This window comes from Lactuca sativa, chromosome 5 (genome assembly GCF_002870075.4).
Source record: "Lactuca sativa cultivar Salinas chromosome 5, Lsat_Salinas_v11, whole genome shotgun sequence".
Lineage (NCBI taxonomy): Eukaryota > Viridiplantae > Streptophyta > Magnoliopsida > Asterales > Asteraceae > Lactuca > Lactuca sativa.
Genome location: NC_056627.2, coordinates 16,783,114 through 16,855,202, shown reverse-complemented (window position 1 = coordinate 16,855,202; position 72,089 = coordinate 16,783,114). Strand labels below are relative to the sequence as shown.

Below are 72,089 nucleotides of genomic sequence, written 5' to 3'. Positions count from 1 at the left end.
TGCTTAACTTTCAGAAAAACAATACTTATTGAATTTCTTAAGTTCATGTTTCTAATACTTAGTGCTTTGATAATCTTTTATCAAGGTTTCTTGAACTTATACACATTTGCCTTCGATAGTTCATATGTGTGTCTAAACAATTAAGACTAATTGCCAAACCTCATAATTCAAATTATGGAAAAGGATGTCGTAACCATAATTGAATTCGAGAATGCAATTTTACAATCACTATCTTCTTAAAATCTTTCTTAGTGAAAGCATTTCCTCACAATCATTTTCATGAAGGAAGAAATCTTATGACACTTAGATTTGAGCGGTGTATGTGTTCCTATCCATGTGAATTTGTTAAAACCAAAGTTTACGACAAATTCAAACTCATATGGACCGAACCTTTCTTAATCTTGATTTCTTGCCTTATGGTAGCACAGCTGCCCACCATGTCTTCCAAGTAGTTAAGCATCTCACCCTTTCCTATCAATGTACCTTTCATTGATTAAGGTGCTTTGCCTTTTATGCGTTCAAAATGAGAACTCATAGAACTCACATGCATAATTAACTCGATTGGATTGGCACAGAAACAAAATAATGTCAACACGATAGGTTGTAAACCTCAACTCATGTGCTAGTGATGATCAATAAGGTTTATTTGATTTGTTCTTGAAACCTTTCAAGACCATTAAGACTCCCACTGACTCCTTGACATATAAGATTCTCTTGTCAAAACATTTCTTGACAAACAAATATTCAAGAGTTAGTGTAGCTTTTATCAAAACTCTTCATAAATTGGTCCTAGTTGGTCTTTGTCTTATCCAAGACATCACAACTTTTCATATTTAATGAAAGTTACAAACCTTCTTAATACTTTTCACTCAATGTCACAATCTTAACTTTAAGACTTGTTATTGGAACGAGGTATGATTGACATCTTGATTTAACCATTTCTTCAATTCTTGATTCCTCTTCTTATACATACAATTGTACTAAGACTCACTTAGAGGATCAATTGAGATATGGTTCTTAATCATTAAGACCTATCATAAAGCATAAAAGGTACTCTCCCTTCTTCTTAGAATGGAGAAACATTTATCTTTCTGCCTACTTGATTCTTCTTATTCGTTCTGCTATTGATCTAAACCTTTTAATCAATTCAGAATTACACTTAATCTTGTAAGTATAATCATATTTACTAAACATTTAGTAAATCATGACGAATATCATTGTTACTCTTATGGTGGACTTGATCAACACGCAACATTGTGTGCTCGATCTCTAAGTCCTTCACTTGACACTTTGTCAATGAATTTGTCTTATTTCCAAATATGAAATTTCTCATTCATCGTGCAACCAAGTTGCGTGATTCCAAATTTCTATCCAATTGAAACTTTGGGCGATGAGAAACTCTCCCTATTTGGTAAATTCTCAACTTTCCATAAATAACACAATAAGAACCAAATCCATTATTGCTAATAACAGAAACATTTTAACATCAATTTTTTTCATACACGCCATTGCAAGGATAAATAAATAAAATCAAAAATTATTTTATTGTGGAAAAATTTGTCCTTACAATGCAATTCATTGAAAAACTTATGCTAATATATCTTTCTTAGCAATCTAACTCTAACTCTAAGTAGTAGCTCAAGAATCTAATCTTCGAGAAATGCGATCGAAATCCATTCCTGCACGGTTAGATTCTGCTCACTTCTTCCCTTAAGCTTCCTTTCTTTTCTTCGATCCTACAAAACATCAATTGTAATCTTATCACATTATGTATTCAGAATCTAGAATGAAGCTTAAAAGAGTTAGTCAATGGATTTTACCTATATTAGAGCCATACGTTTCGACTCTCCCATCTCTTAGATCTCTTAGGTAAATGGGCAGCTTCGTCTCCAATGCCCTTTCTCTTGGCTATAAAAACAAATAGACTCTTTTGGAACAGCACATGGAACTACTTCAGACATCGCCTTTCTCTTATGATCAAACTTTTCAATCATTGCATGTCTTTCGTTGCCATTGTCTACATCCATTGAGCTCTCGAAGGTAGATTCACCAATCAACATTGCTTTTCTATTGCGCCAAACCATTGCTGATTCAGCAGCAATAAGCATATAGGTGAGATCTATAAGGGCCACGTCGCGGTTCACCATATAGTACTCTCTTACGAACTCACTATACGAGTTAGGAAGTGACTGAAGAACCCAATCAACAGCCATCTCCTCACCGACAACAGATCCCATCATTCTTAGTCTATCAATGTGCGACTTCATCCCTAGGACGTGTGCACACACCGACTTTCCTTCTTTATGTTTTCTTGCCAAAAGGGCTTGATTGATATTGAACCTTTCAATTTTACAATCTTGTGGGTTAGGGAGAATAATTGGAGGAGGAGGAGGAAGTGAAGCATGATTTCTTGTTCCTCGATCGAATCGTGGAATATCATCTTCATGTGGAATGCTTGTTCCACGGGATTTGGGAAGACCATAGTTGTCAAACTTTGACATCTACAATACGGGAGAAAACGAATTCAAGTTAGTTGATAGATTGAGTCCTTAGTAAATCACCCAAATGAAATACTAAGGCTAGGACCCAACACAATATTCTACAACTCGGGAAAGGGATGTCGTAACCCAAATTGCAGAACATTTGAAGGTAAGTGAATGACGATTCACTAATTTCCACCACGAAAAATGAAAAAGAAATTTAAGTTTTAAATCTATGAAAACTCCTAGATCCTTTGAGATTCATTGAACTTTCAATGGCATGTTTAAATCTCGATATGCCCCTCTTGTTTGTGACTGGGATGCCGAGGATCACAAAGCGGGCGTGAATAACCATGAAAACTTACATGGTGCCCTCACATGTTACGGTCGCCTACTCGATGTGCCGGTAAACCACACACGCTCCACCGAACTATGACAAACATTGAGTCACCCTTTGCTACCTTTGCTTAGATCCATTTAGTGTGCCGGTTAACCACACACGCTCCACTAACGTCTTCGCAAGGGCACAAAGTGTAATTTCATGGAATTGCATCAATTCACTTTTGCCTAAGTAACTAAGATTTGGGAATTTTATGAAAACATTTAGTTACTTTAGTAATTCATTATACTTATAATGGAAGGTTTCGTCCTATCCTACCCGTTCGGCTAACGACCATCGACTAGTCAAGAGTGCGGTGGGTAAGAGTGGATACCCATTCAATCGCCATTTTATAGGAAATTTCCTTAAACACCCCTTATAGACCAGCTTCGTGAATGAGGCCTACTAACGGTAAGACTGACTTTTACTCATACATATATATAATGTTAGACTTTTAATGTTATATATAGTATAGGCTGTATTTTACACTTTTAAAATATTAGGTGGTCTAATTTAACAATTATACTTTTAATTCAATTAAATTGTAAACCTAAACTTTTATGGATTTATTAAACTTCTTTTAATTATACACCTTAATTAATTAATAAAACCATAAGGGTGTGATTTGAACTTTTTCAAAACTATACTAGTTTTAGAATTTAACATTCCTAATTAAATTTTTAATCAACTTTTAAATTCCAAAACTTGAGGGCAAGTTTTGAAACATTTCAACACATTAGGGTTTAGAATTTAAATATACATCAAAATTAAACTATTTAATCAAAATTTAAATTCCAAAACTTGAGGGCAAGTTTTGAAACCTTTTTCAAAACATTAGGGTTTTAACTATTTAAATTTCAAAACAACAAAACTTTTGGGTTCAAATTTAAACTATAAAACCTAAAGGGCCAAATATGAAATTTTTCATAACAACAAGGATCAAATAACAAATAATCTAAACTAACATTTAATTACATAATTATTCATATTTAATTTGTTTAATGATTTCTTGCAAAACAATTTATTAGTTTACTCAAAATAATTAATCAATTATCTTATAAGGAAACAATTATCTTATTAATTGATAAATATCTTCATTTAGATCAAAATTATAGTCAAATATATCATATAATCGGATTAATATTGATCTAACATGATAAGGTAACTATCCCAATGCAAAAACAGCAAAACAATCCCGAGATAAGCTCTATCTGACGAGTTGACTCGTCGAGTCAAGCCTGGACTCGTCGAGTCACCTTGGACTCGGCGAGTTCAGCTATGGACTCGGCGAGTCCAGCCTCCAAAACACCAAAAATCGAATTTTTCAGATATAGAATGCATCAATACAATTGAAACCAAGCTAGGCTCTGATACCACTGATGGGTTTTGGTCATAAGACATCCTATGTGCTCATACAAACCCTAATGCTTGGATCTAGGTTTCTCTATTGTACATGCTTTGAATCCAAGACTACAAACCCTAATTCTAGCATACAAGTAATCATATTAGATATTAGAATAGGTTTATAAAGTTACCTTGATTGTTATGTAGTAATAACAATCCCAATTCCTCCTTGAATTAGCTTTGGAAGGCTTAGAGTCACAAGTGTTACTCCTCTAATGGCTTACAAACACCAAGAGCAAATGGAGAAGGTATAAAGAGAGAGGAGAGGTGTTAGAATTCGTCCCTAGGACTTCTTGGGAAGGGTTAGACGAATTCATGAGCCTTAGGGGGTTTATATAGGTGTAAGGATTAGGGTTTTAGTCCTTATCCTTATCTAGTTGCTTGCCCACCAAGCAACCATAAGATAAGTCTTAGAAACCCTTATCCTAGTCGAATTCTAAGGCATTATCACCTTAAATTCGTTCACCCTATATATAAGATAATCCTTACCTTATTTTGTAACTATCACATAATTACAATTTAGCCCCTCTAGTTTAATTAATTACACTTGATCACAAAATTAATTCTTAATTAATTATTGACCAATATTAATTAAACAAATATGATTTCTCCTTTAATATATTATTCTTATAACATATTAATAAATCATAATAACCTCTCTCTCTCTCTATTTATTTCTCCAATCAAGTTACTTTGGTGAAGGCAACCCAAAAGGACCATGCACCATCGGGTCAAGTACATACCAAAATTGTTATGGACTTAGACACTAATCCAACATCTTTCACTTGTGAAAAAGGATTAGGAGTTGTGAAATGAGTATGGTTGGAAATGTGTTCATTTGATCTATTTCACAAAGTAAGAACCATAGGTAAACATTGTGTGCATGCTAAGAGCATGGGACAAGTGTAATAATTCAAGTAAGAAATTGATTACCCGAAACAACAAATAATGAGTAATCAATTTGGTGATAAATTAAAGGTGTTTTATTTATGCTCAAAGGTTTGAGGCCATATGGGATTAGTATTATCCTTGTGTTTCACTTTGTATGTTTTGACTTCCTGAATAATTTAATTGGTTAAGAACAGTCATATTATTCGAACGGGCCACAGTTGTTCATATGTTGGAAGTAGATATGAATGAAGAATGTCATGAATTTGTGTGTGGATTGTCTAAAAGGTATTAGACATAAGCAAATGTTTGCTGCAACGTTCATGAGTGCTTATGAATATGATTTGAGCATTGGATTAAACCCACGCTCACTTGGATCACTCCATGAATTGTATCACGAGTGATTGGTGAGATGATAACGTCTTATATTCTTGAAACCGAGATGTGTGAGTTGTATCTTGCAAATCGGTTGCACATTGATAATATGTAAACGCACCAGTAACTTGGTGTCATAAAACATATTGTTGTGTGTGATTCGGTGAGTGAGTGCAAGAGAGCATTGAATCAAAGTTTATTCGTTCCTTTTAACCAAAGTAGGATAAAAGCGATATCTTTGGGCCCCTCGATGATTTAGTGATGATAAACGTAAATGCTCGGTCGGGCTAAGACTAATTTGATTTGTTCAATTAGTCAGTCATCATAAATCGGAAATCGAGAAATAGTACATAGAGAATGATTAGAAATCATGTCTCATACGATATCTAGAATGGAGGAATATATGATCCCTTATCTAAAGGACACGCATATCTGATAGGATCAGAGTTGACAGCGGCTTTGGAAAGCTACGATTGCAGATCAGGATCTGAAGTCATACACATAATAGTTATTAGACTTATCCAAGTGGGAGACTGTTGGATTAGTTTCTAAGTCCATAACTATTTTGGTATGTACTTGACCCGATGGTGCATGGTCCTTTTGGGTTGCCTTCACCAAAGCAACTTGATAGGATGAATTATGGAGAGAAAGGATTAAATATGATTTATTAATATATTATGAGAATAATATATTAAAGGAGAAATCATATTATTTAATTAATATTAGTCAAGAATTAATAAGAATTAAGTTTGTGACTAAAAGAGATTAATTAAACTTAAGGGACTAGAATTGTAATTATAAGATAATTGCAATTGGGCCATGGATTGCCTTATATTATAAGGTTGGACGAAATTCTATGGGGGAACCCATTGGAAATCGTCACAGGCCTTTAAGGAAAGGAGTCCATGGGTTGCTTAGGGCTTAAGCATCCAAATTAGGGTTTCCTTATTAGATAACCCTAATAGCCTCACTATATATAGAACCCTTATGCCCCAAAAACGTGGTGAACTAGTTCTCTAGGGTTTCCACACGTTTTGGGCAGCCTCCTTCTCTTCTCTTCTTCATCCTCTTGCTCTTGGTGTTTGTGAACCATTAGAGGAGTGACATTTGTGACTCTAAGCTTTCCAAAGTCAATACAAGAAGGATTTGGGATTGTTATTGCTACATAACCATCAAGGTAATAACTTAAACCCATTCTTATGTTAATATGATTACTTGTATGCTAGAATTAAGGTTTATAGTCTTGGATAACTTGCATGTACAATAGAGAAACCTAGATCCAAGCATTAGGGTTTGTATGAGCACATAGGATGTTCTTATGACTAAAACCCATCAAGGGACTCATCCCTCCCACGGTTAGGACTCAAACAACAGCTATGCAATAGGGTCAAATCCAACACACTGAGATTATTCAACCCTGGTCACCTGTGACTTTAACGTATTCACCTAACAGCTAACTCCCATCACTCAAGGCCCTCATAGCACAAAGCAACAGCATTCGGACAAAAAGGAAACAATCTCAAGCAACTTTATCCTCATAACAGGAACTGTACTAGCATACGATGTTAAGTTCATACTATCAGGCATAACCTAGTCAGGCTATCCTACTGCTGTCTACTCAATTCTAGCATGCAATTTTTCATACACTGAGGCACATAAAGCACGCACATAAGGCATCACTCCTAGATCCTTAGTCCTATTCTAGCATGTTGTTCTACTGAAACTGATAAACATAACATAAGCTTGTATGGGTACTTTGGGGAATACTTACTTGAGCTCTGCCGGTCGCGCACATCACACACTTTGTTCCTTCTTAAAACTCTTTACTTAGCTTTTAGAAAACATTTTCTTCTTTAAAATCTTTTAATCCCTCGATTTGAGTTCAGACACCCCCGAAGGTGTGTCCGAATCCCTTAAACCAGGGCTCTGATACCAACTTGTAACATCCCAAAAGTACGAGCCAAAAATTTCATTTTTAAAACATATACTTAGTGAAGCATTAGAAATAAAAGCATTCACCGACCATAACATTTTATAAAAGATATCACATGTCTGGAAAACATTTTCATAAAAATAATAATGTCAGAGTACAAATCCCCAGGAAGATCTCATAGTGCGGAATACGAGGCATGTGTGTGATGGGCCGCTACCGCGCAAGCTCCTTCCCCTTCGAAGAAGAGGTACCTGAAACCAAAACTGAAAACTGTAAGCACGAAGCTTAGTGACTTCCCCCATAATACCTCATACCATACAAACATACAATGAACAACTAGGAGATACGGGCCTCGCCCACACTCATGAAGATACAGGCCTCGCCCACACTCCCTTATCTGAGAGATACGTGCCTCGCCCACACTCCACTATCAGATAGATACAGGCCTCGCCCGCACTCAGCTGCTAATCCATAACATACAAGTATCACACAGACAACGAGTATAGACAAATCTATCATACTGGCGTATATCATCATCAGACTCAACCATGAGATACGGGCTCTGCCCACACTCCAACACTAGCACATCGTTTATACGGGCCGACCTTGGTTCCTTAGACCCATTACTACTGGAAGGAAACTCACCTCGAAGAGTAGCTACCGAAAGTCTGGCTGCTCGACGTCTGGCTGCTGCACCGGTAATCCTCCGGCTACAAACCCATAAACATAGATTAGCCACTCATAAATACACTTAGGCCAATTGACTGACCCATCACTGGTCCAAGGTCAACTCCTGGGTCAAAGTCAACTTCCAGTTGACTGGAGTCGCCGAGTTGTGGCACAGACTCGCCGAGTCCTTCACCTACTAACCCGGTCCTACTTGCCAAGTCCTTCTTTCCACTCACTGATTCACCCTTGACTCACTATTCGGGACTATGGAACCGACTCGTGATCCGACTCGCCGAGTTCCACGAGCAGGTCTCCTACTCACTTCCAATCCTCACCGGAACGTCCCGCAAGAGGATTTGTGGTTTTTGGACTACGTTACACTGTTAATCCTGCGTGCAGATACGAAGGGTTGGACCTTCACCACTTAAACCCCTCTTACTCAGTGAAAGTTCATATGACTCACCGAGTTTGAAGAACAACTTGGCGAGCTCCAGGCAATCTTCATAGGACTCGCCGAGTTGTTCATCCAACTCGCCGAGTCTAAGACCATCTTCATAGAACTCGCCGAGTTCCACTTTGGGACTCGCCGAGTCCCTTCGACCCACTTCCCATACAGACCAAAACTAAGACATGCAACGCTTCTAACCCATAGATCTATGCTCCTAGGGCATGCTTATCACGTAAAGTTGCAAACTTTATGTGCATGCATGGCCCTATAAGCTCAAGAAGGCAAATCCAAGCTCTTTAAGGGGTCATACACTCAATAGGGACCTCAATAACTTCAACCACAGAGTCTTTATACTTCTAGGACGTCCATAAGATCCCAATCTGAAGTCCTTTCAGAACTTAAAGCATAATTACATGGAATTTTAGGTTTTAGGGCTTGAGACCACTAATTTGGGACAAAAAGGGGATCTAATGAACTAATGATCAAGGGAAGAACTTTTCTACCTGAATGGAAGCTTCTTACAGTGTAGATTCCGGATCTACCTCTCCTCCTTGCACACTTCAACCTCCTTTTCCTTCCTCTAAGCTCCAAACCTTCTCCACAAAGCCAAAATCACTCTCAAGAACAATATGGGGGCTAGGGTTTCTTTCTACAGTTCTCTGGAAGTGTTAGGTGTTGGATTAGTGTCTAAGTCCATAACTATTTTGGTATGTACTTGACCCGATGGTGCATGGTCCTTTTGGGTTGCCTTCACCAAAGAAACTTGATTGGAGAAGTAAATAAAGAGAGAGGTTATCATGATTTATAAATATGTTATAAGAATAATATATTAAAGGAGAAATCATATTGTTAAAATAATATTGGTCAATAATTAATTAAGAATTAATTTTGTGATCAAATGTAATTAATTAAACTAGAGGGGTTGAATTGTAATTATGTGATAGTTGCAAAATAGGGCAATGGTTATCCTTGTTAAAGTATGGACGAATTCAAGGATAAGGATATCCTTAAAATCGTCCAAGGTCCAAGAGATAGGGGTTTTCATAGGCTTATCTTATGGTTGCTTGATGGGCAAGTAACTAGATAAGGATAAGGACTGAAACCCTAATCCCAACCCTATATAAAGACCCCTAAGACCTTAGGATTTCGTTCACTTGATCCCTAGAGCATCTAAGGACGAACTTCTACCTCTCTCCTCTCTTTTTATACCTTCTCCACTTGCTCTTGGTGTTTGTAAGCCATTAGAGGAGTGACACTTGTGACTCTAAGCCTTCCAAAGTCAATTCAAGGAGGAATTGGGATTGTTATTGCTACATAACAATCAAGGTAATATCATAAACCTAATTATATGTTAATATAGATCTCCATATGCTAGAATTAGGGTTTATAGTCTTGGATTCAAAGCATGTACAATAGAGAAACCTAGATCCAAGCATTAGGGTTTGTATGAGCATATAGGATGTCTTATGACTAAAACTCATCAGTGGTATCAGAGCCTAGACTGGTTTCAATTGTATTGATGCATTACATGTTCAATAAATTCGTTTTTTGGTGTTCTGGAGGCTGGACTCGCCGAGTCCAAGCCTAACTCGACGAGTCAACTCGTCAGATGGAGGGTATTTCGCGATTTCTTACTGTTTTTGCTTATGGATAGTTACCTTATCATATTAGATCAATATAAATCCGATTTTATAATATATTTGACTATATTCTTGATCTAATTGAAGATATTTATCAATTAATAAGATAATTGTTTCCTTATGTGATAATTGTTTAATTATTTTGACTAAATTGATAAATTGTTTTGCAAGAAATCATTAAATAAATCAAATATGGATAATTATGTGATTAATTGTTAATTTAGATTATTTGTTATTTGATCCTTGTTGTTATGAAAAGTTTCATATTTTCCCCTTTAGGTTTTATAGTTTAAATTTGAACCCAAAAGTTTTGTTGTTTTGAAATTTAAATAGTTAAAACCCTAATGTTTTGAATAAGGTTTCAAAACTTACCCTCAAGTTTTGGAATTTAAAAGTTGATTAAAAGTTTAATTAGGAATGTTAAATTCTAAAACTCTAGTATTGTTTTGAAAAAGTTCAAATCACACCCTTATGGTTTTATTAAATAATTAAGGTGCATAATTAAAAGAGGTTTAATAAATCCATAAAAGTTTAGGTTCACAATTTAATTGAATTAAAAGTATAATTGTTAAATTAGACCACCTAATATTTTAAAAGTGTAAAATACACCCTATACTATATATATAACATTAAAAGTCTAACATTATATATATGTATGAGTAAAAGTCAGTCTTACCATTAGTAGGCCTCATTCACGAAGCTGGTCTATAAGGGGTGTTTAAAGAAATTGCCTATAAAATTGCGATTGAATGGGTATCCACTCTTACCCACCGCACTCTTGACTAGTGGAGGGTCGTTAGCCGAACGGGTAGGATAGTACAAAACCTTCCATTATAAGTATAATGAATTATTAAAGTAACTAAATGTTTTCATAAAAATTCCCAATCTTAGTTACTTAGGCAAAAGTGAATTGCTGCAACTCCATGAAATTACACTTTGTGCCCTTGCGAAGACGTTAGTGGAGCGTCTGTGGTTTACCGGCACACTAAATGGTTCTAAGCAAAGGTAGCAAAGGGTGAGTTAATGTTTGTCATAGTTCAGTGGAGCGTGTGTGGTTTACCGGCACATCGAATAGGTGACTGTAACATGTGAAGGCACCATGTAAGTTTGCATGGTTATTCACACCCACTTTGTGATCCTCGGCATCCCAGTCACAAACAAGAGGGGCACATCGAGATTTAAACATGTCATTGAAAGTTCAATTAATCTCAAAGGATCTAGGAGTTTTCATAAATTTAAAACTTAAATTTCTTTTTCGTTTTTCATGGTGGAAATTAGTGAATCGTCATTCAATTACCTTCAAATGTTTTGCAATTTGGGTTACGGCATCCCTCTCCCGAGTTGTAGAATATTGTGTTGGGTCCTTGCCTTAGTATCTCATTTGGGTGATTTACTAAGGACTCAATCAATCAACTAACTTGAATTCGTTTTCTCCCGTTTTGTAGATGTCAAAGTTTGACAACTATGGTCTTCTCAATTCCCGTGGAACAAGCTTTCCACATGAAGATGATATTCCACGATTCGATCAAGGAACAAGAAATCATGCTTCACTTCCTCCACCTCCTCCAATTATTCTCCCTAACCCACAAGTTCAAAGGCTTTAAAAGTTCAAGATCACTCAAGCCCTTTTGGCAAGTAAACATAAATAAGGAAAGTCGGTGTGTGCACACGTCCTAGGGATGAAGTCACACATTGATAGGTTAAGAATGTTGGGATCCGTTGTCTGTGAGGAAATGGCTGTTGATTGGGTTCTTCAGTCACTTCCTAACTCATATAGTGAGTTCGTAAGAGAGTACTATATGATGAACTACGACGTAAACCTTATAGATCTCACCTATATGCTTGTTGCTGCTGAATCAGCAATGGTTTGGCGCAATAGAAAAGCAAAGTTGATTGGTGAATCTACCTTCAAGACCTCTATGGATAAAGAGAATGGCAACGAAAGACATGCTATGATCGAAAAGTTTGATCATAAGAGAAAGGCAATGTCTGAAGTAGTTCCATGTCACGTTCCAAAAGAGTCAATCTGCTTTTATTGCCAAGAGAAAGGGCATTGGAGACGAAGCTGCCCCATTTACCTAAGAGATCTAAGAGATGGGAGAGTCGAAACGTATGGCTCTAATATAGGTAAAATCCATTAACTAAATCTTTTAAGCTTCTATTCTAGATTCTTAATACATAAGATTACAATTGATGTTTTGTAGGATCGAAGAAAAGAAAGGAAGCTTAAAGGAAGAAGTGAGCAGAATCTAACCGTGAAGGAATGGATTTTGATCGCATTTCTCGAAGATTGGATTCTTGAGCTACTACTTAGAGTTAGAATTATATTGCTAAGAAAGATGTATTAGCATAAGTTTTTCAATGAGTTGCATTGTAAGGACAAATTTTTCCGCAATAAAATAAATTTTGATTTTATATTATTTATTTATCCTTGCAATGGCGTGTATGAAAAATTGATGTTTGAATATTAGCAATAATGGATTTGATTCTTATTTATGTTATTTATGGAAAGTCGAGAATTTACCAAATAAGGAGAGTTTCTCATCGCCCAAGTTTCAATTGGACAGAAACTTGGAATCATGCAACTTGGTTGCACGATGAATAAGAAATTTCATATTTGGAAATTAGACTATTTCATTGACAAAGTGTCAAGTGAAGGACTAGGAGATCGAACATACAAAGTTGTGTGTTGATCAAGTTCACCATAAGAGTAACAAAGATATTCGTTATGATTTACTAAAGGTTTAGTAAATGTGATTATACTTACAAGATTAATTGTAATTCTAATTGATTGAAAAAGGTTTAAATCAATAGTAGAACGAATAAGAAGAATCAAGTAGGCAGAAAGATAAATGTTTCTCCATTATAAGAAGAAGGGAGAGTACCTTTTATGCTTTATGATAGGTCTTAATGATTAAGAACCATATCTCAATTGATCCTCTAAGTGAGTCTTAGTACAATTGTATGTCTAAGAAGAGGAATCAAGAATTGAAGAAATGGTTAAATCAAAAAGTCAATCATAATTCGTTCCAAAACAAGTCTTAGAGTTAAGATTGTGACAATGAGTGACATGTATTAAGAAGGTTTATAACATTCATCAATTGTGGAAAGTTGTGATGTCTTGGATAAGACAAAGACCAACTAGGACCAAAGTTATGAAGTGTTTTGTCTTGATAAAAGCTACACTAAGTCTTGAATATTTGTTTGTCAAGAAATGTTTATTGACAAGAGAATCTTATATGTCAAGGAGTCAGTGGGAGTCTTAATGGTCTTGAAAGGTTTCAAGAACAAATCAAATAAACCTTATCGATCATCACTGGCACACGAGTTGAGGTTTACAACCTATCGCGTTGACAATATTTTGTTTCTGTGCCAATCCAATCGAGTTAATTATACATGTGAGTTCTATGAGTTCTCATTTTGAACGCATAAAAGGCAAAGCAACTTAATCAATGAAAGGTACATTGATAGGAAAGGGTGAGCTGCTTAACTACTTGGAAGACATGGTGGGCAGCTGTGCTACCATAAGGCAAGAAATCAAGATTAAGAAAGTTCGGTCCATATGAGTTTGAATTTGTCGTAAACTTTGGTTTTAACAAATTCACATGGATAGGAACACATACACCATTTAAATCTAAGTGTCATAAGATTTCCTCCTTCATGAAAATGATTCTGAGGAAATGCTTTCACTAAGAAAGATTTTAAGAAGATAGTGATTGTAAAATTGCATTCTCGAATTCGATTATGGTTACGGTATCCCTTTCCATAATTTGAATTGTGAGGTTTGGCAATTAGTCTTAAGTGTTTAGATACACATATGAACTATCGAAGGAAAAGGTGTATAAGTTCAAGAAACCTTGATAAAAGATTATCAAAGCACTAAGTATCAGAAACATGAACTTAACAAATTCAATAAGCATTGTTTTTCTGAAAGTTAAGATGTTTATGAATACATGTCGAAGCTAGTGGGAGCATAAGTGTTATGTTTTATAATAATCATCGTGATAGTGGGAGCATAAATATTATGATTGTATGAATATTAAGGAAAGTATTGCAAGTTGGCAATATTAATTATAGAAAACAAAAGTAATTATTTGCAAAGTTGTAAGGATGGAATAGTTGTTTTGCTATAATTAAGGGAGAGAATATTATGCTTCATTACAAATCTAAAGGCTTAGGTTGTGGAATGTTAATAAAATTTAGTCAAGGGTACATAGTGTGTTCTTAAAATTTCGATTATGATTACGGCATTCCTCTTCATAATTCGAATTTTGAGAACATAGCAAATAAAACATTATGCGTCGTGTCCCATACGCTTCGGGTATAGGATCAATTGCAAATGCTTTAATGTTTGACCATTCTAAAATTTTCCAAATGTCTAGCGCATTTAGAGGGAAAAACGACTAGAATCGGTTTTGACTAAAATAATTAAACAACTATCAAAGGACAATCCAAAGTTCGACGAGGATTGGTCGCTTGTGAGTAGTTGGAAGCATGGTATTGGATGGACCATATCGACATTATTATGAATAGAAAAGATTCTATTAAGAATGAGTTGTCATATGGAAATTATGGAAATGTTTCCATACCGGATGGACCATATTGACATCATTACGAATAGATAAGATTCTATTAAGAATGAGTTGTCATATGGAAAATATGGAAGCGTGTCCATATTGGGAATTGAATATTGAAAATCTATGTCTAGATTAGAAACTTTTATGCAAAAGGATGTTCAAAGGAATATACTTTGAGTGAGAGACATCATATCTAAGGAATTGTCTTGTAACAATCTCCGATAGAGGACTTTGTAATATCATTGGCAATAGTCTTTGTGACTTTGGTGCAGTGACATTACGAAAGGATAAGTTGCATAGAATGTTAGAATCTAGCATATTCTATAAGTAACAAGAATTTGATATTCTTTCACTTATGGAAAAAGGATTTGGAGTTGTGAAATGAGAATGATTGGAAATGTGTTCAATGTGATCTATTTCACAAAGTAAGAACCATAGGTAAACATTGTGTGCATGCTAGGAGCATGGGACAAGTGTTGTGATTCAAGTAAGAAGTTGATTACCCGAAACGACAAATAATGAGTAATCGATATGGTGATAAATAAAAGGTGTTTTATTTATGATCAAGGGTTTGAGGCCATATGGGATTAGTATTATTCTTGTGTTTCACATTTGCATGTTTTGACTTCCAGAATAATTGAGTTTATTAAGAATAATCGAATTATTCGAACGGGCCACAGTCGTTCATATGTTGGAAGTAGATATGAATGAAGACTGTTGTGAATTGGTGTGTGGAATGTCTAAAGAGCATTAGACATAAGCAAATGTTTGCTGCAACGTTCATGAGTGCTTATGAATATGATTTGAGCATTGGATTAAACCCACGCTCACTTGGATCACTCCATGAATTGTATCACGAGTGATTGGTGAGACGATAACATCTTATATTCTTGAAACCGAGATGTGTGAGTTGTATCTTGCAAATCGGTTGCACATTGATAATATGTAAACGCACTAGTAACTTGGTGTTATAAAACATATTGTTGTGTTTTATTTGGTTAGTAAGTACAAGCAAGCATTGTATCAAATTTTATCCGTTCCTTTTATTCAAAGTAGGATAAAAGCGATATCTTTGGGCCCCTCGATGATTTTGTGATGACAAACATAAATGCTCGGCCGGGCTAGGGCTAATTTGATTTGTTCAATTAGTCAGTCGTCATAAATCGGAAATCGAGATATAGTACAAAGAGAATGATTTGAAATCATATCTCATACGATATCTAGAATGGAGGAATATATGATCCCTTATCTAAGGACACGCGTATCTGATAGGATCAGAGTTGACAACGGCTTTGGAAAGCTACAATTGCAGATCAGGATCTGAAGTCATACGCATAATAGTTATTAGACTTACCCAAGTGGGAGACTGTTGGATTAGTGTCTAAGTCCATAACTGTTTTGGTATGTACTTGACCCGATGGTGCATGGTCCTTTTGGGTTGCCTTCACCAAAGCAACTTGATTGGAGAAATAAATAAAGAGAGAGGTTATTATGATTTATAAATATGTTATAAGAATAATATATTAAAGGAGAAATCATATTTGTTTAATTAATATTGGTCAATAATTAATTAAGAATTAATTTTGTGATCAAATGTAATTAATTAAACTAGAGGGGCTGAATTGTAGTTATGTGATAGTTGCAAAATAGGGCAATGGTTATCCTTGTTAAAGGATGGACGAATTCAAGGATAAGGATATCCTTAAAATCGTCCAAGGTCCAAGAGATAGGGGTTTTCATAGGCTTATCTTATGGTTGCTTGATGGGCAAGTAACTAGATAAGGATAAGGACTGAAACCCTAATCCCAACCCTATATAAAGACCCCTAAGGCCTTAGGATTTCGTGAACTTGATCCCTAGAGCATCTAAGGACGAACTTCTACCTCTCTCCTCTCTCTTTATACCTTCTCCACTTGCTCTTGGTGTTTGTAAGCCATTAGAGGAGTGACACTTATGACTCTAAGCCTTCCAAAGTCAATTCAAGGAGGAATTGGGATTGTTATTGCTACATAACAATCAAGGTAATATCATAAACCAAATTATATGTTAATATCAATTTCAATATGCTAGAATTAGGGTTTATAGTCTTGGATTCAAAGCATGTACAATAGAGAAACCTAGATCCAAGCATTAGGGTTTGTATGAGCACATAGGATGTCTGATGACTAAAACCCATCGTTAGGGACTAAGGAGGCCAAGTTAGAGCGTTTAAATAGGGTGCAAATGCCTGGATTAGGGTTTTTGTCCAAACAGGGTCTACTCGCTGAGTCCGGGGACCGACTCGCCGAGTACAAGGTTCAAACCCCGCGCCTTATCCCGCTCCTACTCAGCGAGTTGCTCCTTCAACTCGCCGAGTCCAAGGCAAAAATGCATAAAATTAAAATATTAATCACAAGGAGTACGTACCAGGAAGCAGGTGCTACAGCGACCATCTGGGTTGCTAAGTCTATTGAAGAAATGATCAACGACAGGACTACCAACCAGGTTGAAGTTGGAAAGAAGAGGAAATTTGAGGGGTCTTCAACGTCCAACAAGAGCAACATGTTCTCAAAGTCTAGAAAAGGAAGAGGTAAAGAAAAATGGTGCGGGAAGTGCAAAAATAAACACTCTGGAAGGGAGCTGACTTGCTTCAGATGTGGAAAGTCTGGGCATTATACCGATGAGTGTACGTTTACCGAGAAGGTTTGTTTCGGGTGTAACGAAGAACAACATATTTCTAAGAACTGCCCAAGGAAAAATGGAGGCGCAAGAGCAAATGCGCCTCAAAAGTCGAAGGCAAGAGAATCTCATACAATCCTCCACGAAGCAAGTGAAGATGCAAGGAATCAAGGATGAGGACCTTATATCTGAAAGTCAAGATATGAAGTAGCCAGGAAGATAGTACCACGTAGTGTAGCCTATTAGAGGCATAGTGTGGGTTGAACTTTAACATATATGTAATCGTTTTAGGAAATAATATAACGCTTCATTTTGTTATTAGATGTGTTAAATGATTATTGTGAAATTCTTGAATGGTGACTTGGAAAAATGCGAGACAATACTTGGGACGAGTATGAGTAGGTGTGAATGGTAGTAGAGGCCTATACTACCGGAAGCACAGGACTCGTACTTAGATCAGGGAAGGTCACAAGGTTGCCAAGAAGCTAGTAATTGATTATGTTTTATTCATATCTTTCGTTACCATCATTTCGGTAATGACCAAGAAGATGATTGTTATTCCGACCCAAGAGGTCATATCGAATCGAGTCCGGCCAAGATGAGTTAGTCATGTGGTTCAGAGAACCAAGTCCGATGTAGTATTCCATGTCACACCCCAAAACTGAAACGGCAAAAACGTTCTGGGGCGGTGGACGTCATGTACAGTATCACACCAATGCATAATAGTAAACAAGCAACCACATCATTCATTGAATTAATAATATAATTCAATACAAGTGTTCTGTGTATAGTTTATAAGACACCAAAAATGAATAATCAAAAATAAAGACGAGTCTGTAAGTGCTTCGTCTTCTCAAAACCGATGTGACAACCTGGAACTTTTATCGTGTACGATTAGTCATCAATATCAATAACGTTATTCGAGGGTTCATTTAAGTGTTCTAAGTGAGAGTACAACCAAGGATGAGTTTAGGAACGAGTCAACACGTCATATGAAAGAAAAATCGGGCCATACACACTCAAATGAGGTGTGTACGGCCGCATACATGGGTGTGCGGCCGCACACCCTTCCCCCAGCCGCACACTCTCCTCCATATATAGGGTAGGACCTCCTTCATGCATTCTTTTCCCACTTAGCTGCATTCTACTCCTCTCTCTACTTTCTCTCTCTAAAAATCACATACGAGAGCACTCTAAGGGCCTCAAAAACGTGAAGAACTCCATCATTTAGCTTGTTATTCAGGTAAAACACATAAATCTAAGCTTAAAACTCATAGTGTTCGTCGTGTTCTTCATCCTTTGAAGGTGTATGGCCACACACCTTCATAAGGTGGTCGCACACACACTAAAACCCTCCAAAGTGAAGAGTTTGGCCTCCATGTACTAGTTGCACTTGGTTTTAGCACCTGAACACCTTAAAATCGACATTTCGGGCACAAATGAGGAGTGTACGGCCGCACACTCCTATGTACAGCCGCACACACCCTCTGTACGGCCGCACACTCCTGTGTGTAGCCGCACAAACAGTCTTGCCGCATACCCTGGCCGCACACTCACTCTAATGGTCGTACACCTCCCTTATTTGATCATATAGAGTCCCGACAAGCATTTCCAAGTCTTTAGGGTGGTTTCCCGTCATGTTTAGTCATGAAACACCCTAATTCTAACACACATATGTGTCATCACATGTTAATAGGATCCACTTGCATACGAAACATCGGTCGACGCTTAGCATTCATACCAGTCATACACTCATATCCTACGTCAAACGGTGAGTTCATACCCCTACACTTTTCCAAGTTTTCCATGTTTTTAGGGGGGGGGGAATACAAGCTAAAAATAAAGGTTTTCGTAACTTAAAAACTGATGCAATTACAACGGTTTTCTATCAAACATTAGATACATTTATCCCTTTTGTAATATGAGGAGCATAAGGGATGCTTTCTAAACATAATTGCATAGTTTTCAAAACAGCACAGGAACATAACAAACCATTTAAACTATAATAGGTATAGTTTGGGATTTCAGTACCAGTCTTACAGATTCAAACTTCATGCAAAGTCAAACATATAAACCATGTCGGATTTGGTTTATCCATTACTACGAATACAAAACTAGAGTATTTTGCTAAATAATTATTTTGTGTATAATTATTCATACTCTACCCGTTGCAAACGATTTCGAACTCGAGAACAACTAAACAACACATAAACTAGTAATAAGAGATTGTGAGACTTATCTTCGTTATGCCCCTCGGGGTACCAATAAATCCTCTCTGGTAGTATAACCAGAGTCTCCTGGAGGGAGAGCGTGAAATTTGTGATTAGATCTATTCGGGACTGACAATCCCACACCTGAACTATTAGCTACATTTAGGCGGGCACGCCTGGGGTGACAAATTTTGTAATCGTACGATGCCTGAAGAAACGTCAAGGAGGTCACCAGTCATATTAGTATGGTTATACGACTCACAATATGTATAAACCAACCTTGTTTACGGGATTTCTTTCTTCTATGGTTTTATCTTAAGTAATAAAACTACTATACATACTGGTGGTATCCAGGGTTTCCAAACAATCTACATTACATACTGGTGGTATTCAGGGTTTTCTAAACGATCATACATTACATACTGGTGGTAGCCAGTGTTTTCAAACAGAATGTACTTTCATACAAAAACCAACAAACATGTTAGAAAATATTGGATTTTCTGGGTAAACATGCCTATATTTTCAGAACTAGATAACACTAACGCTTGATACAAAAGATATTTACTATTATTTTCACAAATTCAGTGACCAGTTTTCATTACAAAAATATACTTATGAACTCACCAGCCTTATGTTGATATTCTTTCAAACCGCTTGTATTCTCAGGTCAACGTTAGACATGTACCTTACCCACTTTTGGAGAAGACAAAGCAATATAGAAGTATCGTATTTACTTTTGTTTATACGGATGTACATAAAATATATTTTCAATGTTTTCAAACAAATGTAAATATTCTTATGGTAATGTAATGGTTGTGTTTACTATGCTTACTATGTACAATGGTAGTGATACTACGTATGACATCACCCGCCCCCGGACGTTTCCGCCGTTGTTTTCCTGATAGTTCGGGGGTGTGACAACCTGCCATCAGTACCTGTCTACTGATGACCTGAGAATACAATTTATTTTGAAAGAGTTTATCAGCATTAAAGCTGGTGAGTTCATAAGTATTTTAGTGTCATTCGTTTGTATAAGTTTGAAGCAAATGTTTGTAACAATGTAATGTAAATGTTTGTAGATGTTTGTACTTCCTAGAAAATCCTATATTTTCTACTAAAATGTAGTCTTCTACCAAGACCCGAATGTTCTGTATGTTTGTTCTTTGTAAAAGTATGAGTTTTTCCCAACTATAACTGCCATTATCAAAATATAGTTTACATTATCGTTTATGTGAGAAGATCACAAAGTGAATGTAATAGGAAAAATAATGTAGTACTGTAGTATTGTATATAGTAACTACTATTGTACTAACTACCTTAAATCAATTCTTAATTAAGGTAAAATGTGATATGTTGTAACCATACTTGATTGACTAGTGGAAACACGATGCTGAAATGCATCGAAAAGTTATGATATTCATCACCCGTAGACCTGCAGGTCCCATTGTAGCTAGCAGCAAGGTGTAGGATGGTCAGTCCAGTATAGATCTATACATAAATTCATGCTTTCCCTCCAAGAGAATCTGGTTACAAAACGAGACACAGCAGTGATGTCATGCCCCTAAGTAGTGACTCACATTTATGTTATACTATTCTTGTATATGTATAGTATGCTTTATATGTATAGTTTATAGTATGTTCTCTTAGTTTCTCATCATAGTATGTTCTCTTAGTTTCTCATAATAGTGTTTTCTCTTAGTTTCTCATCATAGTATGTTCTCTTTGTTTCTCATAATAGTATGTTCTCTTAGTTTCTCATAATAGTAAGTTTGTATTTACTCATGAATGAACTGACTCATGTATGTTTCTTTGTACTAGAAATACTGAGTAGTATACCTCTAAACTATACCTGTTATAGTTTACTAGTAATGTTGTTTGAATGACTTAGTAAGTTTATACACCTTTGCTACCCAAAGGTGCTAGAACTTAGGTAAAAGCTTTTATATCTACACACATATACATAATATATAACTAAGGATCAAACGACACTCAGACAAACAACAGGGTACTCTAAGTCCACAACCAAACAAGGAACATGAAATAAAGTGAGTTATCAGTCCTAAGTCCTTCCAACCTTATTTATATAACTATATCTGTATAGACATTGTTTTAATAATATATAAAAGTTGTAAAAGAGTTTGATAAAGTTTTAACACAAAAGAGTTTGATAAAGATGTTTTGAAATAGATGTTTGATAACACAGTTTGAAAGTATAATGTTAGGTCATAATTTTGTGGTTTGAGCTAGGCATTCATCTTGTATAGGTCTTGGTAGGGTCTTGGGGTTTGTTATGTTGGTTGTAGTATGTTAGCGAGTGTGTGCGGCCATACACGCGTGTGCGGCTGCACACTCTATGTGCGGCTGTACACTCTGTGTGCGGCCATACACGTGTGTGCGGCTGTACACACGTGTGCGGTTGTACACACGTGTGCGGCTGGTGGTCCTATAAATAGAGTGTGTCTGTGTCAGTTGTAAAGAAACGTTAGTGACGTATGTGTGTGTTTTCCCAAGGTGTACCTGTCTATAAATAGAGTGTGTCTGTGTCAGTTGTAAAGAAACGTTAGTGACGTATGTGTGTGTTTTCCCAAGGTGTACCTGTCATTTATATGATATAGATGTGTGCATGCTTGGATTAATTCTTCTTCTACTCCTTCTACACTCTATTTGATGTTTTCCTTAATTGATCACTGACTTGGATCCATAGTTTTTGGACTTACAATTGGTATCAGAGCCAATTCAATGTCAATTTTGAAGGAACTTTGAAGGTGTACGGTTGGAGTTTGAAGGTGTGCGGTTGAAGTTTGAAGGTGTGTGGTTAGAGTTTGAAGGTGTGCGGTTAGAGTGTGAGGTTGAGTGTGCGGTTGAGTGTGCGGTTGAGTGTACGGTTGGAGTGTGCGGTTGAGTGTGCGGTTAAGTGTGCGGTTGGTGTGTGCAGTTGGGACCCAGGCTTGTAATGACCTGGGTCCCCAAATCTAAATAATCCCGCTCATTGTGCAGGAACAGCTGTGGAGGAATGTCGTCAAACCTTGGTACGTCGACAGCGGTTGTTCCTGGCACATTGACAGGAGACATCTCCCAACTGCACGTCATTGAGACTTTTAATGGGGGCTATGTTTCTTTCATGGGAGGAGATGGAGGGAAGATCACTCAAAAAGGAATACTTGTAAATGGAGTGCTGAGTTTTGAGAACGTCATCTACGCTCCCGAGTTAAAGTATAGCTTGTTGAGTGTCTCACAGATCAGCTTATAGACTACGGATAATGATATACGGTTAAGCAGTGAAGACCTCGATGCAATAGTGTTTACAGAGTGTTCCATCGAGTTGTACCTGACGTTTTTCTGATATAAACGTGTGCAAGCTCGATTTCTTTTCATCTTCTTATTCTATTGTTGCTTGATCATTGAAAAAAGGAGTTAGTGGTGTTCTCAAAGTGACGTCTCAAACTATTGATCAGATGGCCGACACCTTTCAACCGATATGGATACAACTTCAAGGATTCCTCCCCTTCCATTTGCTATTCCAACTTCATTGTCATTTGATGAGTGATCAGATACTGACACAAACCTCCCAGCCTCCTATGAAAACAAGATGACTTGATCAGAGGCAAGGAGATCTTATCCAAGAACAAGCACCACCAGTCCAACAACCCTCTAAAGCTGCTACACCAACTCAACCGACCCTAAAAGGACCAAGTAATGTTAGATCTTCGTTTGAAGTCGGGAGTTCTTCTGCTCCTGGGGGTTCCTCTCCTCCACAACCTACGCATGATGTTGCCTCTTGAGGCTTGCCAGGTTTCTTGCTCAACAAGATTCAGATCCTTTACCTCGTGGCAAATGAATATCAATAGGTGAAGGAAGTTTAGGGGGAGCAGGCCCATTTATCTCAGAGCTCAAGGAGGAGATCACTGATGAAGAAGACCTGAGTCCTTGCTAGCTCAAACCAAGGGGGAGATTGTTAGGTCATAATTTTGTGGTTTGAGCTAGGCATTCATCTTGTGTAGGTCTTGGTAGGGTCTTGGGGTTTGTTATGTTGGTTGTAGTATGTTAGCGAGTGTGTGTGGCCATACACGCGTGTGCGACTGCACACTCTGTGTGCGGCCATACATGCGTGTGCGGCTGTACACACGTGTACGGTTGTACACACGTGTGCGGCTGGTGGTCCTATAAATAGAGGAGTGCATGTGAGTGTACGGTTACGAAATGCTAGAGAAGAGAGAGAAAGTTAAAGAGAAGAAGTGTGTTCAAAAATATGGTTTATACTTTGCTTTTCTAGGAAAATATATTTTTATGTAATGTTGTATGTGTTTGCGGTTTGTGTGTACGGCCGTACATGTGTGTACGACCGCACACCCTGTGTACGGCCGTACACAGGGTGTGCGGCTGTACACATGTGTATGTCTGGAGGTCCATATAAATAGAGGAGTGCATGTGGGAGTGTAGGGTTAGAATAGGAGGGAAGGCTAGAGAAGATAGAGAAAGTTAGAGAGAAGAAGTGTGTGTGTGTGTGTGTGTGTGAGAATCTATTGTAAGGAGCATAATTCATATTGAATACATCATAGATTCATCTTCTTCTTCTTCTCATTCTCTTCTATATTGATCTGAAATCACCCAATTGATTGGGATTCCGCACCATCAATTGGATCTAATTGATACACAAGCAATTTTGGGGACTTACAATTGGTATCAGAGCTTGGTTGTATCAATCAATTTTTTCAGATCTGGAGCTTATTTGATCTTATTTTGAAAAGAAAATAGCGTTTTTGGATAGATCTCGCAAAAATAAGGGGGGTTAATTATTTGTATTTTTCATAAAAACGAGTTTTTGATCGAGTTTTGGAGCAAAAAAGGGTGAAAAACGTCGTTTTTTTTCGTGAATCTGTTGAAGGTGTGCGGCCCGGTTGAAGGAGTGCTGCTGGTTGAAGGTGTGTGGCTCAGGAGTATACGGCTCGGTGTGTGCGGCATCGGTATACGGTTGGGTCTCGCCTCTGGTTCACGACTCAGCAGCATCGTTCTCGGCTTCGCAGATCTAGTCCTCGCTTCGGAGCCGTACTCGCTTCGCAGCCATTCGCACAGCAGCTTCGCATTTTAAAAGAAAAACGAAACGGGAATTGGGGCTGCCGGGATTCGAACCTGGGTCCCTTGGTCCAACAAGCAAGCGACTTACCATCTCTTCTAGCATGAATCTTGTTATTTAACTCCCGTTTTTTTCTTCTTAAAGACTCCCATTCGGTTCCAAACTTTCACAATTTGACAAAATCAGCCCAAAAATTCAAAATTTTATTTTTTAAAATTCCATTTTCAACCAAAATTTTAGTTTTTAAATTTTAACTTTTATTTTTGACTTTTTACTTAAAATTTTGACTTTGACTTTTAAAAGTTGACCTTTGACTTTAAATATTGACTTTCTCGTTTGACTTTTAATGTTTCAAATTTGGCTTTTCGGTTTGACTTTTCAAGTTGGACTTTTGAGTTTGACTTTTTAAATTTGACTTTTAAGGTTGACTTTCTCGGTTTATAAGTCAAAGGGCAATTAAAAATATATAAAAAAATTTAAAAAAAAAAAAAGAAAAAAACATGAGTTCCACATCAATTCCAGTAAATGAAGTTTCATGTACTCCATCTTGTAAAGCTACAATTAAATTTCTTCGTGAACAAATTGATTTATTAAAAAGAGAAAATGAGGACCTCAAATACGAAGGCTATACTCTTAGGAAAGGACAAAAACCGTTAAAAGCTCAATTAGAAACCAAAATCAAGGATTTCCGGAAATTACAAGAAGATTACAGCAAGAAGTGTGAAAATTATGATCACATTAAGAAAAAACTTGATGCTGTAACTGAAGAACTTGACGCTTTGAAAATAAAGTGTGGAAAAATAGATGTTAGTTTCAAAAATTACACTGCGTCAAGTAAGACAGCCGAGTCCTTATATGAAACCCAATTAAAATTCAAAGAAAATCAAAACAAGGGTCTAGGGTATGATAGTGTTCCTCCACCTTTCAATAATAACTACACATCCATCCCTATGACATAGGACGAAATTGACAGGGAGGCACATCTTCGATATGGCAAACCAGCTGGATTTGTGTCAGGAGGTATTCAAGTTGAAGATACTAATGCTTCTACTTTATGTGCATGTAAAATAGCAGAGGATGAGAACAAGGAGAACACCATTGAACAAACCAACATCTCCTTGAACTCTGAATATGTTGCTTCGAACTCAACTGCTTCTGATCAACCTGCCGTTGAGAAATACAGGCCACCAATTCCAACGCAACAGAGTTCTTGTTGCAAGTGTGCATGTGGGAACAACAAGAGACAAGGCATGGACAAGCCACCAGGGGTAGGAAGAAACAACTCCACAGTGAAGAAAAAGACATGCTTTCACTATGGGACATCTGGACACATTGCCAGAAATTGTCCAAATCGTGCATACGTTCCCTACTACGCACAAGGCTGGAAAACTCGCAAAGAGGGAGGTTTTCTAAAAGAAACCCCTCAAGGTCACATTCAAACAATAGTGATTGGAATGCGCACAAGGCCAAAAATCAATCCCACAAGGTCAAGAAGGGAATGTCGGCCAACAAGCCAAATCCAAGAGATGCTCCCGTGAAGCCAAAATCAAAGTCTTCTCAACGGCCGACATCAACTACAAAAGCAAGTACTGAGCCACCCATCGGATTGAAAAAGAAATGGGTCAAACCTAACTACAAATGGGTTCCAAAGGTTCAATCTCCCAAATCACCTAATGACTCTAACATTTCCACATCTTCTATTTGTGATAAGCAGGATATGTCATGGGAGAGAGTACCATGCAAGGATGACAAAGGTCAACCCAGTTTCAAAATGGACTGGGTTCCAAAGACTAACTGATCCCGCTCTGTGTCAGAGCAGCTATGGAGGCATATCATCAGACTTCGGTTTGTTGGTAGTGGCTATTCCTGACACATGATAGGCGACATCTCTCAACTGTACAACACTCAAAACTTTGTTTGAGAGTATGTGTCCTTTGAGGGAAGGGAAGAAAGGAAGGGTTCACTCATGGGGATTGTGTTTAACGATGTGAAGAATTTTCGGATCTGTTCTGAGATTACGCGTGCTATTCTCAGACCTTCTTGATGCAAATTCAATCGGTGACTTACGGTTTGAGTTTTCTTCTCTATACTCCTGAGTTTTTCTTAAGCTGATTCGCTTTAAAGACTAATTTTTGTTTTAGGATAGTTTAAATTTGCGCATTTTTTTATTATTTTTATATGCACAAATTTAGGGGGAGAAAATCAGAAAATCCAAAAACATAAAAAATTAGAAAATCCAAAAACATTAGAAAATCAGAAAAACAAAAAATTATTATGCTGGTTATAGAATGTGCTTGAAGGAGATGTTTTGGGAAGTGATATGATTATGTGATAACAGGCAACCTGAGTCTGCATAACGTACCCAAAGTTGAAGAGTCTATGCTCTGGTTTGATGTGTCGGTAGGCACGAAAGATTCTAAATGGACATGACTAGGCAGAGTTGAACTTAGGAAATCAAATGACTTGACAAATCTTGACCTAGATAGTTCCGTTTAGCCTGACAATACGATGCTTGGATAGGTTGAGTAGGGAGATATATATGGGAATCTACTCGTCACATTAATTGAACCCGTACTTGGAACCGTGGTTTAACTTTTCCTCGATGTGCGGATTTTGTCCTTAATTCCGGTTGGATGGGGCGACTGGTAAATTCTGATAAATTAGGTCTGTAGAATATCATTTTCTTTCTTTCCGTCTGTTAGTCATATGTTGTCTCCTTTGCGTGAATTCCAATCCGACCTGGTACACAACATATGCAACTCTATTTCTCTGCATGTTATATATGTGAAAAACTTCTTATCTGTTAGCTATATGATGTCTCCTTTGCGTGACTTCTAATCCGACCTGGTACACAGCATATGCAACCTTCTACTTCTCAACCCCTCTGAAGTAATAAGTAATAGAATTCTGAATCTATCCTCTCTCTGAATGGTTGTATGCTCACCCGGTGTAAGGAGTACTCTGGAAGTTCTTGATGGCTGGGGCATATCTGGAAGCGGGAAACATGTTCCAGTACAATTAAAATTGAACACTCAAAGATTGTTTATAGATCTCGCTCCTCAATTTAGGTGGACAACAATATCCCTGGTCGTCGTCAGCTGAATGGTCCTTAAGATATAGTATCTAGAAACTTAGGTTTAAATATAATATCTAGGAATTTAGGATCACATTGTCTTGTCACTTATAGTATGTCCCAATTTTGTCACAATTTTTCGTGTTTAAGTGGACAACAATACCGGCAATCGACCAGACAAAGACGTGAAGATGGAAGGTACCGACAAGCGGATAAAGGCTGTCTAAAAACTTTGATCCCAAATCATTCTTAAAGTTAGATATCATTTTATTTTTGTTAAATTTGTTCATAGTTTTCCTCTATGCACAAATTTTAGGAGGAGAATTAAAAATAATTCAAAAATCAAACAAAAATCAGAAAATTAAAAATCCAAAAATAGTGTTATTTCTTGTTCAGAAAATCCAAAAATATTTTTGCTTCTGTTTTTATTTTTCCAGAAAATATCAAAAATCCAAAAATATTTTTTTTGTGTGCTAATTTTTCTTTTAGTTTTGTTTTGTCTTGAAAAGTGATTTCAGGTGTAGATGAGACTTGTGGAGACTGTATTGAAGTTCTTTTGAGCCAAGGCTTCATCCGTGAGCATCAAAAAATTTGCATTCGAAGGAGCAAGAAATGAAGATTATTCTTTCGACATTCAATCTGTCAACCCCAAAAGCAAGGTGAAGTTGAAATTGAAGATTATGTGACGGATTGCATTGAAGCCTCCTCAATCAGTCTGCTACTATCTTAAACCTGCTGAAGTGATCCAGAAGATTATTTCTCTCCGTTGTTCTCTCTGAAGATTCTCAAGCTAAAAGTGCTATCTTTCAAGAATCTTTTCATCAAGCCTCCTCACCCAATGTGCGTTCAGAGTCAAATCTTGAAGAAAAGCCCAACCGCTCGAGATGAAGTCATTCTTGAAGATTCATATGTTCATCTTGATGGTGTGATGAAATTTGAAGATTAATGATGAAGCCAAGCTCCCAATGAAGATTAACAAGAAAAAGGCAGCTACTTTTTAGGGAGAGTTTGTTGGGCCAATTAGAAAAGAAAGCTATAAACCAAGGGGGAGATTGTTGGGTCAAAAATATGGTTTATACTTTGCTTTTCTAGGAAAATATATTTTTATGTAATGTTGTATGTGTTTGCGGTTTATGTGTACGGCCGTACACGTGTGTACGACCGCACACCCTGTGTACGGCCGTACACAGGGTGTGCGGCTGTACACATGTGTATGGCTGGAGGTCCATATAAATAGAGGAGTGCATGTGGGAGTGTAGGGTTAGAATAGGAGGGAAGGCTAGAGAAGAGAGAGAAAGTTAGAAAGAAGAAGTGTGTGTGTAGCACCTGGTTCCTGGTATGTAAATCTTATTGAGAATTTTCCTTCTTTTTAGCCTTGGACTCGGCGAGTCATAGGTCTGACTCGCCGAGTAAGGACGGGACCCGGGACATGTTTAAGTTGGCGACTCGGCAAGTCCATATTCCGGACTCGGCGAGTCACCGCTGTTGGATGAAACCCTAATTTTCAGGGGTTGCACCCTATTTAAACGACGTTTGGTGCCTCATATCAGCCCCCATTGCGTCCAGAACACTCCCTCTCGAAGCTCTAACCCCTCTTTTAGTAATTTGGGTGATTTTGGTGCATTTCTTTGAAGTTTTGGAGAGAAGAAGAAGGTAGATCAAGAGGAGAGGAAGAAGATCCATAATCTTTGTGCCACTTCAGAACTTCTAGAGGTATTGGACTCGAAACCTTCTCTGTCCCTTCATTATTATCTTGTTGAGAGCTTGTGATAGCCATTTCAAGGCTTCTTCTAGTCTTGACCTTTGTGTAATGAGCTTATAGTGTTGAGGGACTTCGGATCTAGGCATGTTTGGGCTCTAAGGGCTCGGATCTGTAGCCTTTATGGACCCTCATTGCTTGAAGACCTTGGATCTACCATTTTAAGTACATTTTGAACCCTAAAATCCGTATTGGTGAATATCTACACGTAAAGTTGGAAACTTTACGTGTGCTTCGTGTTCTAGGAGTCCAGATCTGTGAATGGCATGGATTGGAATCGAGCAAATCTGTGTATTTAGTGGGTGCATGGCAACGACTCGGCGAGTCGTTTATGTGACTCGGCGAGTCTGTTCGCGAGTCTCCGAGTTTGTCCCCTTTTCGTAGTGTCGAGTGAACAGTGAGTCACGGGGTGTAACTCAGTGAGTCGGAAGCTGAACTCATCTATGGAGGAACTTGGCGAGTCAATGCCCTGACTCGGCGAGTTCAAGGCAATTTCCTTAGATCAAGAACAGACTCGGCGAGTTGTTATACAACTCGGCGAGTCGCAGCAGCAAGTGTTCTTCGGATGAAGATGAACTCGACGAGTTTTTCATACAACTCGGCGAGTAGGATGAAGGACTTAAATATCAGTTTAGAAGGAGAACTCGTCGAGTCGTCTCCTAACTCGACGAGTAGAAACGGGTTTCAGGACAATTGTTTGGGTAGGGACTCGACGAGTTGGAAAGCCAACTCGGCAAGTCGGGTCAACTGAAAGTTGACTCCGACTTTGACTTAGGGCATGATCAGGGGTAAAATGGTTATTTTACCCAAAGGACAGTTAGCAGTGTTTGATTGAGTATGTTGTGGGAATTGCAGCCGGAGGATTTCCGGAGCAGCAGCAGCAGCATTAGACGGTCAGTTCCTGATCAGATCAGCAGCTACTTCGAGGTGAGTTACCTTCCAGTAGCAGTGGGTCTACGACTTCAATGCCGGCCCACCAGTAGGAGTCGTATGTCAGATGATTGTCTTTGTGATATCATCTAGGTTTGCTACTACCTGATATGTTATGTGCTAGCATGATATGTCATATGAAATAGAAGTAAAGATCGGTTGATAGGGCCGAAGGGTAGTTCAGACACCCCAGAAATGTCTGACAGTACGTGATGATATGTTTGCATGCTGGCTTGTTATGTTATATGCGATAAAGGTATTAGGAGGGGACTAGTCCCCGAGGATCGGTTGTTAGGACCGATGGGTAGTCAGCACCCCAGAATGGCTTGACATGGGTAGTCAGCACCCCAGAATGGCTTGACATGGGTATGACGGCACCCCAGAATGGCCGTACCGGGTAGTCAGGCACCCCAGAATTGCCTAGCAGTATGTATGTTATGTGTTTGTATGGTATGTGGTACGATGGGGGAACTCACTAAGCTTCGTGCTTACGGTTTTCAGTTTTGGTTTCAGGTACCTCCTCAGCTAGGGGAAAGGAGCCGGCGCGGTAGCAGCATGTCACACACACACTCTCTGGTTTCCGCATTTACGAGATTCTCTGGCATTTATACTCTGATATTTTGATTGGTTGAATGATTTGGCTTTTAGACATGGTTTACGTTGTGTTATGGTTTGATCAAACAATGTTTTTAATTATTAATGTTTTCTAAAGTAATGTTTTAAAACAAAATTTTTGGACGTGAAATCATCCAATTGACTGGGATTCCGCACCATCAATTGGATCTGATTGATACACAAGCAATTTTGGGGACTTACATATAAGAAATCTACCTATTTGTTCTATTTATTAATCACATGTGATTGATATAATAACTATAATGATTTAACTTGTATCCCCCCCCCATAAAAGCATTTAAAAACATTTAAAAGGTAGACTAAGGGGTATGAACTTACCTGTAGTGAGTGGTTTGGATGAACGAGTAGTATAGGATGCTAAGTGTCATGTGAAGACTTGAGCACACACATGGATCCTATTTAGCATATAATGACACATATATGTATATAATTAGTGTATAAACAACTAATCATGAAAGGTAACACCCTATTAGACTAGGAAACCCTAAGATTGAAGTGCTACAATCACATATGATTGCATGCTAAGGGTGTACGACCACACTAAGGAGTTTACGGCCAAAATGGTATGTCCAGGGGAGTTCACAGCCATAGGGTTTACGGACCTATGTGTTTACGGCCGTAAACTCATGCTATTTTGTGCATATGGGTGTTTTAAAGGGCTTTCAAGCATTGAGGAAGGGTTATAGGCTCCATGATTAGCCTTAGGAGGGTTTAAGGTCATAAATGCACCCTTATCAAGGGTTTACGGCGAAGGGAGATGCTCTTGGACGTAAACTCTTGTTGTTCTTGAGAAAGGATTGTTTTCAAGGTGTAAATCAAGAGTCTTAACTAGATAGCAAGTATATAAGAGGATACTTACGATTTTGAAGCTTAGAGGAGTAGATTTCGGCCCAAAGAACTAATGTGTTCTTGATGTTCTTGTAGATCTTGAAGATCTAGACCCAAAAGATGAAATCCATGGATGAATTCAAAGGTGATTCAAGAATAAGAGATGTATTAACACATAGATTGAATAAATCACTTACATTTTGAGGATTTTGAAGCAAGATCCTATGATACTTGAGAGATATTTCGAGTTTCTAGACTTGGAAATGGTAAAAGTGAAGAAAAATGGCCAAGCTTCATACTTATAGCCTAGAGTTTACGGCCACCATGGGTTTACGTCCGTAAACTCATGTGTCCTAGTCGTAAACTCCTCATTGAGGGGTTTATGGCTTGTTTGTTGGTTTTGAACTTCAGCTGACCCATTCTAACACTTGATCCTTTGATATACTAGGCTTAGAATACTTAAACAAACTCTAAACAGTGCTAAAAGTTAGTAGAAACAAGTCTGCCTTTGACTGAATTGAATAGTTGTACAAGATAGGAATTTTGGGTTGTCACATTCCACTCAAACTAGAAGATTAAAGTATCGCAATCATTGTTAAAGTAAGAAGCTTGTAGCTAGATGTACTACATGCTAGAATGTGATATTATCACATTGAAACACGAAGGAAGGTATATTACGTTCAGAAACTCGACTCTAAAAGACTTGAGTCTAAGCAGTAGATAATACGATAAGAGGTCATTAGAACATAACCCATTAGTCTACTATGGTAATCAAAGGAAAGAACTTATCTTAAGTTTGTTAAAAAAGAAGGAAGAGTCTCCAATAAGGATCGAGATTGTGACTTGAAGGTCACAATTGAAAGTTCAACATGGGATAGGGAGCAGGTGCAAGATCGAGCACCGCCTGCAGACAAGAGTTCCAAAAGTTAGATACTCATTCGAAGGAAACATAATAGTTACGATTGTTACCTAGTATGAAGAGATAACGTATGGAGTCATTCTACAAGTCATGTATTGTTGGTGTTTCGAAGAACATAATTGAAGACTTTATATTCTGGAGAGACGCATCTGGATTTGGTTTATGCTCTAACCCAAAGGGGTAAGGTGATAGCACATGCATCGAGACAATTGAAAGAACACGAAAAGAACTACCCTACTCATGATCTAGAGTTGGCGGTGGTAGTATTTGCACTAAAGATATGGAGGCATTATCTTTACGGCACAAAGTGCAAGCTTTTCTCTGATCATAAGAGTCTTCAGTATCTCTTTGATCAAAAATAGTTTAATATGAGGCAACGACGTTGGCTAGATTTGCTTAAGGATAATGATTGTGAGATACTTTACCACCCTGGTAAAGCAAATGTTGTAGCTGATGCTTTAAGCCGAAAAGTGAGCCTTGAAAGGAAAAGGCCAAGGGCATTAAGGGTTGAAGTTTTCTCAACGATTAGGGAGAGTATCAAGAAAGCTCAGGAAGAAGCTTCAGAGAAAAATGACCGAAAGGAGGAATGTTTGGGCAAAACATTAGTGTTAGGTACAAATAGTCAAGGATTAAAGGTATTCCAAGATAGGATTTGGATACCTAAAACAGGAGGAATAAGAGATCTTCTGATGGAAGAAGCTCACAAGACCATGTACTCGATCCGTCATGATAGCACAAAAATGTATAGGGATCTAAAACCTTACTACTAGCGGCCGACGATGAAGCTCGATGTTGCAAAGTATGTGGCCGAGTGTGTGACATGTGCAAGAGTTAAGGCACAACATCAGAAATCGTATGGGAGTTTATAACCTTTACTGTACCCATGGGTAAATAAGAAGGCAACACCATGGATTTTGTGACTAAACTGCCCAGAACGAAGGACGGTCACGACATGATTTGGGTGGTCATTGATCGGTTCACTAAGATTGCACACTTCATAGCAGCCAACGAAAGATGGTCTATGGATAAGCTTGGCAATGCTTATGTAAAGAAGGTAGTAAGACTTCATAGTGTTCCTCTAACGATTGTATCAGACCGTGATAGCCGTTTCACATCAAGGTTTTGGAGGAGTCTACAAGAGGAATTGGGTACAAAGTTGTGTTTAAGTACATCCTACCATCTGCAGACCGATGGTCAGAGCGAAAGAATGATTTAAATGTGGAAGATATGCTAAGAGCGTGTACCCTACAGTTCCAAGGTAACTGGGATGAGCACTTACCCCTGGTATAGTTTTCCTACAACAATAGTCTGTTGGATTAGTGTCTAAGTCCATAACTATTTGGTATGTACTTGACCCGATGGTGCATGGTCCTTTTGGGTTGCCTTCACCAAAGCAACTTGATAGGATGAATTATGGAGAGAAAGGATTAATTATGATTTATTAATATATTATGAGAATAATATATTAAAGGATAAATCATATTGTTTAATTAATATTAGTCAAGAATTAATTGATAATTAATTTTGTGGCTAAAAGAGATTAATTAAACTTAAGGGACTGGAACTGTAATTATAAGATAATTGCATCTGGGCTATGGATCACCTTGGAATAATAGGTTGGACGAATTCTATGGGGAAACCCATTAGAAATCGTCCAAGGGATATTTAAAAGGGTCCATGGGCTGCTTAGGGCTTAAGCAGTTAGATTAGGGTTTCCTAGTTGAAAACCCTAATAGCCTACATGTATATATAGTACCCTTAAGCCCCAAAAACGTGGCTAAGAGTTCCACTAGGGTTTCTGGACGTTCTGGGCAACCTCCTCTCTCCTTATTCTTCATTCTCTTGCTCTTGGTGTTTGTGAGCCATTAGAGGAGTGACAATTGTGACTCTAAGCTTTCTAAAGTCATTACAAGGAGGAATTGAGATTGTTATTGCTACATAACAATCAAAGGTAATTCTCTAAACCCTAATTTCAGTTTATAATATGTTAGATCTAAGATTGTAAGTCTTGGATACATTGTATGTACAATAGAGAAACCTAGATCCAAGCATTAGGGTTTGCATGAGCACATAGGATGTTCTTATGGCTTAAACCCATCAGTGGTATCAGAGCCTTGATTGGTTTCTATTGTATGTGATGCTATGTTGAATTATTTACTGAAAATGGTTTTTTGGCTTCTGCCCGACCTGACTCAGTGAGTCAGTGGATGAACTCGGCGAGTTTGTCTGACTTGGCGAGTCCAGGGGTCAGACAGAGGGAATATCGGGATTTCTTGTTGTTTTGCTAAAGGATTAATACCAAAAACGTATTTTTATGATAAAATCCGATTTTTATTATATTTGGATGATTATCCTTCATAAAACAAAAGATAATTTCAAAGCTTTTGAATAATAGTTTCCTTATATGATAAATATGGATTATTTAAATTATTTGGTAATTATCTTATGGGATTAGGTCAAATATAGATAATGACAAAATTAATTGTTTAATTTCTATTATTTGTTATTTGATCCTTGTGTTGTGAAAAAGTTTCAATTGTGCCCATGTAAGTTTTATGGTTTAAATTTAAACTTAAAGGTTTTGTTTTGAAATTTAAATAGTTAAAACCCTAATGTTTTGAAATTTTTCAAAACTTGCCCTCAAGTTTTGGAATTTAAAAGTTGATTAAAAGTTTAATTTGGAAATGTTAAATTCTGAAACCCAAGTATTGTTTTGAAAATTTCAAATCACACCCTTATGGTTTTATTAATTAATTAAAGTGTATAATTAAAGGAGGTTTAATAAATCCATAAAGTTTTGGTTCACAATTAATTAAATTAAAAGTATAATTGTTAAATTTGACCACCTAATATTTTAAAAGTGTAAAATACACCATATACTATGTATAACATTAAAAGTCTAATATTATATATATGTATGAGTAAACAGTCGGTCTTACCGTTAGTAGGCCTCATTCACGAAGCTGATCTATAAGGGGTGTTTAAGGAAATTGCCTATAAAATGGCGATTGAATGGGTATCCACTCTTACCCACCGCACTCTTGACTAATGGAGGGTCATTAGCCGAATGGGTAGGATAGGACAGAAACCTTCCATTATAAGTATAATGAAGTACAAAAGTAACTAAATGTTTTACAAATTCTCAATCTTAGTTACTTTAGGCAAAAGTGAATTGATGCAATTCCATGAAATTACACTTTGTACCCTTGCAAAGACGTTAGTGGAGCGTGTGTGGTTAACCGGCACACTAAATGGTTCTAAGCAAAGGTAGCAAAGGGTGACTCAATGTTTGTCATAGTTCGGTGGAACGTGTGTGGTTAACCGGCACATCGAATAGGTGATTGTAACATGTGGGGCCACCATGTAAGTTTGCATGGTTATTCACACCCTGTTTTGTGATCCTCGGCATCCCAGTCACAAATCGAGGGGCATATCGAGATTTAAACATGCCATTGAAAAGTTCAATGAATCTCAAAGGATCTAGGAGTTTTCAAAGCATTTAAAACTTAATTTGTTTTTCGTTTTTCATGGTGGAAAATTAGTGAATCGTCATTCACTTACCTTCAAATGTTCTACAATTTGGGTTACGGCATCCCTCTCCCAAGTTGTGGAATATTGTATTGGGTCCAAGCCTTAGTATCTCATTTGCATGATTTATTAAGGACTCAATCAATCAACTAACTTGAATTTATTTTCTCCCGTTTTGTAGATGTCAAAGTACGACAACTATGGTCTTCCCAAATCCCGTGGAACAAGCTTTCCACATGAAGATGATATTCCACGATTCGATCGAGGAACAAGAGATCATGCTTCACTTTCTCCACCACCTCCAATTATTCTCCCTAACCCACAAGTTCGAAGGCTTGAAAAGTTCAAGCTCACTCAAGCCCTTTTGGCAAGTAAACATGAAGAAGGAAATTCGGTGTGTGCACATGTCCTAGAGATAAAGTCACACATTAATAGGTGAAGAATGTTAGGATCCGTTGTCTGTGAGGAGTTGGCTGTTGACTGGGTTCTTCAGTCACTTCCTAACTCGTATAGTGAGTTCGTAAGAGAGTACTATATGATGAACCACGATGTGACCCTTATAGATCTCACCTACATGCTTATAGCTGCTAAATCAGCGATGGTTTGGCATACTGGAAAAGCAAAGTTAATTGGTGAATCTGCCTTCCAGACCTCTACAGATATAGGCAATGGCAACGAAAGGCATGCCATGATCGAAAAGTTTGATCATAAGAGAAAGGCAAAGTCTGAATTAGTTCCATGTGCTGTTCCAAAAGAGTCAATTTGCTTTTATTGCCAAGAGAAGGGGCATTGGAGATGAAGCTGCCCTATTTACCTAAGAGATCTAAGAGATAGGAGAGTCAAAATGTGTGGCTCTACTTTAGGTAAAATCCATTAACTAACTCTTTTAAGTTCCTATTATAGATTCTTAATACATAATGTGATAAGATTACAATTGATGTTTTGTAGGATCGAAGAAAAGAGAGGAAGCTTAAGGGAAGAAGTGAGCCGAATCTAATCGTGAAGAAATGGATTTCGATCGCATTACTTGAAGATTAGATTCTTGAGCTATTACTTGGAGTTAGAATAAGATTGCTAAGAAATATGTATTAGCATAGTTTTTCAATGAATTGCATTGTAAGGACAAATTTTTCCGCAATAAAATAAATTTTGATTTTATATTATTTATTTATCCTTGCAATGGCGTGTATGAAAAATTGATGTTTGAATGTTTTTATTATTAGCAGTAATGGATTTGATTCTTAATTATGTTATTTGTGGAAATGTCGAGAATTTACCAAATAGGGAGAGTTTCTCATTGCCCAAGTTTCAATTGGACAGAAACTTGGAATCATGCAACTTGGTTGCATGATGAATGAGAAATTTCATATTTGGAAATTAGACTAATTCGTTGACAAAGTGTCAAGTGAAGGACTAGGAGATCGAGTACACAAAGTTGTGTGTTGATCAAGTCCACCACAAAAGTAACAAAGATATTCGTCATGATTTACTAAAGGTTTAGTAAATATGATTATACTTATAACATTAAGTGTAGTTCTGAATTGATTGAAAGAGTTTAAATCAATAGCAGGACGAATAAGAACAATCAAGTAGGCAGAAAGATAAAAGTTTCTCTATTCTAAGAAGAAGGGAGAGTACCTTTTATTATGTTTTATGATAGGTCTTAATGATTAAGAACCATATCTCAATTGATCCTCTAAGTGAGTCTTAGTACAATTGTATGTCTGAGAAGAGGAATCAAGAGTTGAAGAAATGGTTAAATCAAGAAGTCAATCATACTTCGTTCCAAAACAAGTCTTAGAGTTAAGATTGTGACATTGTGTGACAAGTCTTAAGAAGGTTTATAACATTAATCAAATGTGGAATTTGAAAAAGGTTTTCTTATTCTTGCACATTTGAAATTGGAAAGTTGTGATGTCTTGGATAAGACAAACACCAACTAGGACCAATTTTGTGAAATGTTTTGTCTTGATAAGAACTGCACTAACTCTTGAATATTTGTTTTTGTCAAGAAATGTTTCATGACAAGAGAATCTTATATGTCAAGGAGTTAGTGGGAGTCTTAATGGTCTTGAAAAGTTTCAAGAACTAATCAAGAATAAACCTTACCGATCATCACTAGCACACGACTTGAGGTTTACAACCTATCGTGTTGACACTATCTTGTTTCTGTGCCGTTCCAATTGAGTTATTTATGCATGTGAGTTCTATGAGTTCTCATTTGAACGCATAAAATGCAAGCACCTTGATCAATGGAAAGTACATTGATAGGAAAGGGTCAGCTGCTTAATTACTTGGAAGACATGGTGGGCACTCGTGTTACCATAACGCAAGAAATCAAGATTGAGAAAATTTGGTCCATATGAGTTTGAATTTGTCGCAAACCTTGGTTTTGACATATTCGCATGGATAGGAACACATACACCATTAAAATCTAAGTGTCATAAGATTATCTCCTTCATGAAAATGACTGTGAGGAAATGCTTCCACTAAGAGAGATTTTAAGAAGATAGTGATTGTGAAAATTGTATTCTCAAATTCGATTATGGTTACGGTATCCCTTTCCATGATTCGAATTGTGAGATTTGACAATTGTCTGAATTGTTTAGACACACATATGAGCTATCTAAGGCAAAGGTGTATAAGTTTGAGGAGCTTAGATAAAGGATTATCAAAGCATTAAGTATTAGAAATATGAACTTAAGAAATTCAATAGGTATTGTTTTTTCTGGAAGTTAAGCTGTTTTTTGAATACATGTCAAAGCTAGTGGGAGCATAAGTGTTATGCTTATATGATAATAATCATCATGATAGTGGGAGCATAAATGTTGTGCTTGTGTGATTATTATGGCAAGTATTGCAAGTTAGCAACATTAATTATAGAAAAACAAGAGTTACACTTTGCAAAGTCGTAATGGTTGAATAGTTGTTTTGCTATAATTAAGGGAGAGAATATTATGCTTCATTTCAAATCTAAAGGCTTAGGTTGTGGAATGTTAATAAATTTAGTCAAGGATACGTAGTGCGTTCTCAAATTTCGATTATAATTATGGCATCCCTCTTCATAGTTCGAATTGTGAGAACGTGACACATAAAATATTATGGCAAAAGATTGATAAAGTATCGTATCTTTATGTAAGACATTATGCATCGTGTCCCATACGCTTCGGATATAGGATTGATTGCAAATGCTATAATATTTGACCATTCTAAAAATTTTCCAAATGTCTAGCGCATTTAGAGGGAAAAAGGACAAGAATCGGTTTTGACTAAGATAATTAAACAACTATCAAAGGACGATCCAAAGCTCGCTGAGGATTGGTCGTTTGTGAGTAGTTGGAAGTATGGTATTGGATGGACCATATCGACATTATTATGAATAGATAAGATTCTATTAAGAATAAGTTGTCATATGGCAAATATGGAAATGTTTCCATATTAGGAGTTGGATATTGAGAGTCTATGTCTAGATTAGAAAATTTTATGCAAAAGGATGTTCAAAGGAATGTACTTTGAGTGAGAGACATCATGTCTATGGAGTTGTATTGTAACAATCTCAAATAGAGGACTTTGTAATTTCATTGGCAATAGTCATTGTGATTTTTGTGCTATGACGTTACGAAAGGATCATTGCATAAAATGTTAGAATCTAGCATATTCTATAAGTAGCAAGAATTTGATATTCTTACACTTGTGAAAGGGATTGGGAGTTGTGAAATGAGTATGATTGGAAATGTGTTCATTTGATCTATTTCACAAAGTAAGGACCGTAGGTAAACATTGTGTGCATGCTAAGAGCATGGGAAAAGTGTAGTAATAATTCAAGTAAGAAGTTGATTACCCAAAACAACAAATAATGAGTAATCAATATGGTGATTAAATAAAATGTTTTATTTATACCCAGAGTTTGGGGCCATATGGGATTAGTATTATTCTTGTGTTTCACTTTGCATGTTTTGACTTCCTGAATAGTTAATTATTTCAGAATAATCAAATTATTCGAATAGACCACAGTCGTTCATATGTTGGAAGTAGGTATGAATAAAGACTGTCGTGAATTGGTGTGTGGATTGTCTAAAGTGTATTAGACATAAGCAAATGTTTGCTGCGACGTTCATGAGTGCTTATGAATACGATTTAAGCATTGGATTAAACCCACGCTCACTTGGATCACTTCATGAATTGTATCGCGAATGATTGGTGAGACGATAACATCTTATATTCTTGAAACCGAGATGTGTGAGTTGTATCTTTCGAGTCGGTTGCACATTGATAATATGTAAATGCACCATTAACTTGGTGTTATAAAATATATTGTTGTGTGTGATTCGGTAAGTGAGTGCAAGCAAGCATTGAATCAAAGTTTATCCGTTCCTTTTATCCAAAGTAGGATAAAAACGATATCTTTGAGCCCCTCGATGATTTAGGGATGGCACATAAGCGCTTGGCCAAGCCGAGACTAATTTGATGTGATCAATTGTAGTCTGTTGTCGGTCGTCATAAATCGGAAGTCAGGAAACAGTATAGAGAGAATGATTCGAATTCATGTCTCACGTCTATACGATATCTAGAATGGAGGAATATATGATCCCTTATCTAAAGGACACACGTTTCTGATAAGATCAGAGTTGACAGCAGCTTTTGGAAGCTACGATTGCAGATCAGGATCTGAAGTCATATGCAGAATAGTTATTAGACTTATCCAAGTGGGAGACTGTTGGATTAGTGTCTAAGTCCATAACTATTTGGTATGTACTTGACCCGATGGTGCATAGTCCTTTTGGGTTGCCTTCACCAAAGCAACTTGATAGGATGAATTATGGAGAGAAAGGATTAATTATGATTTATTAATATATTATGAGAATAATATATTAAAGGAGAAATCATATTGTTTAATTAATATTAGTCAAAAATTAATTGATAATTAATTTTGTGGCTAAAAGAGATTAATTAAACTTAAGGGACTGGAACTGTAATTATACGATAATTGCATTTGGGCTATGGATCACCTTAGAATAATAGGTTGGACGAATTCTATGGGGAAACCCATTAGAAATCGTCCAAGGGATATTTAAAAGGGTCCATGGGCTGCTTAGGGCTTAAGCAGTTAGATTAGGGTTTCCTAGTTGAAAACTCTAATAGCCTACATGTATATATAGTACCCTTAAGCCCCAAAAACGTGGCTAAGAGTTCCACTAGGGTTTCTGGACGTTTTGGGCAGCCTCCTCTCTCCTTATTCTTCATTCTCTTGATCTTGGTGTTTGTGAGCCATTAGAGGAGTGACAATTGTGACTCTAAGCTTTCTAAAGTCATTACAAGGAGGAATTGAGATTGTTATTGCTACATAACAATCAAAGGTAATTCTCTAAACCCTAATTTCAGTTTATAATATGTTAGATCTAAGATTGTAAGTCTTAGATACATTGCATGTACAATAGAGAAACCTAGATCCAAGCATTAGGGTTTGCATGAGCACATAGGATGTTCTTATGGCTTAAACCCATCATAGTCATCATTTGAGCATCAAGATGGCACTCTATCAAGCCTTATATGGACAAAAGTGTCGTACGCCGTCTTGTTGGCTTGAAGCCGGAGAAAAGAAGTTTATGGGCCCCAAGATAGTCCATCAAACTGCTGAAAAGTTGAAAAGTAATTAGGGAAAAGACGTTAGTAGCTCAGGATCGTCAAAAGAGTTATGCTGACAAGAAGAGACGATCGATGACATTCGAAGTTGGAGATTCGATTTTGCTTAAAGTCTCACCATGGAAGGGACTTATAAGATTTGGGAAATGAGGAAAGTTGAGTCCAAGGTTTATTGGACAGTTCAAAGTTCTTCAGAGGATTGGGAACCAAGCTTACAAGCTAGAACTACTAGAAGAACTAGATGGTATCCATGACACATTCCATGTGTGTTATTTGAGGAAGTTCATGGGAGAAGTTCCCGACATAATTCAAATTTCAGAGTTAAGGATGAATGAGAATAAGAGGCTAATTGAAGAGCACGAGGCAATTGTTGACCGTAAGATGAAGAAGTTGCGACCCAAGATGGTTGACTTAGTGCTTGTGCGATGGAAACATTCGAATGGGTCGAACCTCATATGGGAAACGGAGAGTGACATGATAAGTCGCTATCCGCATTTGTTTGCTGATGCATGATTCCGGGACGGAATCATCCTAAGGGCGAGAGAATTGTAACGCCCGTGTTTCAGGGCTAAGCACTAATTATGTTGTAATAGTCTAGGTCAACCATTTTAACCCATTTTAAAGTAATAAATATGAATTACTTGAATATTATGTGAATTATGTGCTTATTACTTGTTTATAATAATATAATAAATAAAGGATAAAAATAAACGTCAAAAATAAAATGTTAGATAAATCCGATATCTACGAAGGAAGTTGTAGTGGTCATGACAAGGATTCCGGACATACAAAGAACGCCGAAATCCGAGTTATAACGAAGAAGTTGTGACTTGTCGAAGATTCGCGGCAGAACCGGCACGACACTGCGTGATGTAAATAGTGAATTTATGATAGATGACTTTTTAGCCCTAGCAATCTAAACGAAAGTCATAGTGTTCGTTAAACCGAGGGCATACATAAAAAGAATGCCCAAAATCTGACTTCGTATGAGGAAGTTATGATTTTTCTAAGTTTCGGATCAACAGTGCACAGTCCGAAATTCAAATATACGATCGAGCGGTTTTTAGCTGACACAACCTAAACGAGAATCGAAGATCTCGTTAATAGTAGCGCAACGGTAAAAAGACAGACGAAAACGGACATCGGATAAAGAAGTTATGAGTTTTTAACAGATTAATCTTGTCCCGGTTTGTTAAAGAATATAAATTTAAAATCGGTCGAGAATTAGCTGACAATGTCTAAACGAAAGTTGTAGAGTACGGTCCCGCCTACGCATGAATATAAGGAGCGTCGGAAACGGAGCTCGTACACAAAAGATATGAATTTTTGAAGTTGGAGTGAGAAATCACGAAGACTGTGCGAGGGGGTACGCCCAGCACACCTTCGGACGCCTAGCGTTCGCACTACGCCCCGCGTACGGAGCTCGGAACACCCAACGTACTTCTGTCTTCTGCGGTCCGAGATGAGCCACGCACCACCAACGAAATCTCGCCACGTGTTGTACGAACCAAGCAGTACGCCCTGCGTAGAGCTTCGATACGCCCAACGTACCTGCGAGGCCCCACCTATAAAAGACATATGAGGGCAGCCGGCCTTCTCACTCATTTCCACTTTCTCTCTCTCTCTCTCTCTCTCTCTCTCTCCCTAAACCCCCTAAAGCCTAGGAAACCCTTAGCCCCGAAGGAAGCCCCAGAAAGTCCGAAGGCTCCAAGAAAAAAATAGTTTTTCGGTTCGAAACTCTGCCCGTGTAGATTATTGAATTCCTTTTTACAAAACACGTAAATCAAGAAGCAATTTAGCTGTTTCCTTTTTCCGACACACATATTATATCAATAAGCAATTCAAATGCATTTTCTTTTTCCCAAAAAAAAAATCATTTAGAACATAAATCAATAAGCAATTTAGCTCGAAAGCATTTTCCCTAAACCTTCTGGCTTCTACGGTTCTACCTTAGCCTCCAAGAATCTGATCACATCTTCCAAAGTCCAAACGAACACAACCCAAAATGGCTGATCGTTTCTATCCAAATGAAATGCCGGAATTCATCAAAGAAGAAGAACCACCGCCACCTGAAACCACCACAAATCCCCTGACAAAGACTCTATCTCTTCCCTACAACCTATTCTCCGATCAACTCAAACGAGCAGCCTTCGACCTCAAAGACACTGTATTTTCTACTTCTTTATTCCCTTAATTTCTGTTTTCTCCCTTTCTTCCTTGTGTTGATTTTTGATTTACACATGTTCCCAATTATAGATTGTGTTGGAAACTTGGGGAAACACCGGGAAACGTTTAAAGGATTACACACTGTACACAGGTGCCTTAGGCACAGCTTTCATGGTTTTCAAAGCTTACAAAGTTACCCACACCAAAAAAGATCTTGATTTATGTAAAGACATTCTTAAAGCTTGCGATTCCGCCTCTGTTGGCTCTAGGTTTACATTATTCTCTGTTTCCATATCTGTTTTTGAGCAAGACGATTGTTATTAATAGTTTATTGCGATCGCAGCCGTGTGACATTCATCTGTGGTCAGGCCGGTGTATCTGCTCTTGGTGTCGTCGTGGCCAAACAAAGCAACGATGATCACTTGTTTAATCACTATTTGACAAGATTTAAAGAGGTAGTAGTTATTCATTTGATGATGTAATTAAACATGACGTGTGCTCTTATTGTGTTCATGGGGCCAATTGGATTTTGATTTTATTTTTCATTACAGATTAAGCTTCCTAAAGATCTTCCAAATGAACTATTATATGGTAGAGCAGGTTACTTATGGGCATGTTTGTTCATTAACAAGAATCTTGGTGAAAACATTATATCCTCCACCCACATGGTAAAGCTTTGTGATTGTCTGTCATCTTTACATTCTTTTTGCAAAAAGAATTGATTTTTATTATGTTTGCAGAGAGAAATCAAAGATGAAATTATCAAGGCTGGTAGAAATATGTCTACTAGTGAATGTCCATTAATGTATGAGTGGTATGGAAAAAGGTATTGGGGAGCTGCTCATGGGTTAGCAGGGATAATGAATGTCTTAATGGACATGGAGTTGACTGAAGATGAATTGAAAGATGTTAAGGGTACACTTATTTACATGATTAACAACCGTTTTTCTAGTGGAAACTATCGATCAAGTGAAAGTAGTAATTCAGACCACTTAATTCATTGGTGCCATGGTGCTCCTGGGATGGTTCTTACACTCACCAAAGCAGCCACAGTATGTATTCAACCATTGATATTTGATAAACTTAAACTTAAAAAATCTTCTAAAACACTCAAGTTTGTTAAAATCTTAATAGGTTTTTGGAAGTGATGAGTTTTTAAAGGCAGCAATTGATGCGGGAGAGGTGGTATGGAAACGCGGTTTACTTAAAAAAGTTGGAATCTGTCATGGAATCAGTGGCAATGCGTACGTTTTTCTTTCCCTTTATCGCTTAACAGGTGACATCAAGTTCTTATACAGAGCCAAAGCTTTTGCCACCTTCCTCTATCATAAAAGTCAAACCCTTATAACTCAAGGGTCAATGCATGGAGGTGATCGACCCTTTTCACTATTTGAAGGCATTGGAGGTACAGCTTATCTTTTTCTAGACATGGTAGATCCATCCATGGCTAGGTTCCCTGCCTATGAGATATAAATAGTCTTTTTCTCCATCAAGTCACGTATGTATGTGTAAATGTAAAGTAGCCGAATGACTGAATAAAGTGATGTATACATTACAAGTTGGGTGGTGTCTTAACTCTTAATATATGACAGGTTTTATTTGCTTGATGTATTAAAGCAATCTTGTGCATTTTACGTTAAAAAGAAACATTAGGTCAATAAGTGTTGAATCCATAAAGCTTATTAATCAAAGAAAAACAACCTGTAAGTGGCTTGTGGTTTTTATTGTTGAATATCATTAAAACCATTTCCTATGCTCACAGTTTGGTGAATATTTTGTATCTTTGGATTCCGGTCACGCCTTCTAATTATGTGTCTTTCCCACGGTCAGACGATTGATTCTGTAAAATTGAAAGATTTTATTAATGTCTTTGAAACATCAGTAATGAGTTATTGAAGGAGGATGCGGTCCGAGTATGTATAATATATTTGTTGAAGAAGGGGTTTAACGGCCGGTTACCTCGTCAAAACGTGAAGGATGAGTATTTCAATTTGGTGTCCAACTTTGATGATTTCAACCTGTATCATGTCGTTAAATTATAAATATTATTAGTAATGTTATTTACAGAATTAATTGTGCATTTTTTTGGTGTCGCGGATATCTGTGGAGGAAAATAATTTGGTATCAATTGTAATTTCAGCTAGAGATGAGCTTTATAAGCTTATTCATTCCATCAAAGAAAAAGAAACACAACCTCAAAAATTGACATACAACCTAGCGGATTTTTATATGTTTTTAATGTCAAATACATGATTATTGATTTAATGTTTTATGTTTGCTAATATGCTAGAGACGATATTCAATAAGCTTATTCATCCCGTCAAAAAAAAAACAAAACAAAAAAAAAAAGAAAAACAAAACAAAACCTAAAAAACTGACATATTTAAAAATATTTTTAAGGTAAAATACATGATTATTATTTATCAATTTAATGTTTTATGTTTGCTAATATGTTTAATACATGATTATTTAAGATATGGATTTTCTGGAGTTTTTCATTCAGCTATTTGTTTGCTACCCGACAAACGAATGTAATCCATTTGGTTGTTGGATGGTTCAAGATTAGGATTTTAAAGAAGCATCAATATGAAAACTTCATTGACGTTCAAAAGGTATGCTTATATTTATAAAATTTTCATTTTCACCCCTATGTATAATGAAGTTAACAATTGATCTATAATTATGTTAGGGGGGAATAAACTTATAGAGAAGTTGCAGTCGAAAAAAGATGAGAGTCTTGCGGTCTAGTGGTCTTTTAGCTTCGTATGGATTGAATACGATACTTTACTTACTTCATATGTTCATAGGGCACCGCCTCTCACGTCATCACATCGCAAAGTCATCTAATTATGAGCCTCCACAAAAATAGGCACGATGAGATGATAGAATATGTTTATATGCATCCAACCCCCCACCACCACCACCACAAAGTGTACCTTATATAAGGACAAAATAATATAATGGACTTACAAAGGAGCTTTAAGAATTTCAGAGGGAGTTGATAGCACATGGTATACATATTTTACAACTCAAAGTTGTGGTACATCCTAATAATAAGGTTGTCACAAAGACTGTTGGTATCTCACATAGGTTGGAGGTACATTCTTATTTAACTCCCTTACATTCTTATTTAACTTTATGGTACATTCTTATTGCATTGTTGATAATTTAATTACATGAAACTATTAAATGATTTTAGGGTAACAAGGTTACCCCTGTACAACCATTTAGCATATAGGATCGTGATACTTTATAAGATGATGACTTTTAGACTCATGACTATGAGGTTCGTCAACAATTACATATGTATTTTTTACACGTTCGTGTATTATTAAAAACTTAACTAAATATAATATTTTCTTTTTGCAGTTTGACGGAGTGGAGCAGAAGTCTACTATATAGATAGACAATATACTTACGCCTTCATTTGTATACTCGTTGGAGATAAAAGAGATTTCCTAGGCAAATTACAAAATGCTACTGCTGGCTCTTAGTCGTACCCATCCAGCAACACATACATCTATATGGTTGAGGTCCCCATGGATACATATGAAAAAGAAAGACGTTGCACGCCAACACCCACCAACGTGGGACAATTGTATAGCTGATAGCATTCACACTCTATATGAAAAAAGGGATGCTTCACTACTGTTTGTTCACCAGTTTCTCACTTATATAACAACGATGGAGTTTTAGATGCATATTTATAGGGACATTGACTCGGGCCGGTTGGAATGTGATGTAAGTTACATACACATGTGATCATTACACACTAATCAATCAATTAGGTACTTACTTTATTTTACATGTGTTGATTGACAACACATCATATGATCTGGATTTCGTTGATGATAAGGATGAGATGATGTTTGGTGGATATTTGTATCGACGACTTTCAACACAAATATAGAGGAGTGGTGTAACATAGTTGATGGATCCATTTACCTGACCTGGTTTGAGTGTGATACAATATACTTGTATTTCAATTACATTATCTAAGTAATAATCACTTATAAGAAAATGTTATTTGATAATTAGTTAATTCTAACATTTGTTTTGCAAGTTTACATCCCTATCAATATATCGCAGGCCCACTGGTTTTTGGGAGTTTTAGATTTCCAGACTCTCACATCAACTATATAAAATAGTTAATGGGAAGGTGGCTATTTTTCAGCAGATGCATCGTGGTTTAAATCTATGGGAACCCGTATCAACAAATGTCTAATGGGTATCAACTATTATGATACCAAACTCAATGATATAATCCCCCTTGAGAGTTTCAAAATCACCATTACGAAGGATGCAAACGTACAACCGTCTAATGATAAAGAGGATTATGGGGGTCCTCAGTTGGTTCAAAGAAATGTTGTTCGCTGACAAATCTGTGATAGAGGGTTCAACCACCACCTATGATTTATGGAAATTGTATTGGGTACGAAGAAAAAGTAAGGGTCCATTTGCATATTGTATTATTATTTAAAACATATATGAGTTTATCTAATTATTATTTTTTGTAATAAATTAACTGACCTGACAAAAGGAAGGTCAATTCTTACACCGAATGATGTTTTGGTTTTTAGATGAGTTAGAGGGAACACACTTGTGTGGATCTTACATAAGTATCCCCTCTCGTGGGCTTGAGGGTTGGGAGTTTTAATGCGGTACATGCTGCTTTAAAAGCTATCACATGCAAAGTCACAAAACATGAGAAATCGCGCTTGGAAAACCAACACGTGTTTATACCATTTGCGTTTGATATGTTTGGTTTCTTCGTAGGGGCGTAGCTAAGCATTCACAAGGTAGGTCCTATGACCTACCTTTTTTTTCAATACAACAAATATATATAGAAAAAAGTTAGGACCTAGCTTATTTTTGCTAAAAGACCTATATTTTCATATTTTTTTCATTTTCATTTAAATAAGGAACCACGTTGTTTTTTGTTATAGATTTGTCATTGTTTCCTTGCACCGGACACGATGAAACTTCTTAATATAATACAACGGATTATACATAACAATGTTATATCCCCTAGATCTATAGATGTAGTCTTCAAAAAATTTGATTTTATCATACAAAAAAGTTTAGCTGCGGGATCTTGTTTCCGTTTTTTTTCTCACTAAACTATTTGTATTGTGATAACTAATTTATGTGAAATGAAATCTTGATGATATATAACTTACTTTTTGCAACAGGTTAAAGAGTATTAAGAATTTATTTTTTTAAATACTAGTAAACTATAATTAAACACAAAAATAAAAACATTAAAAATGACCAATCTTTAATTTAATTTTAAACTAGGGGGAATGCCCTTGCTTCGCTATGGTTCGGGGAAAGTCGGGAATTGGATGTCCTGTATACGGCGTGGTCATAGTCATTTCCAACATATCCATAAACCTTAAATTTATAAGAAAGTACGTATGTGTAATTCGCCCATTTATACAACCATAGTTACAATTATAAATTATTTTATTAGTTTGGTGCATCATTTAAAAACATCAGAAATTGATATAACCTTAATATCATAAATTCATGGAATCGGGACAAAAAAATATAACTAAATTTAGAGACAACCAAATTTATTTAGCTTAATAAATTATTCATAATTTATTAAGCTAAATAAATTTGGTGGTGTCTAATGCAAACACAAAATATGCAATTTGCTCTACCATTTATTTAAAAAGATAAGTTAAAGACCAATTAAATAATTAATTTGAAAATACGTTGGTATAAATATAAAATCCCCCATTAATGGACATTTTAATGAATCTTTGTAAATATAATAAAAGTACATTGATATAAATGGCTAAAAAGCCCATACATGGTCATTTTTATTAATTTAATGAGATTTGCTACAAATTATAAAATAGACACAAATGAAAGTGCATTGCCATAAATGGAAAAAACAGTCCCTACTCATCTCTATCAAAAAAAAGTCAAGGAAAAAACGATCGGAATACCTTGGGATGATCGACCATGAAGGCAGATATTATCGTAATTGTAGAAAAACAAACAAAATCGATCCCAATGAAGTAGATTTCCACGCTTTTGCACACAAATAATAAGCGAGTGAAGCATAATCGATCCATATGACATAGAAAAAAGTACGAAAAATAAAGTGAAAATGAAAAAAAAAAAAAAAAAAACCCTGCTTCCTTAACCTTTAATGATGCAATCGATGTAGCTTTGGTTGAATTTAACATTTGAAGGTCTGCAAAACAGTTTCCACAGCCAAAAATCTTTGTTAAAATGTAAGAATATTCCAATAGATCTTGAAATAAGAAGTTACACATATAACATTTAAAGCCAAGTCTCTAACTTAGAAATAAGCAAATCAAAAATAATATGAATATTATGAATCAAACCGAGTAATCTCCACCACCTTTCTAACAATTTATCAAAGCAACCAAATCAGTAATCAAGAAATTGTATAGAACAATAGCATGTGGCCAACACCATATAAAGAAAGTATTAAGATTTAACATAACTGGTGGCATTATAAATACCTCTTCCCTGTTGATCTTTTCTGCGAATGCAACAAAGGACAAAAATGCCCTTAATTTAATGGTTGAATGTGCTCCTGTTGCTTGAAGATTAATATTTTTATGGTGTTTTCTTTGGCAAATTATGCTTATTTTAAGAAAATAATATATGGAATAAAGGTATATAAATAATTTTACACTTACCCTTTGATGATTCTTATTTTGATCTTACCAAAAAAGGTGTAAATTTTTTCCAGCTCAACTAAATTTTGATCTTGCCAAAAGGGGTGTACTTAACAATTATTTTTCAATTACATGATTTTATTTCAACATATTTCATTATCGATTATCGATGATATGATGTAAATGTTATCTCAATCTTCTTCGATTCAGCTTGTAAGTCTGCTTTCTTGCTGTTCTTTGATTTCTCGCTTTCTTCCCATGGTCTAATTAGAATGTCTTTCTTCTCTGTTGAAACTCTAGCAATAACAACATCTGAAGAAGTAATCGATTAATTAATCTATTTAAACTTTTGAAAATCAAAACCAAAATTGGAATCACTTAATGTGTTATCTTTATTTTATTTGAATTACCTCTGTGGACTGAACCCTCTTCTGATTTATCCTCGATAGGTTGTGGCAAATCAACAAACAGTTAGAGTGCAATATTTGTTAATGAACACAATGAGTGAAGGAATTCGTCATCTGAGGTAAAAGCTTTGTTTTCACCACAAATTACGTAACCGCAAGGATAAAAGGCCGTAATTCATGATTTTCTTACTTACATCCGGTGGTCGGAATACTTAGAGGGTGGTTGGATGGTGTTGCTGAGGATGTGTGGTTTCTTCTTTGATTTTCCTTTCGATTTTATCTGGGCTAGGGATGAAAAGGACGTCGATGGTGGTGGTGAGGCTGGCTTCTCGGTGAAGACGATGGTGGAGGAAATATGCGATGCGTAAACCTTTTCATGAAAGCCGGAAAAACATATAGGCAGAAGATGTAATGGCGATGGGGTACGTTTAGGATTTGTCGATCGGAAGAAAGATAGAGAAGCGGTGGAGTTTCTCGAAACCACCAAAATTGGGAGGAGAAAACACGTATCTTTAAAAGGCGGTGACCTTGGTTTAAGAACTAACCCATGAACAACACTTGTGGTCAGTAGGTGGTGGTATGTTAAGGAGATAAGAGCCAGCATCAATTTAAAAAAAAGAAAGGTTTTGGTCCAATAGGAGCAAAGAACTGTTTCTTAAAGCAACTCTAACCATAAATCATTAAATTGGTGATTTGTTAACACTAAAATGGTGTTTGCATTCCAACCAATCACTAAAGTTGTGAATTTTAGAGGCCAAGTAGTTTGACCTTTATATTTGGTGTGTGAAGTTATCCCAAACACTAAAATTGTGTTTTTTAAAGGGAAAATTTCATATATATCCTTGCAAATACTGATAATTACGTATATATATCCTTTCAAAGTTTATAATTACTTATATATCCTTCTTAACCTACTAAACTCTCATTTATATCCAATCATATAATTTAATAAGATATAAATCAATTTCATATCAAAAAATATATTAAAAAATTAAAAATACATATAAAGTACCAAAATACCCTTTTGCAAATAAAAGATTAAATTAAAATCATGATTAATGGTGATTAATCTTGGCAACGTGAATCTCCATATCACGTGATTCTCCTTTAACATACTCGACATCGTGATACATCCTAATCATACGTCAACTGAAGTTTGGGTCTTATTCATCGCATTTGCTTCATCAGGTCTTCCTGCTCATGTCTTCTTCACTATTCAAGTTCGTTTTTCTCATCACAGGTTTATATCTATTACTGATTTAAGCAATTTTGGTTGTATCTTTGATTAGATTTTGGAATTTATTAATTGTAATCTCGTTTTTTCTTCTCCTGAAAAAGAAAATCTTGACTTGACTGAAGAACAGTCGAACAGTTGGTGCGTAAAACAAATTTGCAGGAAAAACTTGGTCAATCATGTGAAGATAAGGACACTAAGATGTACAAAATATGCACCATCATAAATCCATAGTATGTACTAAAATAGAAGCTGAATACCATGAAACAAGATACAAGCACACTTCAACAAGTTGAAAGTTAAAACTACACAACACCAAAGCCAACTATTCGACTGTTTATTACATTTGAATAGTAATTGATGAGTTAAAACCTGTGATATTATGCTAGAATAGGGCGAAAGAGAAGTCTGATCTTTGGTTGATCAGCTGAAACTTTAATAATGCTTTTCTTGTATTTTTATAATTGGATTTCCATCTTGTACATACTTATACAGCCAAAAATTATACAATAAACTTCAAAATAAAATAATAGTAAAAAGATAAAATAAAAGAAAATGAAATTTAGCCAGAAGGATTTTGACTATGAGGGAAAACCTCTACAGGTACAGTGCACAACAAACATGTACTTTTCGTTTACAACTTACAATTTCAAAAACCCAAAATTGAATCAAATTAGGGTATGAACTCGAGGGCTGAAGCAAAAATTGTGTTCCCTTGGTTACCAGTGTTAGCTGGAGTGGTTTGTCGAGACTCAAGGGCTGCTACTCCGAGCATTCTACGATCGAATGTGCTGCTTTTGAACAGGGGGATGGTGAAGTAGCTAGGACAGAATGGTGGGGAGTGGTCGGCACACTTTTTTTTTGAAGTTGCAGAGCATGAAGGGCAATGTTGTGGCTTACCTATGGTGGTAGTCGGTAGAGCGCTAAGAGGGAAGAAGGAGGAGGAAGACCAGAAAAAGCGAGATGGAGATTGAACTTGGTTTTGTCGGTGGTTCTCAATGAATGGCTTACGGCTGAGGATCAATTGAGATTTGCAAGGGTATTTTGGTAAACTTACATGTATTTTTGATTTTTAAATACATTTTTTGATATTAAATCGATTTATATCTTATTAAATTATAAGATTGGATATAAATGAGAGTTTAGTAGTCTAAGAAGGATATAGGGATGAGCATATGGACCGGGGAACCGGCCGGAACCGGTACCGGAACCCGATGGAACCGGTCGGGCCGGGACCGGGACGTTATTTTTGTGGATTTTTGGAACCGGGAACCGGTAGGAACCGGAACCGGTAGAACCGGCAAAAACCGGAACCGTATGATGCTATTTTTCAAGGAACGGTTCCAACATTTGAAGACACGACAAGAATCGGTAGGAACCGGGAACCGGTAGAACCGAAACCGGTAGAACCGTCGGGCCGGTTCGGTTCTTGATTTTGGCCGAAGCCGGTTCCCCGGTCCGGTCCGGTTCGGGCCGGTTCTGGCCGGTTCGGTCCTTTTGCTCATCCCTAGAAGGATATATAAGTAATTATAAACTTTGAAAGGATATATACGTAATTATCAGTGTTTGCAAGGATATATATGAAAATTTTCCTTTTTTAAAGGTTGATTAGAACGAAAACACCACTTTATTGGTCTTTATAATTGTATGGCCCACAAGAAGAAGCCAGAGAAATATATGCATCTTATTCATAGTTTTAAAAAAAATCATTTTATTAAAAAAAACAAAAACTGATTATTTTTTTTAAAAGACAATCATTGTATCAGTTGGATTATTCGATTCCCTTTTTCCAAAACACATAAATCTATAAGGAATTTAGCTCGAAAGCATTTTCCCTAAATAAACCTTTGTGGCTTCTACTTTAGCCTCCAAGAATCAGAGCAAAGTCAACCCAAAATGGCGGATCGTTTCTATCCAAATGAAATGCCGGAATTCATCAAAGAAGAAGAACCACCGCCACCTGAAACCACTGCAAATCCCCTAACAAAGACTCTATCTCTTCCCTACAACCTGTTTTCCGATCAACTCAAACGAGCAGCCTTCGACCTCAAACAAACTGTATTTTCTACTTCTTTATTCCCTTAATTTCTGTATTCTCCCTTTCTTCCTTGTGTTGATTTTTGATTTACACATGTTCCCAATTATAGATTGTGTCGGAGACTTGGGGAAACACCGGGAAACGTTTAACCGATTACACGCTGTACACTGGTGCGCTAGGCACAGCTTCGATCGTTTTCAAAGCTTACAAAGTTACCCACAACAAGAAAGATCTTGATTTATGTAGAGATATTCTTAAAGCTTGCGATTCTGCCTCTTTTGGGTTTAGGTTAACCTTCTTCTCTGTTTCCATATCTGTCTTTGAGCAAGACGATTGTTATTAAACCGGTGATATAAAATTGGGTAGTTTTTTGCAGTCGCAGCCCTGTGACATTCATCTGTGGTCAGGCCGGTGTATCTGCTCTTGGTGTCGTCGTGGCCAAACAAAGCAACGATGATCAATTGTTTAATCACTATTTGACAAGATTTAAAAAGGTAGTAGTTTTTCATGTGATGATCTTGTTTTGTTTATTTGGCCAATTGGATTTTGTTTTTGGTTACAGATAAAGCTTCCTAAAGATCTCCCAAATGAACTATTTTTTGGTAGAACAGGTTACTTATGGGCATGTCTGTTCATTAACAAGAATCTTGGTGAAAACATTATATCCTCCACCCACATGGTATAGCTTTGTGATTGTCATCTTTACATTCTTTTTACAAAAAAATTTGATTTTTATTACGTTTGCAGAGAGAAATCAAAGATGAAATTATCAAGGCTGGTAGAAATATGTCTACTAGTGAATGTCCATTAATGTATGAGTGGTATGGAAAAAGGTATTGGGGAGCTGCTCATGGGTTAGCAGGGATAATGAATGTCTTAATGGACATGGAGTTGACTGAAGATGAATTGAAAGATGTTAAGGGTACACTTATTTATATGATTAACAACCGTTTTTCTAATGGAAACTATCGATCAAGTGAAGGTAGTACTTCAGATCACTTCATTGATTGGTGCCTTGGTGCTACTGGGATGGCTCTTACCCTCACCAAAGCAGCCACAGTATGTATTCAACCATTGATATTTGATAAACTTAAACTTAAAACATCTTCTAAAACACTCAAGTTTGTTAAAATCTTAATAGGTTTTTGGAAGTGATGAGTTTTTAAAGGCAGCAATTGATGCGGGAGAGGTGGTATGGAAACGCGGTTTGCTTAAAAAAGTTGGAATCTGTCATGGAATCAGTGGCAATGCGTACGTTTTTCTTTCACTTTATCGCTTAACAGGCGACATCAAGTTCTTATACAGAGCCAAGGCTTTTGCCACCTTCCTCTATCATAAAAGTCAAACCCTTATAACTCAAGGGTCAATGCATGGAGGTGATCGACCTTTTTCACTATTCGAAGGCATCGGAGGTGCAGCTTATCTTTTTCTAGACATGGTAGATCCATCCATGGCTAGGTTCCCTGCCTATGAGATATAAATACTCTTTTTCTCCATTAAGTCATGTATGTGTAAATGTAAAGTGGCTGAATGACTGTATACATTACAAGTTGGGTGGTATCTTAATATATGACAGGTTAAGTGTTGAATCCATAAAGCTTATTAATCAGAAGAAAACAGCCTCTAAATGGCTAGTGATTTTATTACTGGATATCATTCAAACCATTTCCTATTCTTGCTCACATTTTAACCAAAGTTAAGCTAACCCAACTAGTTTCTCACTAATCTCCCATACTTTACGTGCTTTGGTGACATCACTAGCTTCTTCTGACAACTGATTCTCAAATGAAGCCGAGTTGTTATTCCAACTCCAGTAAACACCCGATTTTGTCAAACTTGGATCACTCACAACCTAAATCATGAACAGATTGGTTAAAAATTAAATCGTTTATTATAAGTTGGAATAGATTGGAAATTTGGAATATTCACCTGAGCAAGTCTCTTTCCGGATTCATCCTCGGAAACATACCCTTTGGTGATGTACTTTTGGAAGGGAGGGAATAGGAGTCTGAACAACGGAATATGCTCCCGGAATAAACCCGTTGTGGCAATACAACCGGGATACAAAGAAGCGAATGTGATTCCGGTTTCTTCATGGAATCGGCGATGGAATTCCTGCATCATCAGCATGTTACAGACCTTACTGTCTTTATACGCTTTTGCTCCATCAAAATCAGCACCATCGATCATGGCAGAACTATTAAGCCCGTTTAGACCACCTGCTAAACCCCTCATGTCTCCTAAGTTAGCCTTTGGGGGGACATTTCCAGCTAAAGTGTTGGTGTTACCCGTGATTGAACCAACAATTATGAGTCTTTTTGAAGGGTAATCTGATTGTTTCATTTCGTCGAGCAGTAGGCGTGCAAGAAGGAAGTGACCAAGGTGATTTGTTCCAACACTTAGCTCGAAACCATCTGCTGTGTAAGTGGGTTCTTTTGCAGTTGGTAAGTAAACAGCTGCATTACAGACTAACACATCCAGAGGTTGACCTGATTGTTTGAAGTTTGCTACAAATTGTTTGACACTATCTAATGATGCGAGGTCTAGATGCATGACTGTGTAGTTTTCTTTTGGCATTCCAGATGATTTTGCAGCTCTTTCTGCTTTTAGAAAGTCTCTGCAAGCCATTATCACGTGCCATTTTCCAGTTTCCGCTAGAGATTTTGCTGTGGCTAGACCTAGACCTGAGGAAGCTCCGGTGATGACGACTGTACCTTTTCTTAGGGTTTTCTTGCCCTCGGTTGATGCCTGGTTGACTGATGGAGTTGTGGTGGCTACAGCTTTTGTTTTGAGTGCTCCCCTTTGGGTGAATTCCTTCTGTAGCAACAATTCCAATTCTTGAGTAAGTCTAGAGTTTGAATTTGAATGGGAATTTTTTGAAAGAAAAGATTTGTTTTCGTACCCTGTTCTTTGATGATGTGAAGTCGACTTTAAGATGAGTTGACAGTGGTACTCCAAATAGGGTGGAGTCTTTCAAAGAAGCCTGCAAATGTACTGCATTGTGAGTAACAAGTAACAGCAGCATTTATTAAAGACTGTAAACAGTTAGGAAGGCAAGCAAACCTCCTTGTGGACAGCGAAAGAAGATGTAGTAGCCTGGAGTGCCATTGGAGATATCTGTAAATATCTAATTAAGATTGTTGAAGATAGATCATATTGGTGTGGGGGTATTTATATTTATATATAGGATATACAACACGGAGAGACACTTGTGATTTATTGTGCAAAAAATGGATTGTTTTGTTTATTAATTATTATTATGAGGTGGTGGATAAGAAAATTGATCAGGAAAGTTGGTGGGTTCCACTTTAATATAAAGTAACCAATGAGAGAGTAGATCGTAGATTTCTAGCAGATAAGTGAGGTGGGCCTGAAGGTGCTCTGCCCGAAGCACATTTCTACTTCCAAACAGTTATGGGCTTTGGAATGGGATTATGGGAGTATAGCAGAATAGGATTTTAATGTATGAGCGGCTGGGGGCATATTCGCAATTTGCGGTCCGACCGGGTCTTTAACGTTTGTCCTTGTTTCTAGACTAGTTTAATCCCACGGTCTTTATGTTTGTATTTTTCTGTGCGGGTTTGAGTTTTTCAGTTTTATTTTCGTCCCGGTTATATGTGTTTTTCGGTTCGGTCTTTTTTGGATGGTTTTATCTAATAACATTAATATATAAAACTTCAATATTTCATGTACAACTTCATTATTAATTAATAAAAAAAGATAAAAGTTATTGAATAATATTATATAACTTGTAATAAACATATCAATGGAACAATATATCTAGGGAAATTCTTAAAGAGGTAATCTTAGTTAAGGGTGTCATGTTGGTGATGTATTTGGCACACAACTTAGATTTCGTCGTTGAGTGTTGGTAATGAAGTCGTTGTCAATTTCTTCGACATCGTTATTAGTATATGATGACACTGTCTCTTACCTTCTTTCCATTTCGAATTTCTAAAATCTCGTTTTCCATATGGGTTAAACCTTCCTTAATATATGTGTAATTTTGCAGTGATTCATCGTCAACATACACATTGCATTTAATATCTTGTCATTAAGAGAAAAACAATATTCCAAAGCTATGATACCAACTTTGACCATGAGTACATCCCCATCCACTGAGACTATGACTTTATATTAACCTAAAATTTTTCTCTTTCACTATCATTTTAAAATATCGAATTGTGCAAATTCTTCGATATTTACCTTACATTTGTGGTTGCATTGTAAATTGAAAATTCCTTTAATTCGAACTTTTTGATCGAACATAATAATTAAACTATGAGGTGCCCGTTCTCATTAAACCGAGTGATCTTAAACAACTAGTTTGATGAGACTGATTTGGGACTGCTTTAGACCGACCAGAGATTGAGACCGACTTAGGACTAACCTTGGATCGCCGGTTGCTGAAAAATGGGGACCAATTCTGGAGCAATGGTCATCACATCAAGTAGTGTGCACCTGAGTTAGTGAACTCTAGTTGTGCTTGAATTGTGATCCACTCTGGTCAAGTCGAACATTGTAGGATTTTGAAGATCGGGTTCTCACTACCGGTCCAAGTAGGATTTTGGAGGACTGGTGGCTCACAGGTTCACAACTATTATAGAATCTAAGTGAGTCTGTTCAAAAAAACTAGTAATCGATATAATAAGCTTGGACATTGGACCATGGTCTTTCTTACCAACTTTTAAATTTTTATTTAATATTACTTTAAATTAATAAAATTGTTAACAGAATTTATATTCAAATCAAAGAACCTATAGATGTTAACCAATATTTTAAAATCCGGTTTTTTAGTTGGGTCGATGTAACGAATGAGAATGGCTCAATTTGATTTTCGGAATATGCTTAATTATTCTATAGTTGCAGCGCATAATGATGTGTTTCCTAGTTGCCCTTCACATACTATTGAAAATCTTTCAAAATATGAGTGATTGTTTTGGTCTTTTTTTAACAAGACAAAAAAAAATGGAAGTATTTGTTCAAAAAGTAAAAGACTTTTTTTATTGAATTTTAAAGATGATTTGAAGTTAAAATATATAAGAGAATAATTAAGTACCTAGCATTTTGAATACATCAAACTTTTAATGTTTTACTAAAATTAAATATGTAAATTTAATAAGGTGTTTACATGAAAATATTGATCTTTCAAGGAACAAGAATAATGGGCTCAATGCGGAGCATATGAAATAGTAAATGGAACAAATAAAACAATGGAATATTAAGTCAAAATTGTTTGATGTGTTATTACCAATGTTTTAAAACTCGAGCTTTTAGTTGACCCGGTGTGATGATCGGTTCACGGGTCAATCGGTTCAACTGGTTGAACCGCCGGGTCAACCCGGTTTATGGTCTTTTTCTATTTTTATATATTTTTACTTTCCTGCATAATGCATAAACATATAAAACCAATAATTTGATGTCCACAAAGTTTATACATTGAAAAACATTAAAGAAACTGCAAACGGCTCGTTGTTTTGACATTCGCTACTTGTATCCAACTATTCAAGCCCTATTAAAACAGGTCAATCCGGTTTTAACCGGTTCAACATAAGCGGTCGAACCGCGGTTTAGGGGAAACCCAGCCGGTTCAATCTGGTCCGTATTTTTATAAAAAACCGTTCTCAATTGATCCGCCTTCTATCCCGGGTCACGGTCCAACTGGTGGAACCAGCCGGGTCAACCTGGGCTTTAAAACATTGGTTATTACACAACATTTATTTTAAGATATAAGTTATATATGTGTGCAATCATATTGAAAATAATAGAAGATAAATATAAATATGTAACATCGTGATATTGTCTTTTTTTATTATGTTTAATCCGGGTTTTTGTAATGGGACAGGTTTACAGTTCAACCGGTTCACAAATCAACAAAGAACTACTCTTAGTTGACCCGGTCTCTTTACCACTTCATAGTCCAACCGGTTAGACCCGACTTTTAAAACATCGGTTTTAACAAGATATTGAGACGCATGTAGACATGGATGGATATAGGAATGTCTAGCAGTAGAGACATTTTTTTCCATCTATAAGACTATAGTAGTTGCAGATAATTTTTTTTAGTAGTTGCTTCCTAATATAAAAACAAAGTTTTAAATTTTTTTACCCTAATAAGATGAAATCGACTGGGTGCCCCAGACCTCAATTGGTCTAATTTCTACACAGTATAACCAACATACCATTAGGTCATCCACATCAGTGCAATGCCATTAATCTTTCACTTGTGTCATATCAGCTTTGCAATGACTATTCACATCAGTGCAATAGCATTTATCTTTCAAAATGGTCCCCACTGCCACATCTACAACTATTTAATTAATCAAAAAATTCTTAATATATTATATATTAATTTATAATTTAAGAAATAAAATATATAATATAATAAAAGTTATATATATATATATATATATATATATATATATATATATATATATATATATATATATATATATATATATATATATATATATATATGTGGAATATGTATTATATATAATATATAAATAATAAGAATAGAATATTAATGTTTCATTTGCAAGGTTGCAAGAGATTGGTCACCGTGGCCTTTAATTTTCATTTGCAAGACCCGATGCGGGTGCTCTTACAACCACACCTGTGGTTGGTGACTGGGCCTCATGCTCAAACTCCGTAACCAGACCTTTTGGGCACCTCTAACAACTTTATAAACCAAACTGTTTTTAGATTCATTGGAAAGATTGTTGAATGGATCAAAACTGATCAACAGACACAATTATATGCCATCACATAAGATCAAAGGATACACGTACACACATGAACCATGAAAGAGCATTGGTAAAATACACAATTGACCTCTGTAATTCCAATCTTCTTTTTTACTTTAGTCATCATGTTAACTCTACATTTTCCTTACTAAACCAAAAACAAAAACTGTGTTGTTTTTTTCCTTTTCATTTTTCTCTTCTCTTGATCAGCCCTAATTCTTTCCTGCACCATCTAAATCTATATGCTAATATTACAAATCATGGAAACACATTTATGTACAAATTTCCCAATAACAAAACTCTATAATCGAACCGGCAATCCAAAATTCTGGAATGTTCTAATCTCCCCACGAAGGCCAGCTGTCACAATCACCATACCCCACCCCGACTTACTACTCCCACTCAACCCGTTTGTAAAATCCGCACTCGAATGTCTACTAACAAGTTTTTCCTCCGGCCATGTGGCGGAAAACCGATCGAAAAAATAACCATTGCTCGCACTAGAAATAATTCCATGAAACGGGCTTTCTTTTCCATTTGTTTGATCTTCTGGTGTTGGTGGATGAGGTGGCAACTGGTTACCAGTTGCCACCTCATCCATGTGGTCCCCATGACTAAACGAATCATGGGGACCACACTCTGTCATACCAGGCCATGGGATTGCAACCGATACATCTCGACAGTTAAAGTGCTCATAAGATCGAGTAACTGTCACACCTTTTTTTCTACTAGGCCTGGAATCGCTTTCGTGTTTCCAGACATACACCTGTGAGTCCTCGCTGGCACACACCACGTATTTCCCGTTTGATGTCACAGAGGCTGAGATTTGCCTGTTTGTGTTCCGGAACCCTGCAACAACCGAGTGGCAATTTAGTAATTAAAATGAAAACCAAGGGTAAAAAGTATGAAGTCTCTCGACCTTTGAATTTGTGAACCAAGTCGATACCGTCGACAACAACACGAATACGAGAATCTGCTGATGTGATTAGCACTTCGGATGCAGTACCTGGAGCAAACTGTAAAGGGTATTTTGGTCATTTCAACATGATACAACCGAAAGGCATTATTATAACTCTTGATTTTCACCTGAAAACCGGTGATCTTTTTATGGCGCGACTTCTTTTTGTTCTGCAGGTTAATCTGACTTTTCTGTTGTAATTTATTTTCTGAAGAATAAATAAAAGTTACCAACACTTGAAAACAGGAAAAAAGAAATACACAGAGAAAGATAAGTACCAGTTGTGTCGTATAAACAGCAGCTCCCTTTGTAGGAACCAACTAATGCAGCCTTCATGAATCAAGAAAAATATTTGTTAGACAAAAAAAAAAAAAATCCATAAAAAAAAAAAAAAGTCAACTTTGTAGGTCAACCTGACCGTCTGGTGTATAGCAAGCAGCAGTGACCATTTCATGCATATCATTCCAATCAACGACTTGATGATCAGGAATACTCCAAATCCGGACTTTGGAATCAAGTGATCCACTAATGAAGTATCTCTCATCAACAGGATTGAACTGGATGCAAGTTACTGTATTTAAAAAGATACACCCTTAGTAATCATAATTCATAAAGAGATATATATAGAGATATAAACTTACTTGTTTATAAGTATTTATACTTACCATAGTCATTGTGTGAAAAGATCTTCAAACATGACTTGCTAGACAATTGCCACAAGCGCACGGTTTTGTCCATTGAAGATGACAGCAAATGGTGTGATTTGGACCAGGAAAGATCAAGAACATCATCCATATGTCCTTTTAATGAACATACTGGTTTTTCTGATAGATTGAAAATGGTTTCTGGCATTATGATATGATCCAAAGTTGCTGACTTTCTGCTTATTGATAACCTTCCTCTTTTCTTCTTTTCCAGTTGACTATTTGGTGATCCAAACCCTGGTTCTGGTGACCCGTTGGATAATAACAACACGTTTATATTCACATCTTCCTGTTTATCAAATAAAAGATCACCTTTTCTATCTGAGGACACAACTTTCCAGACATGAATCAGACAGTCTTCACCAGCAGAAGCCAGATATTTACCATCTAAGCTGAATTTGATTGTCCAGATTGATCCATTGTGAGCTTGTATCTCTTGGGTTTTGTAAAGAGCTGTTACATCTTTACAGGATTTCCCATATTGTCTAACACGAACTCTTTCTGGACCATGGAAAGAAGCAGAAGCAGAAGCAGAAACAGAAACATCCTGGCTAATGCTATCATCAGTTGCAGAGCTTGATCTTCTTCCACCTTTTTCTGATGATGTATCTCTCTCATCACTGCTTCGTTTCTCCTTATGGCCTGTAACTGAACTTGCTACATTCTTGATACTCTTCAACCAACTTCCTTTCTTTTTGGTTTTAGATCCATTCCCACTGCTGTTGTTGTCAGGTGAATCGTTGTTGCCTGCTTCTACATTCTGTCTTCTCATTAACTCCTGAACAATAGGTGAATGGCCAACACAGATTTCAAATTCTTCCATAGTTAAGTGCCTTCCTGTTCCAACTTCCTTCAGCTTTTCCCACATTCCATCCTCTCTAACTTCATCTACCACAAACTCCTTCCCGTTATCTAGATTTTTAATTGTGCACACTGCATCACTGCTAGACCTAATGGAATCCAAATCCACGTCTGCTACTTCACCGTTGGTGCTACTAATATCAAAGTTCATATTCGTGGTGGAACAATCATCGCATTTGATAATCTCTTCACTCCGCTCAATTAGTTTCACCGTATTAGGCAACTCAGTATTAGCACTGACAACAGGTGATCCACTGCGGTTTCGCGATTCAATTAAGACATGGTTATTGACGTTGTTAATTACAGTTTCCATTGGTAAGGTATCAGCAACAGGCGACGAACATGAATTATTAGGAAGAATTTTTTGATAGGAATCCAAATGAGAACTAGAACTACAGTGTTCAGGATCAGCAGACTTTGATCGAATGATGCCAGGGTTAGAAGGAACCTGATGCGTATGACCGCCTAAGTGATCCCCGAAGCCATAGTTACTGAACTTTGTAACGGCGGTGGCTGGTGAGGAGAACATAGAGGGCTTATGTCGGAAGAAGGAAGAGTCGCGGCTGAGTCCCATCTGCCGCAGCAACCGCATACGGCGTTCATCAACCGACGACGGACGTGAGATCCAGACATCGTAATTGTTAGCAACGCCCATTGGAAATTTAGGGATAGGCAAGGGGCGTGCCAAAGCATTATAATCAGAAACACCACTGCAATTCTGATCACCTAGAGTTACGTCATCATCTTCCTCTTCCTTGTCCGAACAAGAGGATGAAGAAGAGCAAGTGGTTGAAGAAAGTAAGCGATCAAGCGACTCGTAGAAACACTCGTTGTTATCTTCTTCTTCGTCTTGGTGGCCGTGTTTGCTCATCGTTCGGGCATTCCCATCTGATAATGAAAATGCCCGGCCGTAATCCGATCCAAAAGTATAGCCCAACAACCAAAACAAAGCGCTCGATCTGGTGGTATCGTTTGAATGAGAGAGAAACAGATCAGACAAGGGGAGTTGGTTTATGTTTGTCGAAACTCAGATCCGATGAAGGAAACGAAACCCTATGCAGTGGAAGAGACGTTGTGAGAAAGAGCAACAGACGGAGGAGTGTGGCAGAGAACGGTGTCGTCCCGGTGTAGTGCGTATAGTTAGAGAGAGATTGGGTTTGGCTTGGTTTTGCTGGTGGTGTATAAAATATAAATTATGATATGATGTAAAAAGTCCAAAATTAAATAATCTTCGAAATAACAAAATAAGTCATTATTAATATTGTATAATATTTGTAAAATCCAACAGGCGATACATTTTCTTAAAACGTGAAAAGATGCCATTAATTGAAGAAAATTTTGGTACAAATTTGGAACGAATACTCAAAGTCTCAAACTAAGATACAAGATTGCCACAAACCAATTAATACCGAAGCTAATATTCTCGTGAATACGCAAAACTTTGTAGATAACGTTGGATACATTAAGAAAATGTTATGTTAAATAGTCAATATGAGTTGAATTAGCATGACAAATGGTCAAAATCAGCAAAATTTTAAAACAAATCAAATTGAAAAATAGCTTCAAATTTGGAACGAGTAAGAGAAGGTAAATAGAGACAATTGTTTGATACGAGTTTGGCAAAACTAGAGGTAGCGGGTAATGAAAAGCTGGTAGCTGGTAGCAGGTAATTGGAAGTCAATGTTTTAAAAACCGGTTTGAACTGGCCGATCGAACAGGTTGTGCCGGGAACCGGAGAAAGAAATGGTTCAATTAGCACCGGTTTTATGTCTATTTCTGAACCGGAATAAACCGGCCGGTTTTTTTTATAAAAATTCGGTTGACCCGATTAAATTAAATAAAAACACATGTAAATGAATCATTTTCATAACAAACTTTAGTTTTTTTTTACATCTACTTTGATCTTTTTGAATATAAACACATGATAAATGTTATAAAGTTTTTTAATGTGTTTGTATTCATCTAAAACAATATTTTGTTCATGTATTATACTTTATTTTATTTTTGATGTATGTGAATTGATGTAAAATTTACGATTATGAATTTTTAATGTATTTCGATTGATCTTCATCTTGTATTTATGTGTATTTTTAATTTTTAAACTTATAGATGTCTATGTTGTGTTGAAAAATACGAAAAAATATGAAAAATATAAAAATCGGTCGAACCGGTTGAACCGAAAATCGGTCACCATATCAATTCAACTAAAAATCAGGTTTTTAAAATATTGTTGGTAGCTGATAGTTGATGGCGTTTTATTAAAAATTGCATGAGATGACTTTTAGATTTGGACCGTTTTGTTTAAATTAAACGCTAAAAGCTTATATTCGTTCGAAACGGAACGTTTTATTAAACACTACTAGGGGTGGTCAAAAATATCCGCATCTGAACATTCGATCTGAAAAATCCGAAAATCCGATCCGAAAATACCCGAAAAATCGGATATCCGAAAATTCGGATACCCATAATTCGGATATCCGGTTTTTCGGATTCGGATACGGATATTAAAATGTGAAAATTTCGGATATTTCGGATATCCGAAATCTGAAATATATAATATAAAAAATTATTAAAAATAGTTTTAATGCATTGGGTTTTTTCATTTGAAATTCAAAAAGACAAATTATTAACATTTTTACTTGGTACACAAAGTAAGGATGATATAAATGTTACATTTTTTATGTTGATTTTAGTAATTTGAGTTTGATTTCTCAAGATCTTCAGGTATCATGAGGTAACTTGCATTTAACCGGACCAAATGAAGTCTTATTATACCTAACAAATGCACGGAAACGTTCTTATTCTTAGAGGGTTTATTTTCTTTTTAAAACTAATGAAATTTGGATATCCGGTTTAATATCCGAATCCGTATCCGAAATTTCGGATATCAATAATCAACTATCCGAATTTTCGAATATCCGGTTTTGAACACCCCTAAACACTACACACTAAACACGTATAAGTAAAACAACTATTTCACATATAAATCATAAACTTGAAAAAAAAATCAAAGGAGCTAGTAAATCTATATAACACTATGGGTTGTGGTCATACCGCCCGCATCACTAGACTGCAATTATAACATATCCACCATTTTAACATGTTATAGTCACGGTCCATATTTATTAATTTTTAATTTAAATATTATTTATTAAATGAATATAAATACAACTGTATGATTAGTTAAAATTTAAAATACTCCGTTGATTAAGAAAAACTAAATTACATAACAAAAGTAAAAGTATTAGATCTACTCATCATTGTCGTTACTGGATTGTTGATTGTTGTATGTATTAGGGGTGTGTACGAGTTCATTTGGATCGGTTTTGAGGTGAAAGCAAACATAAACCGATAATTTTGGTTTATGGGTTTTGAAACCTATTGGGTTATGTTTTTGAATGGGTTCAGGTTTTTGGTTCATTGGTTGATTTCTTCAGTTTTCGGGTTCAACCCATGGGTTGACGAATTTTGGGTTTCAACCTATTTTTCATAAATCCTAAATAAAATAACACAAATTTAGTTTGTCATCGTTTTCCTTGCGTCGAGACTCGAGAGCCTGTAAATGAGAGAAGTGAGCTTTATCTTGCTTGCGTTTTATTCACATATCAACTAGACGATTTACTGACTTAGGGATAGGGTTCGTTTCTTCGTGATGTAATTGTTCCCGCACATGTGAAAGGTTGAGAGAGTGAGATGAGAGGGGTGATCATAAAGAAAGGGGTTAGGGTTTTGAAACTTTTCTATATTTATTATTTTAATAAAACATATAAAATTTACTTAAAATATAGTAAGTAGTTAAATAATTAATCATATGTATACTTGGTCGGTTTCTTGGGTTTAGATCGGTTTTAAATCTAGTGGATTGGTTATATTTTAGTGGGTTAGATTTTAACCCAAATAGAATATTTCCGTTTTCAAAAATCTAAACCCAAAACCGACGATTTAGGTTTGGTTTCAGTTTTTCAGTTTTGGTTTTGCTTAGCCATCGCATGTATGTCCATGAAATCAGACAAAAGTTGTTATGTGTATCTCGGTTTTGAATATCTAATTACTTTTGATAAATAATGTTAGTAATCATAGGACACTTCAAGTGATGCAAGTAGTTCTTCTACATTATACATACAAATGACTTGATCACCTCACGTGTATTAACATGCATTTAGGCAATTTGTTTATTTTTAATGTGTATAATCAATGTTTTCAAGCATTCTAGGAAAATCACGTTCGACTTGATCTGACACATACAATTGTTCAATATCAGTATATCTAGGTTTCAACAAATATTTTTTAGTCATAATGTTCAATTTGTTTAAGGTATTACCGATATCGATATCATAAACTATTTTTTGGCCACAAATTCCTTCGATGATCCATGCATTCATCGGTTTCAAATAAACCTCTATATATAATATTAATATTAGATTATAAATAATAAAAAACAAATATTATCAATAAATGGGTTTAAAGTATTGTGGTATTTTAAACTCTACCTGTAACACCCAAGATTTTGAAAGCCAAGAAAGTAAAGGAAACCCTAAATTTAAGAGGGACTCGGCGAGTCCAAGGAAGGACTCGGCGAGTCGGAGCGGGATCCGGGTTGAGGAGTAAGTGACCAACTCGGCGAGTTGGCCAAGTGGACTCGGCGAGTCTGGTCTGTGCGAGGAAAACCCTAAATCCGGGGCTTGGAGCCTATTTAAACGTCTCAATCTTCTTCCTAGGGCTCCTTTACAGCCTCTCACACCCAGAACGCAGCACCTTAAGCCCCCATTGTGTTCATTCAAGCTTTTAGCCATTTTTGAGTGGTTTTAAGGAAGAAGAAGGAGTGGGAATCTTTGAAGCATCAAGGAGTGGTCTTGGATCCGAAGTTTGGGGAGCATTTCAGAGCATTTGAAGGTATTAAGTCGTTCCTCTCCTCCAGATTTTCCTTGGTTATGAGTTTTGGGGCTTTTAAGCCATGTTTAAGATCAATCTTGAGCTTGAGGTCCAGATCTGAGGTTGCTACCTCAGATCTATGTTTGTTTTGGTTTAGAATCCCGTAAAGTATCAGCCATTGGGTGGAAATTGGAGCCTCTTGGTCTTAAACCCTAGTTATTAGTGTATTTTGCTTAGATCTCCCTCTCTACACGTAAAGTTTGCAACTTTACGTGGGGAATAGGCTTGGGAAGGGTAGATCTACAGTTTGGAGTTCATGCATGACTCGGAAGTCCTCTGCATGTAAGTGGATCTTAATGGACTCGGCGAGTCCTTCGAGTGGACTCGGCGAGTAGCTTGAAGATGAGGAGGAACTCGATGAGTGGGATGAACAGCTCGTCGAGTCGGATGAGGATAGGCATGAACTCGGCGAGTTGGATGAAGATTGCCGTGTGCTCGGCGAGTCTGTTCTTAGACTCGGCGAGTCAGGTCGCGTGGTCCCAAACCCTTCGAGTTAAGTCTCGAGTCAGCGAGTCGAGCCAGGACTCAGTGAGTTGGACAGGACAGGAATCGGGAATCAGTAGACTCGACGAGTCAGGGGCTGACTCGGCGAGTAGAGTCGCGAGTGGAAGGACTCTGGACTTATGAACTCGGCGAGTCAGTAGGGTGACTCGACGAGTAGGGTTGACCTGGAAGGTTGACTCTGACCAGGACGTTGACTTTGACCAGAGTTGACTTGGTTGACCTTTGAAGGTCAGTTAGACTAAGTATTATGTTGATATTGGTAGCTCGGGGAGCTAGCGGAGCAGCAGTTCGGAGTCAGTGGTCAGGTAGCAGTCAAAGGGGTTAGCAGCAGCAGTTCAACAGTATCAGGTGAGTTTCCCTTTGTATGAATGGGTCTACGGCCACAATGCCGGCCCATGTAGTTATGAGTAGAAGACTCGGGGGTTAGCCCTAGGCACAGTATGCTAGTAGGATATTCGGACGAGGTCCAATGATAGAGGGCGGGTGCCCAAGGAGCGGTTTATGTGATAGTTTATACTTGTTGTCTGTGTGATACTTGTATGTGCCTGGTAGGGAGTTGAGTGTGGGCGAGGTCCCGTATCTCACCAATAGCAGAGTGTGGATGGTGTTCCACATCTCAGTAGCAGAAGAGCAGGGGCGAGGCCCAAGTTAGGAAAGGAGTGAGAGTGGGCTAGGCTCGTATCTCACTAACAGCAGGAGTATGGACGAGGTTCCATGACTCATCAGTAGCAGGACACGAGCGGGGACCAAAGATAGGCGAGGCCTTAGAGCAAGAGTTGTGAGTATATGTTTAGTTTATGTAATGTTATGTGATATGTTTATGTGCTATTATATGCCAGTGGGCGAGGCCTTGTGACAAGCGAGGCCTAAGTGAAACAGATCTGTATCCGAGCGGGGCTCGAAGCCAGGCGGGGCCTGGAGCGGCGGGGCCGTTGTAGCGGGCGAGGCCCGAAGTAGGGGGCGAGGCCCCGGATAGCGGGCGTGGCCCAGTATGTGCAATATGTGGTTATGCATGGTATGTGGTAAGGTGGGGAACTCACTAAGCTTCGTGCTTACGGTTTTCAGTTTTGTTTTCAGGTACTTCCGGTAGCGGAGGGAGGAGCTCGGGGTGATCGCATGGCACACACCATAGATTAGTCAGCCTGGGAATGTTTACTCTGATAATAAACAAGTGTTTTGAAAACTTATACTCAGATTATGTTTTGGAATGATGTCCTTGTTTAAAGTAATGTTTTATTAAAAAGAAATTTTTGGTCTTGAATTTTGGGACGTTACACTACCCAACTCGTTTGAACTTTAACTAAAGATACAAATAGGTTGATCCGTTTGATTAACAGGTAAAAATTTCAACTCGAACCATAAGATAGATTAGAAATTAAAAATTAAAATTAAAACTAAAACCAAGTCAAGAGGAGTAGAAACCTTTTAGTTTTTATAATTTTATTTTATACATAACTTATATATATTTACAAAATGAATAAAGATACTTTAGAAGCTTGTAGATACAAATTATTAGACTTATGACTTATCTGATATCTTTTTAAATCGTGTTTTCTACTTTATTATTTATTTGACTCATTGCTAAGTGACATATAACGAGTTTGGTTACGTCTTGTTAAAAGATTTGTATTTTATATCATTTTATCTTATATATTAAATCCATTAATAAGTGTGATTTGAAACAACTATCATTTTTTTTTGTGAAGACAAACAAAAGGTAAATTATAAATTATGAAATTTGACATACTAAGTCTCTTTTGAAAATGACTTTGCATACAACTTTTACCTATGTTTAGTGTTACGTCTTTTTAGAAATAATGAACCATATGCTTTAAGTGAAGCCTTTATGAGTAAATTCGTCATTATCAAACTAACTGATAAAATAATTCATATAACTCTTTTTTTTCAAATCAAAAGGAATAATGTTATTGCAAAACCGAAAAGAGAAAACAAAAAAATAAAACATGTGAAATTAATAGGATGTATGAATAAAAAAAATTTACAACTCTTATAAAAACGGTCATTTAAATCAATATGATTCAAAATAGTCATCTATCTTGAATCATATTCATTTGAAACTCCTAAATATCTTTAATTTATGTAAATTTATTGAAATGATTTACCAATATAATAACATTATTTATTACAGAAATCTTCAGAAATATCTAATTATTTTGAAAAAAATTAACGATTAAATCCAAAAAACTCAAGAAATGACAAATTTCTTCACTTTAGTCTCTTTTGACAAGTCATTAGACCAAATCGTCAATTTATTCCAAAAAAACCGAGACTTTTCTATTTATTTCTTCAAAAGAAATTATATAATTTATAATCATATATTCATGTATTTATATGCATTTTTACATGTCTCTCTCTCTGTGTGTGTGTGTGTGTGTATATATATATATATATATATATGTGTGTGTGTGTGTGTGTATAGTGTGTATATATATATATATACACACACTATACACACACACACACATATATATATATATATATATATATATATATATATATGTGTGTGTGTGTGTGTGTGTTTTAAGTTTTTTAAGTTTTCTATATAGTTTTTTTATGTTTTTATGTATTTTAAATGTATAAACTTATTTTTTTACGTATTTATATAAATTTCGAAGTATTTTACATACATTTATGTATTTTTGGTATATTTTTCACGCATTCATGTATTTTTTTTAAAGTTTTATATAGTTTTTTTTTTACATATTTTAAATGTACAAACATATTTTATTACGTATTTTTATGTATTTTGGTATAGTGTTTTTACGTATATATGTGTTTTTTTTACTTCAAGTTTAATTATAAGCT

General features: G+C 36.6%; 4 protein-coding genes and 1 long non-coding RNA gene across 5 annotated transcripts; 2 read left to right on the top strand and 3 right to left on the bottom strand.

Moving 5' to 3' along the window:
- The first annotated feature begins 43,921 nt into the window (after positions 1-43,921).
- On the top strand, positions 43,922-45,824 carry LOC111910537 (lanC-like protein GCR2). Its single transcript, XM_023906371.3, has 6 exons — positions 43,922-44,218; positions 44,308-44,486; positions 44,561-44,672; positions 44,769-44,885; positions 44,958-45,269; positions 45,352-45,824. The coding sequence occupies exons 1-6, from the start codon at positions 44,057-44,059 to the stop codon at positions 45,688-45,690; spliced, it is 1,221 nt and encodes a 406-aa protein (XP_023762139.1). The 5' UTR covers positions 43,922-44,056; the 3' UTR covers positions 45,691-45,824.
- Positions 45,825-49,968: 4,144 nt separating this feature from the next.
- LOC111910536 (uncharacterized) lies at positions 49,969-51,969 on the bottom strand. The gene is made up of 2 exons (XR_008224215.1): positions 51,290-51,969; positions 49,969-51,191 (listed from the first exon to the last, which is right to left on the bottom strand). It is a non-coding gene; the product is annotated as an uncharacterized LOC111910536 (long non-coding RNA).
- Positions 51,970-54,311: 2,342 nt separating this feature from the next.
- LOC111910534 (lanC-like protein GCR2) lies at positions 54,312-56,155 on the top strand. Its single transcript, XM_023906368.3, has 6 exons — positions 54,312-54,578; positions 54,668-54,846; positions 54,935-55,052; positions 55,121-55,237; positions 55,306-55,617; positions 55,700-56,155. The coding sequence occupies exons 1-6, from the start codon at positions 54,417-54,419 to the stop codon at positions 56,036-56,038; spliced, it is 1,227 nt and encodes a 408-aa protein (XP_023762136.1). The 5' UTR covers positions 54,312-54,416; the 3' UTR covers positions 56,039-56,155.
- A 2-nt stretch (positions 56,156-56,157) lies between these two features.
- Positions 56,158-57,779, bottom strand: LOC111910535 (protochlorophyllide reductase, chloroplastic). The gene is made up of 4 exons (XM_023906369.3): positions 57,622-57,779; positions 57,461-57,541; positions 56,488-57,375; positions 56,158-56,410 (listed from the first exon to the last, which is right to left on the bottom strand). The coding sequence occupies exons 1-4, from the start codon at positions 57,664-57,666 to the stop codon at positions 56,255-56,257; spliced, it is 1,170 nt and encodes a 389-aa protein (XP_023762137.1). The 5' UTR covers positions 57,667-57,779; the 3' UTR covers positions 56,158-56,254.
- Positions 57,780-61,387: 3,608 nt separating this feature from the next.
- LOC111910533 (uncharacterized) lies at positions 61,388-65,023 on the bottom strand. The gene is made up of 6 exons (XM_023906367.3): positions 62,928-65,023; positions 62,676-62,833; positions 62,541-62,592; positions 62,391-62,470; positions 62,224-62,320; positions 61,388-62,153 (listed from the first exon to the last, which is right to left on the bottom strand). The coding sequence occupies exons 1-6, from the start codon at positions 64,696-64,698 to the stop codon at positions 61,606-61,608; spliced, it is 2,706 nt and encodes a 901-aa protein (XP_023762135.1). The 5' UTR covers positions 64,699-65,023; the 3' UTR covers positions 61,388-61,605.
- Positions 65,024-72,089: the final 7,066 nt, after the last annotated feature.

Excerpts from the sequence above, each read along its gene's own strand:
- LOC111910537 (XM_023906371.3), top strand. The coding sequence starts at position 44,057 with ATGGCTGATCGTTTCTATCCAAATGAAATGCCGGAATTCATCAAAGAA. Across the intron at positions 44,673-44,768 it reads ATTTGACAAGATTTAAAGAG|ATTAAGCTTCCTAAAGATCT; the intron begins GTAGTAGTTATT and ends TTTTCATTACAG. Across the intron at positions 45,270-45,351 it reads CACTCACCAAAGCAGCCACA|GTTTTTGGAAGTGATGAGTT; the intron begins GTATGTATTCAA and ends AAATCTTAATAG.
- LOC111910534 (XM_023906368.3), top strand. The coding sequence starts at position 54,417 with ATGGCGGATCGTTTCTATCCAAATGAAATGCCGGAATTCATCAAAGAA. Across the intron at positions 55,053-55,120 it reads ATTTGACAAGATTTAAAAAG|ATAAAGCTTCCTAAAGATCT; the intron begins GTAGTAGTTTTT and ends TTTTGGTTACAG. Across the intron at positions 55,238-55,305 it reads TTATATCCTCCACCCACATG|AGAGAAATCAAAGATGAAAT; the intron begins GTATAGCTTTGT and ends TTACGTTTGCAG.
- LOC111910535 (XM_023906369.3), bottom strand. The coding sequence starts at position 57,666 with ATGGCACTCCAGGCTACTACATCTTCTTTCGCTGTCCACAAGGAG. Across the intron at positions 57,542-57,621 it reads CTTTCGCTGTCCACAAGGAG|GCTTCTTTGAAAGACTCCAC; the intron begins GTTTGCTTGCCT and ends GTACATTTGCAG. Across the intron at positions 57,376-57,460 it reads TCACATCATCAAAGAACAGG|AAGGAATTCACCCAAAGGGG; the intron begins GTACGAAAACAA and ends TTGTTGCTACAG.
- LOC111910533 (XM_023906367.3), bottom strand. The coding sequence starts at position 64,698 with ATGAGCAAACACGGCCACCAAGACGAAGAAGAAGATAACAACGAGTGT. Across the intron at positions 62,471-62,540 it reads CTGTTTATACGACACAACTG|AAAATAAATTACAACAGAAA; the intron begins GTACTTATCTTT and ends TTTATTCTTCAG. Across the intron at positions 62,321-62,390 it reads AAAAGATCACCGGTTTTCAG|TTTGCTCCAGGTACTGCATC; the intron begins GTGAAAATCAAG and ends TACCCTTTACAG.